Source organism: Miscanthus floridulus, chromosome 4, assembly GCF_019320115.1.
Source record: "Miscanthus floridulus cultivar M001 chromosome 4, ASM1932011v1, whole genome shotgun sequence".
NCBI classification, from domain to species: domain Eukaryota; kingdom Viridiplantae; phylum Streptophyta; class Magnoliopsida; order Poales; family Poaceae; genus Miscanthus; species Miscanthus floridulus.
The window spans coordinates 101,339,780-101,411,868 of record NC_089583.1 but is presented as its reverse complement, the minus strand read 5'-3'; the positions used below and the strand labels follow the sequence as shown (position 1 = coordinate 101,411,868).

General features: G+C 42.8%; 3 protein-coding genes and 1 pseudogene across 5 annotated transcripts; 1 reads left to right on the top strand and 3 right to left on the bottom strand.

Annotated features, from left to right (window-relative positions):
• Positions 1 to 31,290: 31,290 nt before the first annotated feature.
• Positions 31,291 to 34,379, bottom strand: LOC136548935 (pentatricopeptide repeat-containing protein At1g73710-like). Its single transcript, XM_066540287.1, has one exon. The coding sequence runs from the start codon at positions 34,377 to 34,379 to the stop codon at positions 31,641 to 31,643; it is 2,739 nt and encodes a 912-aa protein (XP_066396384.1). The 3' UTR covers positions 31,291 to 31,640.
• Positions 34,380 to 35,289: 910 nt separating this feature from the next.
• Positions 35,290 to 39,602, bottom strand: LOC136552342 (uncharacterized). Of its 3 annotated transcripts, none has more exons than XM_066543883.1 (5): positions 39,461 to 39,602; positions 36,826 to 38,496; positions 36,621 to 36,743; positions 36,278 to 36,532; positions 35,290 to 35,669 (listed from the first exon to the last, which is right to left on the bottom strand). In XM_066543883.1, exons 2-5 carry the CDS (start codon positions 38,441 to 38,443, stop codon positions 35,620 to 35,622), a joined length of 2,046 nt encoding a protein of 681 aa, XP_066399980.1. In that variant the 5' UTR covers positions 38,444 to 38,496; positions 39,461 to 39,602; the 3' UTR covers positions 35,290 to 35,619. The 3 variants fall into 3 exon arrangements, with proteins under 3 accessions (XP_066399980.1, XP_066399979.1, XP_066399978.1); XM_066543882.1 differs by having other exon boundaries at positions 36,826 to 38,460; XM_066543881.1 differs by lacking the exon at positions 39,461 to 39,602 and adding an exon at positions 39,102 to 39,213 and having other exon boundaries at positions 36,826 to 38,460.
• Positions 39,603 to 48,115: 8,513 nt separating this feature from the next.
• On the bottom strand, positions 48,116 to 52,692 carry LOC136552341 (uncharacterized). The gene is made up of 5 exons (XM_066543880.1): positions 51,979 to 52,692; positions 50,412 to 51,191; positions 49,821 to 49,868; positions 48,578 to 49,719; positions 48,116 to 48,439 (listed from the first exon to the last, which is right to left on the bottom strand). Exons 1-5 carry the CDS (start codon positions 52,192 to 52,194, stop codon positions 48,418 to 48,420), a joined length of 2,208 nt encoding a protein of 735 aa, XP_066399977.1. The 5' UTR covers positions 52,195 to 52,692; the 3' UTR covers positions 48,116 to 48,417.
• A 4,400-nt stretch (positions 52,693 to 57,092) lies between these two features.
• LOC136550160 (protein GRIP-like) lies at positions 57,093 to 71,410 on the top strand (annotated as a pseudogene).
• Positions 71,411 to 72,089: the final 679 nt, after the last annotated feature.

Here is a 72,089-nt window from a genome sequence, read left to right as displayed (position 1 = left end):
AAGCTCACATGCAGCGAAAGGAGAGATATTCATGGGAGAAAAGGAAAGTTCAATCATCTATGCAAGGAAACTAATTTAGTTGAAGCAGCTATCTACAGTTCTGAAAAACCAAATAAGTTGCTGACGGATGGGTCACTGCTAAAAAACGGTTGTTCAGTCTCTCCTAGCAGCAAGCACGAGCAAAGATCAGAAAACAAAAAATAGCTTGATGAAGCTTTAAAAAAGAAACGAACAAGCGGGAGATTTCAAGTCAAATTTGCCAACTAGTTGCTGCAACTACTGGACGATGACCTTTTCCATGTAAGAAAATTTAATCCCCAATTTCAATTGTGAAATGTTGCTAGTGTGTCACGGCCAGTGAAGCCTGCAACTTTCAACTGCGAAGAATGATTGGACAGCAATGAAAATTACTGCAGACTAAAATACAAAGCAAAATAGTGGAGAGAAAAATTCAGAGGAAGCACAACTGAAGACTGAAAATATTCAGACTGAAAATTGAAACAATAAAATACTGAAATGTGAAACATTGAACCTTCCAAGTTCAAGATAAGATAACAAACAATTAACAAGAATAAATAGAATAGCATACTGAATAACTGAAATACCAACAAAATAAATATTCAAAACTGATCAGACTCTGAAACTTGAAACAATAATTCACATGTAATGGTACTGAAAACATATTATCTAGCCAAAAATATCTTGCAAACAATAAATTAAATATTCATCTAACATGGGTAAAAACTAAATACTAGTGAACAAACTCAAACGATTTGGACATTGGAAAATCTTAATACATATGTTCAATATCAGTGATAACATACCTTCCACTTACAAAAGTCAATAAACTTTTCCAACATTTCTAAATGAGTGTCAAACAGAGTAGCCTAAAATAAGAAAACTCAAAACTAATAAGAATGTAAAAACTAATATAAAAATAGGCTTTCCAGAAATGATATGCTTACATTATCATTATTCTATAGATCTTCAAAATTAAAAAAGTTGTGGTGCTAGCCTCATCTTAGAGAAAATGAATGGTCAGCATGCTCTGTATGATTTTTCCTTTTAGGTGCTATCTGATTCAGATGCATAACAAGGTCTGAAAATAGTGACTCTTGAATAAATATATCAAGGCTACTTATCCAGACACATAGAATTACCAAAAACTAAAACCTGAATAAAGAATCACAAGAGTTTACTGAACTACAAGACAGACACACAAAGAGTGAATAGGACACTTAATATATTACTGCTACACAAGAGATTTGATGAATAATTACAAAGCACATAATATTAGCTAGGGTTCTAAAAAAATTAAGTGCTCTGAAATAGTAAACAAAAAATAATAAATAATCAACTGACTGTCCAGAGCAACTAGAAACTGTAAGAAGAGAGAAAAGGTGGGTGGGTAGATACAGAAACTGATGAGGTTTTCCTATGTGCGCAACAGGCCATGCATGCAGTGCAAGTACCAGATGTGCAGCGAGTGGAGATGCAACAGATCCCTCTCCCTCTTAAACTTTCTTGCACCAACAGCACACTAGAACAAAAACTCAAGAACCAATTTGTTCCCGCACAGACAACACAGGGAGATGTGAGGACAAGAATCGTGGACATAGCAACCATAACTAAAGTTTATGAGGGCATTGCAAATTGAAATTACAAGCCGGGTACCTAAAGCGGCGAACGAGTGCTAAATAAAGATTGTAAGTGGAAAACATCAACAATGCAGTCAAGTGATTTCACAGTGGCACTTCTATTGAAGTGTTTGTAGCTGTTTAAATTCCTAACATAATAAACATAATTAGCATCAAATTGGTTCTCGTTTATGTGGAGCATATCGTGCATGGTAAGCATAACTACTGTTGTAAAAAAATGAGCAACCAGAGATCTGACACTTACCGGTCCAGATGGACAATGTGCACTAGCGTGCGGGGGCGGCACGCCGGGGTGTGGGGGCGGGACGCCGAGGGTCGGCGCGCGGGGGCGGGACGCCGAGGGCGTGGGGGGGGCGGGATGCCGGGGGTCGGCGCACGGGGGCGGGCGTCGGGGGTCGGCGCGCGGGGGGCGGGCGCCAGGGGCCGGGCGTGGGACGCCGAGGGTCGGCACGCGGCGGCGGGCGTCGGGGGCCGGGCGTGGGACGCCGAGCGTCGGGGGCTGGTGTGGGCGGGCGCCGGGGGTCGGCGCGCGGGGGCGGGCGTCGGGGGGCCGGGTGCGGGACGCCGAGCGCCGCGGGCTGGTGTGGGCGGGCACGGTACCGGTGGCGGAAACCCTAGGCGCGAGTAGCCTGACGGCGTCGGAGGAAGAAGGCAGCGCCCAGACAATGACTCACGTGCGCTTCTTCCTATTTATACTCGGTAGTATTTGTAGGGGCGGTTTCTGATCCAGCCGCCCCTACAAATATATTTTTAGGGACGGTTCTTGATCCAGCCACCCCTACAAATTCATTTTTAGAGGAGGTTCCTGATTCAACCGCCTCTACAAATATTTTCTGTTTTTTTAAATTACAAATTCTATATTTTTTATATCATAAAAACACAAAGTAACATAAAAAAATTGTGTATATGCACAAATATAATATTTTGTATTATTCTATATATGAAGAAATATATATATATATATAAACAATTGTAGTCAAAACAATATAGAAAATAAAAAAATAAAAATTTAAAATTTAAATTTTAAAACTTCGACTACAATTTTATGACATTAAATGAAATAAAATGAAAATGTCATAAACATAAAAGTTGTATAACTCATCAACATGTACAACTTTTATATTGGTCATCTTGTCATGTGACTTTGTTTGAACGATTCAAATTTTGAAATTCAAACAATTTTAACTTGAAACAATACTTTGAAAGAGTAAATGATTTCAGATGAAAAACTCATGAATATCAAAGTTGTAGAACTCATCAATATGTACAACTTTTATTTTGATCATATTTTCATTTGACCAAATTTGAACAGTTGAAATTTTGAATTTCACTAAATGGCAACTTCAAACAAGATTTTGAAACCTTAAATGATTTCAATAATAAAAGTCGTGAACATAAAAGTTGTTGAAATCCTCACTATCTACAACTTTTATTTTGGTCACTTCTTCATGTGACAAAGTATTAGTAAACATTGTTCATAATTTCACATATGACTCATAGTTTCATGAACTATACGAGAAACATGTTGATTTGTGAACAATGTTTACTATCACTTTCTCAGATAAAGAAATAATCAAAATAAAAGTTGTAGATCTTGATGAGTTATACAACTTTAGTATTTATCACTTTTTTAGCTGAAATCATTTAATGGTTGAAAATCTCGTTCGAACTTATCATTTTTTTTAAATTTGAAAATTTGAAGTGCTCAAACTTTGTCAAATAAAAAGAATGACCAAATCAACACACTAACTTGATAGGGCAAGATTTCATAAAGTGATGAACATAAAAGTTGTATAACTCATCAAGATCTCGTACTTTTATTTTGGTCATTTCTTCATTTCATAAAGTTTTAAGTGATTTAATAAAGTTTTAGTAGTAATAGAGTGGATGTTCAAATAGAGTCATCTAGATGTTGTAAAGGGTAGTCTCACACACATGCATAAAATGTAGTCTCACACACATACAAAAATATGTAGTCTTAAACATGTACATAAATATATAGTCTCACACGTATGCATAAATGAAGTCTTACAAACACACACTTACACAAACACTACACGTTCAACAACTAGCTAGCCCGCTATAACGACTTTTCCCTTGACACCTTTTTGTTCTCATGGCATTATGTCTTTGGGGAGGTTCTTTTCCACAACACTGATCTTTTTGGGAAAGTCTGTGAATAGCAGCATCTCATCGTAGTTATTGTAAGCTTCAACATCGTCCACGCCATTAACTCCAATAATGTGCTGTTTTCCGGAGGCAACCACATGCTTTGTCTTCTTCTTCGGGGGAGATTACTTTGTGGGTCAGACATATAGAAAACTTGTGTGACACATGAAGCGAAGATTCTCGAGGTCTAGGACTTTCAATCCGATCTCGTTCAGTTGGTATTGTTTGATCCAGCGACATCGAAACAGGACCACCGTTATATCCCTTCCATAGTCAAGTTCCCATATCTCTTCAATGATGCCAAAGTATTAGATCTTTCGTCCTAATCCATCGATAGCCTCTATTCGAACGCCACTGTTTTGGTTCACATATTTACTATCCTTTGCATGGGTATAGTACGTATACCCATTAATGTCATAAGCATTCTAAGATGACACTTATCTCGATGGCCCCTCCGCTAACCTACTGATGGTAATAGAGTCTATGGTTTCTCCAGGTGGTATGTTTTGGTCCTTCAACCATGTAGTTAGTCGCTGCTTGTGTTGTTTCATGACCTAATCATCCGAACGGCTATTTCTCTCCATCATAATGATAGCCAAGTGTTCATCAATGTATGGTTGCATCAGTTGTGTACTCTGTAAGATACTGTAATGCACCCAACTCACCTCTTTGTAATCATGGTCGATGAACACTTTTCTACCACTGGTGCCCTTCCCAGCCAGCCTACCCTTGTGACGAGAATCGGGTTTACTAATCCCTTTCTGTACTTTTAGGTACTCTTGACAGCACTCGATGACTTCTTTAGTACTATAACCCTCTATCATGGAGCCCTCTGGGTATGCTCGATTATGCACGTATCGACTTAGAACCAACATAAACCACTCATTGGACCACATTTCATGCAAGTAGCAAGGGCCCAGCGCCTGTATCTAGTGAACCATGTGAATCATGAGATGTGGCATTATATCAAAAAAAGCAGGAGGTAAACACATCTCCAGTTGATTTTGTGTCTCCACCACAAATTCATGTAGGTCACTCAACTCTTGCTTGCCAATCGTCTTCTGTGAGATCTTCGAAAAGAAGTAGCACATGTGGGTGATGGCCATTTTCAAGAACTCTGGCTTTATAGCCCTGATTGCAATAGGTAGAAACACTATTAGCATCACATGGCAATCATGAGCCTTGCAACGTGTTATTGACAAGTCCTTCATCGACACTAGCTTCTTCACATTTGTCGAAAACTTAGTTGGGACTTTGATCCCCCTCAGGAAAGTGCATATAGCTCTCTTCTCGTCTGGTGTTAGGTTCAAGCAAACCACGGGCAGAGTGTATTTTCCATTAGCCTCAGGTACCAGGTGAAGCTGTGGCATCACGTTTAGCTGCACCATGTCTTTCCGTGCTTTTAGATCATCCTTTGACTTGCCTGTGTCCATCAAGGTAGCAATGAGACTCTCAAAGACATTCTTCTACACATGCATAGCATCAATGGCATGGGGGACCTCCAAGTCTGGCCAATAAGGCAGATACTGAAAGAAGATCGATTATTTCTTGAAAGGTACTCCTTCGACAAGAGGTGTGCTTCTATCTCTGTTCGTCCCATCTGGATTCTTCTTTCCATAGACGACGCGTATGTTTTTCACCATTCTGTACACGTGTTCTCCGTTATGATGTCTCTCCGAAGGGAGTTCAATCTTCGGGGCGTTGTCATAAAATCTAAAGAATAATTTGCTGCGGTACTTGTGACTTGTCTTTAAGAAGCGTTGGTTCCTTATGTAAACTATCTTCTTGGATGCATCCAGGTACACCCATGTAGTACCATCCAAGCAAACCAAGCATCCCGTCTTCCCTTTGGTCTGTCCAGACAAAGAAAACAGCACAGGGTAAACTATCTTCTTGGATGCATCCAGGTACACCCATGTAGTACCATCCAAGCAAACCAAGCATCCCGTCTTCCCTTTGGTCTGTCCAGACAAAGAAAACAGCACAGGGTAATCATTGGTAGTAACAAATATTATTGCTCTACATATGAAGTCCTCCGTTCAGAATGCATCATACATCTGCTCCCCATGCCTCCATAGCCTCTCCATTTCTTGCATCAAAGGCTTGAGGAACACGTCTATATCAATGCCTGGTTGTTTAGGGCCAGAAATAAGAATAGTGAGGAGAAGGTACTTTCTCTTCTGACACGACCATGTTGGGATGTTGTACATGGTCAAGATCACAGGCCATGTGCTGTGGTCGCTCATCCTCTCATTGAAGGGATTTATTCCATCGGTGCTTAAGCCAAACCGTACATTCCTTGGGTCATTGCTGAATTTTTTGTGCTTCTCATCAAACCTTTGCCACTGACTACAATCAGCCGGGTGTGCAATCTTATCATCATCCACCTTGCGCTCATCATCCCACCATGTCATGAGTGCAACTTCTTTAGAGTTTAGGAAGATACATCTCAAGCAATCAGTCACTGGTAGGTACCATATTACCAAGGCTGGAATTCTTCTCTGCTTTGCATCGTTGCCTAATGGAGTATCCTCTAGGGGCTAAGATTCTTGTACCACCTTTTTTGTACCCTTCTTATTCCTCTTTTTCCCTGTGGAGGCTTCGTCCTCACCGTAAAGGTCATTGTTCTTGTATTGGCTGGCCCCACACCGGGGACATTTATCCAGTGCATTGAATGTTTTGCCACGAAAAAGTATACAGTGGTTGGAGCATGCATGGATTTTTTCAATCCCCATTGTCAATGGACTTATGACCTTCTTCGCTTGGTATGTGTTGGTGGAAACTGAGTTTGGTTGTGGCAGCACCCATGACAGGAGATGCAATAGATCATTGAAACTATAGTCTAACCAGTCGTACTTAGCCTTCAGGATGAGCAGCTCAAGCACAAAACGTAGCAATGTTCAATGTGTCGGACAACCCTTTTCAACACCATACACAGTCTCCTTTGATGCTTTTGTCACCCTTTCCAAATTTTCTAGACCTTTCGGGCTATTTAGTAAAATCTCTAGTCTAAGGGCTCGAATCATGTCCTCCAAATCATCTTCATTCCCGACACGTGCTCTACCATCATTATTGGCACCACCTTCGTCGTTACCATCCCAACCACCAGCATCACCACCTTGTTTATTGCCAAACTCGAAATCCATTCGTGCATCAAGCTCTGCTAAATATTGGGACAGGGATTCTATGGTTTCGTCGTCGTATTCCTCCTCATCCTCGTCATTAACAATAACCGTCTTTACCATAATGAATCCACACTGTGTAGTCCTCAATAAATCCTCGCATAATCAAATGTGATCTAATGATAGTCACATCTGTCCATGCCATACGGTTCTTGCAATCTTTACATGGGCAATAATTGTATCCTTATTTCTCTTCAATGTCATTGCATGCTTCTTTGCGGCTTCAATAAATTATTCACCTCTTCACGGAAACCTGCCTTGAACCTAACGAATCATAAATCCAAGAGTTCATGTACTCCATCTTTACAACAACAACAAAACAAACATTAAATGACTACTTATTCAGATATATATAAAAATGAAACAAATTAATAATTACTTGAGAATAATTGTATATACTTCAGATATATATGAATATAAATCTAATATAATTACATGAAGCATACAAACACACCATGGTAAAGGAAAATTAATTAATGGCCCATTTATCCATAAATAATTAAAATACATATTTATTGATTATAATAAAAAATTTCACAAACAACAATTAGCAACAATTATACTTTACCCAATATCTTTCATACAAACCCTAGTCCAATTTCATCAAATATAAATTTACAAAAACAAAATTAATAAAAAAACCAAACCCTAGATCTAGATCCACATGCACATGAAACATCCATAAAACTAACTAATTGTTCATTAAAATCAAGAAACATGGACCAAATAAGGGATGATCTTGTTCCCCTCCCTAATTTACCCTAGTCCATTTAAAACTTGGGTCTAATTTGCTTCATAAGTAGCTCAAGCACCATAGAAGAGAGAGAAAAACAAAACTCTAATTACTCACTAACCAACCATTAAAACTTTAAAAAAAGTATGGAATACCTTCTACAACCTCTTCACCAAAGAATTTGAGACCAAAACCTTCTCCCCTTAGTAGAGCAATTTTTGGGAGGTGTCCAAGGCCTCCCTACCTTTGTTTCACGGGTTGGAGTGAGTGACCCGAGGAGTAGGAAGGTGTTGCATCTGTTTTATATGGGGGGCATTTGTAGGGGCGACTGGTGATTGAGTCGCCCCTATAAATCGGAGCTATAAATACGGGCCATTTGTAGGGGCGGCTCAATAACCAGCCGCCCCTACAAATAGAATTTCTAGGGGCGGCTGGTGATTGAGCCGCCCCTACAAATCGACCCCATTTGTAGGGGCGGCGCGTAACACCAGCCGCCCCTGCTGTTCCATTTGTAGGGGCGGCTGATGTCTGGGCACCCGAGCACGTCACTGTAGGGGCGGCTCCATCACCAGCCGCCCCTACAAAAAAATCAAACCGTTGCTAAAAATCGTTTTTTACGTAGTGTGGGAGGAGCCACTATTTTTAGCTTCATCTCCCGTCTATCTCATGTAAGACCTGTGAAGCTATTTGCAAAAAGACATGTTTGGTACGAAACAGTTTCTAGGTTAGAAGACCAGATGTAGTTGGTGGTCCACAAACCACCACCTCAGGCTCAGGGTCGGGCCGGCCTTGTCTTAGCCGTTTAGACAATGCAATCGTGTGACATCTCTCTCCACTCGAGCATGCTTTTTCAGCGTTCACCACCTTTTCAAGTCTCTCCTCCTCTCTCTTCAAATCAGATTAACATAACATTAAAGAGTTGAGTTGATTGCTTTCCGCCCATCGTTAACCACCGTCTCACGCCAAAATAATATTCTCTCATTCATCCCTCCAATTATTCAGAGTCCTAAACCCACTACAATACTCACCTGTCGCTATGATCCTGCGCTTTGTTACATATGCGTGCCTACTTTTAGGATCATGTCTTGTTTGGTTTCCTCATCTTGCGTTTCAATATTAATTCGTTGTATGAAAGGTGCGCTAAAGTTTCACTTGAGTGCTAGATAGAGTGGGGCTGACTCTAGCTGCGTATGTATGTATCTATACAAATATAATGAACTGAATCATCAATTTATAATAATGAAAAAGGGGATCCTCCGAATTATCCACAAAAGAAAAGAAATACTCTCTCAGTTTTAAATTATAAGACGGTTTGATTTTTTTAAATACATTGATTTTACTATATATCTAGACATAATGTATATCTAAGTGTATATCGAAAGTTACGTATTAAAAAAGCTAAAACACGTTATAATTTGGAATGCGGGGAGTAGATACCACGCATTTTTCTCCACAAGGATGCCGCTTTTACGTAAAAACTCTACATATGCATGTATACGTGGCAACGACGACGACGATCAACACTGCAAATTAAACTCTATATATAACGTACCCGGGCCAGAGGATACAAATGTACAAACAACTTTAGTTAGGTATACGAAAGGCATTCCATAACTGAAAGGAATGTTGTAAGAAGGAGAACAATCTCCGTCTACAGTTTACTTTTATTAGTTAATTAATATATAAAAAAATGTCTAGGCCCTTTTCTTGCTCCACACAGCCTTTTCTCCTGCTTATTTTAATTTCCTCATCAATATATAAGAAACCCCCGTGCCCAACACAATCCTACTTTTGTGGTATGGGAAACAAAGAACATCAGTATAATATATATTGTGCCACGTCAGCACAAGGGCCCTCCATTAGCCAACTTTTGCTAAACGATAGATAATGCTGCGTGCATAGCATCACGCGTTCCTAACTAAATTCCAGCCATGTACGGCACGCCATTGTGATCAAAAGGAAATACTTTTTAATTTCTTCAATCACTAATTGGGCAGGGGGTCAATTCAAGGTGTCAAACTTAATGGAATGGCCTCTCTAACGCTATGGCATCGACAGGTAGAAACCATCATGGCCACAATCTCTACTCCTAGCTAAGTTACTACAGTTGACTTCCTTCAATGGTGCTGTTGAGTTAATCCGCATGTCGTGCACTAGTTAGCTACCTAAGCAAGTAACCAAGTCAACCCCCACGTACTAGGCAACCAATCTTTATATCTATTCAGATAGTTGCACTACGTAAAAAACAGTTTATAGCAATGGGATAAATTTTTTATAGGGGCGGCTGATGATGGAGCCGCCCCTACAGTGGTGTGCTCGGGAGCCCAGAGACCAGCCGCCCCTAGAAATAGAACAGCAGGGGCGGCTGGTCATACGAGCCGCCCCTACAAATGGATCGGATTTGTAGGGGCGGCTCACTCATCAGCCGCCCCTGGTATTGCTATTTGTAGGGGCGGCTGGTGATTGAGCCGCCCCTACAAATGCCCGCGTATAAATACCTCTGATTTGTAGGGGTGGCTCTATCATCAGCCGTCTCTACAAATGACCTACATATAAAGCAAACTGTAGCACCTTCTTTCTCCTCGGATCACTCACTCCAACCCGTGAAAGAAATGTGGGGAGGTCTTAGGCACCTCCCAAAAATTACTCTATTAAGAGGGAAAGGTTTTGGTCTTAAATTCTCTGGTGGAGAGGTGGTAGACGATAAGAAAATGTTATTCCACACTTTTTTAAAAGTTTTAATGGTTGGTTAGTGAGTAATTAGAGTTTTGCTTTTCTCTCTCTTCTATGGTGCTTGAGCTACTTATGAAGCAAATTAGACTAAAGTTTTGAATGTACTACGTTAAATTAGGGAGGGGAACAAGATCATACCCTTATTTGGTCCATGTTTCTTGATTTTAGTGAATAATTAGTTAGTTTTATGGATGTTTCATGTGCATGTAGATCTAAATCTAGGGTTTGGTTTTTTTATTAATTTCGGTTTTATAAATTTGTGTTTGATGAAATTGGACTAGGATTTGCATGAAAGATATTGGGTAAAATATAATTGTTGCTAATTGTTGTCTTTGAAATTATTTATTGTAATCAACAAATATGTATTTTAATTATTTATGGATAAATGGGCCATTAATATTTTTTCTTCTACCATGGTGTGTTTATATACTTCATGTAAATATATTTGATTTATATTCATATATATCTTAAGTATATACAATTATTCTCAAGTAATTATTAATTTGATTCATTTTTATATATATTTGAATAAGTAGTCCTTTAATGTTTGTTTTGTTGTTGTTGTAAAAGATGGAGTACAGGAACTCTTGGATGTATGGTTCGTTAAGGTTCAAGATAGGTTTCCGTGAAGTGGTGGATAAATTTATTGAAGCCTCAAAGAAGAATGCAACGACATTGACAGAGAATAAGGATACAATTATTTATCCCTGTAAAGATTGCAAGAACCGTATGGCATAGACAGATGTGACTATCATCAGATCATATTTGATTATGCGAGGATTTGTTGAGGACTACACAGTGTGGATTCATCATGGTGAAATGGTTATTGTTAACGACAAGGATGAGGAGGAATACGACGCCAAAATCCTAGAATCCCTGTCCCAATATTTAGCAGAGCTTGATGCATGAATGGATTCGGAGTTTAGCAATGAACAAGGTGGTGATGCTAGTGGTTGGGATGCTAACGACGAAAGTGGTGCCAATAATGATGGTGGAGCACGTGTCGGGGATGAAGATGATTTGGAGGACATGATTCGAGCCCTTGGACTAGAGATTTTACTAAATAGCTCAAAAGGTCTAAAAATTTAGAAAGGGTGACAAAAGCATCGAAGGAGACTATGTATGGTGTTGAAAAGGGTTGTCCAACACATTGGACATTGCTACGTTTTGTGCTTGAGCTACTCATCCTGAAGGCTAAGTACGGCTAGTCAGACTGTAGTTTCAATGATCTATTGCATCTCCTGTCATGGGTGCTGCCACAACCAAACTCAGTTTCCACCAACACATACCAAGCGAAAAAGGTCATAAGTCCATTGACAATGGGGGTTGAAAAAATCCATGCATGCCCCAACCACTGTATACTTTTTTGTAGCAAAACATTCAAGTCACTGGATAAATGTCCCCAGTGTGGAGCCAGCCGGTACAAGAATAATGACCTTTACAGTGGGGATGAAGCCTCCACGGGGAAAAAGAGGAATAAGAAGGGTATAAAAAAGGTGGTACAAGAATCTCAACCCCCAGAGGACACTCCATTAGGCAACGATGCAAAGTAGAGAAAATTCCTACCTTAGTAATGTGGTACCTGTCAGTGACCGACCGCTTGAGACGTATCTTCCTAAACCCTAAAGAAGTCGCACTCATGACATGGTGGGATGATGAGCGCAAGGTGGATGATGATAAGATTGCACACCCGGCTGATTGTAGTCAGTGGCAAAGGTTCGATGAGAAGCACAAAGAATTTAGCGATGACCCAAGGAATGTACGTTTTGGCTTGAGCATCGATGGAATGAATCCCTTCAATGAGAGGATGAGCGACCATAGCACTTAGCCAGTGATCTTGACCATGTACAACATCCCAACGTGGTTGTGTCAGAAGAGAAAGTACCATCTCCTCACTATTCTTATTTTTGGCCCTAAACAACCAGGCATTGATATAGACGTGTTCCTCGAGCCTTTGATGCAAGAAATGTAGAGGCTATGGAGGCATGGGGAGCCGATGTACGATGCATTCCGAAAGGAGGACTTCATATGTAGAGCAATAATATTTGTTACTACCAATGATTACCCCGCATTGTTTGCTTTGTCTGGACAGATCAAAGAGAAGACATGATGCTTGGTTTGCTTGGATGGTACTACATGGGTGTACCTAGATGTATCTAAGAAGATAGTTTACCTAAGGAACCAACACTTCTTAAAGACAAGTCACAAGTACCACAGCAAATTGTTATTTAGATTTTATGACAACACCCCGGAGATTGAACCCCCTCCAAAGAGATGCCATAATGGAGAACACATGTACAGAATGGTGAAAAACATATGCGTCGTCTATGAAAAGAAGAATTCGGATGTGACGAACAGAGATAGAAGCACACCTCCTGTCGAAGGCGTACCTTTCAAGAAACAATCGATCTTCTTTCTGTATCTGCCTTATTGGCTAGACTTGGAGGTCCCCCATGCCATTGATGCTATGCACGTGCAGAAAAATGTCTTTGAGAGTCTCATTGCTACCTTAATAGACACAGGCAAGTCAAAGAATGGTCTGAAAGCACGGAAAGACAAGGTGGAGCTAAACGTGATGCCACAGCTACACCCGGTACCTGAGGCTAATGGAAAATACACTCTGCCCGTGGCGTGCTTCAACCTAACACTAGACGAGAAAAGAGAGATATGCACTTTCTTGAGGGGGGTCAAAGTCTCGACTGGGTTTTCTGCAAATGTGAAGAAGCTAGTGTCGATGAAGGAATTATCAATAACACACTACAAGGCTCACGATTGTCATGTGATGCTGATAGTGTTTCTACCTATTGCAATCAGGGCTATAAAGCCAGAGTTCTTGAAAATGGCCATCACCCGCATGTGCTACTTCTTTTCAAAGATCTCACAGAAGACGATTGGCAAGCAAGAGCTAAGTGACCTACATGAATTTGTGGTGGAGACACAAAACCAACTAAAGATTTGTTTACCTCCTGCTTTTTTGATATTATGCCATATCTCATGATTCACATGGTTCATCAGATACAGGCACTAGGCCCTTGCTACTTGCATGAAATGTGGTCCTACGAGCGATTCATGTCGGTTCTAAGTTGATACATGCATAATCGAGCATACCCAGAGGGCTCCATGATAGAGGGTTACAATACTGAAAAAGTCGCCGTGTGCTGTCAAGAGTACCTAAAAGTACAGAAAGAAATTGGTAAACTCGATTCTCGTCATAAGCGTAGGCTAGCTAGGAAGGGCACCAGTGGTAGAAAAGTGTTCATCGACCATGATTACAAAGAGGTGAGTTGGGCACATTACAGTGTCTTGCAGAGTACACAACTGATGCAATCGTATATTAATGAACACTTGGCTATCATTATGGCGGAGAGAAATGGCTGTTCGGATGATTGGGTTATGAAACAACACAAGCAACGACTAACTACATGGTTGAAGGACCAAAACATACCGCCTGGAGAAACTATAGACTCTATTACCATCAGTAGGTTGGCAGAGGAGCCATCGAGATAAGTGACATCTTGGAATGCTTATGACATCAATAGGTATACGTACTATACCCAAGCAAAGGATAGTAAATATATGAACCAAAACAGTGACGTTCGAATAGAGGCTCTCGATGGATTGGGGCGAAAGATCTAATACTTTGGCATCATTGAAGAGATATGAGAACTTGACTATGGAAGAGATATAATGGCGGCCCTATTTCGATGCCGCTAGATCAAACAACACCAACTGAACGAGATCGGATTGAGAGTCCTGGACCTCGAAAATCTAGACTACCAAGATGACCCTTGGGTGCTCGCTTCATATGTCACACAAGTTTTCTATATGTCTGACCCACAAAGTAACCTCCCCCTGAAAAGAAGACAAAGCACGTGGTTGCCCCTGAAAAACAGCACATTATTAGAGTTGATGGCATGGATGATGTTGAAGCTTACAATAACTACGATGAGATGCCGCTATTCATAGACTTTCCTAAGAAGATCAGTGTTGTGGAAAAGAACCTACCCAAAGACATATTACCATGGAAACGAAAATGTGTCAAGGGGAAAGTTGTTACAACGGGCTAGCTAGTTGTTGAACGTGGAGTGTTTGTATTGATGTGTGTTTGTAAGACTTTATTTATGCATGCGTGTGAGACTATATATTTATGTATATGTGTAAGACTACATTTATGTGTGCGTGTGAGACTACCCTTTGCAACATCCAGATGAATCTATTTCAACATCCACTCTATTACAACTAAAACTTTATGAAATCATTTAACACTGTTCAAATTTTGTCAAATAAAAAGATGACCAAAATAAAAGTTGTAGATAGTGATGTGTTCAACAATTTTTATATTCATCACCTTTACGGTTGAAATCATTTATTGGTTGAAAATCAGGTTTGAAGCTGTCATTTTCTGAAATTCAAAATTTAAATTGCTCAAAATTAGTGACAAAGATAGATGACTAGACTAAAATGATAGAGCATGATTTTAGAAAATTTTAGGAAAAAACCATCACATTTGGAGTTAGTATGAGGGAGAAAAACTAGTTACAAGTTTCAGCCACAGATTAAAAAGAGAAATCACACTTGTTCATCATTGATCATCACGAACAGTTATGATTTTTCTTTTTAATCTCTGGATAAAATTTGTAACTAGTCTTTCTCCCTCATACTAACTCTGAATGTGATGTTTTTTCCTGAAATTTTCTAAAATCATGCCCTATCAAGTTACTGTGTTGATTTGGTCATTCTTTTCATTTGACAAAGTTTGAGCACTTCAAATTTTTAAATTTAAAAAAATGACAAGTTCGAACGAGATTTTCAACCATTAAATGATTTCAGCTGAAAAAATGATGAATACCAAAGTTGTATAACTCATCAAGACTTACAACTTTTATTTTGGTCATTTTTTCATCTAACAAAGTGATAGTACACATTGTTCATAAATCAACATGTCTCTCGTATAGTTCATGAAACTATGAGTCATGTGTGAATTTATGAATAATGTTTACTAATACTTTGTCATATGAATAAATGACCAAAATAAAAGTTGTATATAGTGACGAGTTCAACAACTTTTATGTTCACGACTTTTATAGTTGAAAGTATTTAAGGTTTCAAAATCTTGTTTGAAGTTGTCATTTATTGAAATTCAAAAATTCAACTATTCAAATTTGGTCAAATAAAAAGATGACCAAAATAAAAGTTGTAGATAGTGATGTGTTCAACAACTTCTATGTTCATGACTTTCTTATTTGAAACCATTTAAGGTTTTAAAATCTTATTTGAAGTTGATATTTATTGAAATTCAAAATTTGAACTGTTCAAATTTGGTCAAATGAAAATATGACCAAAATATAAGTTGTACATCTTGATGAGTTCTACAACTTTGATTTTTACAAAATTTTTATTTGAGATCATTTAGTGTCCTAAAATTCTCTTTGTTGTTTTGAAATTCAAATTTTAAATTTTTAAAATATTATTTTTGTAAAGAAGAAAATATAAAATTGTATCTGTATATATATATATCATGAAATTGTTTATATTTATATTTATTTATACATATATAGAATAATAAAAAAAGTATTATATAAATTTATATTGTTTTCTTTATATATAAATTACAAAATTATTAATTAAAATAAATTGAAAAATATTTGTAGGGGCGGCTTACTCAGGAACCGCCCCTACAAATCAATTTGTAGGGACGGCTGGATCAGAAACTGCCCCTAAAAATTGATTTGTAGGGGCGGCTAGCTCAGGAACCGCCCCTAGAAATGACGTGCGATATATAAGAAGGAGCTCGCGGGAGGCCGAAATGACCTGGGCGCTTTCTTCCTCTCGGACGTCGGTAGGCTGCCGATTTTTTTCACCGCCGCCCCCATTGCCGCCGCCGCCGTCTTCGTGGCCTACAACCGCCTTCTCTGACCTCCTCCATCCTCCGCCGTCTCCGTTCCCCAACCACCGCCTTTCCGCAGCTCGCCGGGGCTAGGGTTTGAGCTCCACCGGCTCGGCTGCATGCTCTAGCTGGTGTCCCCGCCACCGGTGCTCTCTCTCTGACCTCGACCACCGAACTCGCCGACGTCGACGCGAGGGTCGCTCTCGGGCGCTCCTCCACCACCGCCGCCTCGTCATCGTCCGTCGTCGCCATCTCCACCACCATTGCCATCCGTCTCGAAGGTTAGTGCACCTCATCTCCTTCGTTGCAGTAGTTTGTGTGATAAGGATCCATGCTATGTTTGCGTTCGGATTGTGGAGGATATCTGTGCTTTGTTGGTCTTCTGCTCCTGCTCGATGGCGACCTAGTATGTTTGTATGATAAGGATCTGTGTTGCGTTTGCGTTCGGATTGTGGAGGATATCTATGCTTTGTTTGCTAAGGTGATAGATCTGTGCTACGTTTTTTTGTTTCTGATATAGACCTATGTTGGGGGTGTTGTTTTTATTGTAGTTATTTTTCCACTGCACAAAGCAGCATATTCTGCACTGTAGTTTGGAAAATTATTTACAACTTGGAGCACTGCATCAAAGCACTAGAGATTGGAAAGCTACTTATAAGTTAAATATATGTTGATGTTTTCTTTCCAAATAGTTGGCATGTCTGCATTATTGAAGAGTTGAAAATATTTTAGATTGCTAGCAAGTTTATGCTTGAATTTAAGAAGGCTGCAATGAATGCTGCAATGAAATTATATTATTATATAAGATTATTATAAGATTATGTCTGCAGTTCACAAAATCAGAAACTAAATGTCCATTTTTATAGTATCATACAACATGCAAAGATCTAGATCCAACACTAGTATTTATTTGAGCATAGATACATATAAGAATTGGTTGTAATATATATCTTTATTATTTAAAAGCAAGCCACAATCATGTCTATGGAGACAACAATAAGAAATAATAATCTCATATCATTTTCGTCTGTTGCACACACTAGAAAATAGTAGTACATATGTGTTTAAGCAGTTGTTATCAAAATATTTACATCACAGACAATTCTTATACATGAAAGATTATTTGATAGGATTTTTAGATAGAACAGATAATATTTCAATATGTTCCAAAAGAAGATTACATCAAAGTAGTACATATGTGTTTAAGCAGCTGTTATCAAGTAGGATTTTTTTTATAAATGAAATTAATTTTCTGAATCTAAATACAAACTAACTCATATAGCAGTAATGTTTTAAATATCCATATGTCATGCTGAGTGGTCGGTTCAGTTTAGTGCTTTCTGTCCTGTCACCCTGTGCTCTCTAGATGAAGCTTGTTCGTCATTCGACTAGCTGTGCTCTGAATCAACCATCAACTTCATTTGCCTTACACTTTTGCAAGGCTGCTACGCTAGCTGCTTAGAACGAACGGTAGCCGTAATTATTTAATTATTATATACCCCGTGTCATGTTGGGTTTAGTGCACACTGTAACTTCTCTTGTAAGCTACATCCAAACTGTGGTGAGACTGCATAAGAAATCACGTCCATTTAACTTTCAATTTTCAGTCCTAAATATTTTTTTTTGTTAATTTGTTTGAGTAATGTTACGTGTGAATTATTGTTTCAATTTTCAGAGTCTGATATTTACACCATGTTTTAGTTTTTGAATTTTTAGTTTCTAATATTTTTTATTGCTTGCTTGTAATTTTTTATTGTGAGTAATATCCTATTATTTTAGTTTTTCAGCATGCTACTCTACTGATTCCTGTTAATTGTTTGTTGTCCTCTCTTGAATTTGAAATGCTACTCTACTAATTCCTGTTATCCTTGAGCTTATTGCAGTAGCAGGGCTGCTGGTTTCTTTTTCCCTTGCTGTGACTAAGCGTAACTCTTGGTCTGAACCTCTACTTAGCAGTCTGTGCTACCCTCCTCTCCTCTATTTTTGCCATATTTCCTATCCTCTATGTTTGGGAAGCAGCTGCTGCTTTTTTTACACCTTTTTCTCTCTATGTTTGTTAAGCAGCTGTTGTTTTTTTACCAAATCTCCCCTCTCCTCTCCTCTCCTTTGTTTTGCAGATGATGAAATTGTCCAAGTCCATAAATTATATGGAATATGAGCTGATGATCAAGAACTTGTGAGGAACTTGGCATCATTAGCAGCTGCCCCTACATTACCTTCTCCTCTCTTCTCTGTTATAATACCTTTATGCTCCAAGTTCAAGATCAGATGATGATTGACATGTTTCTGATGTCTCTACTACTGCTACTACTCATTTGTATAGTCGTCGATATCGGGAGGACCATGGCATGGGTCTTTGATTCAATAGATAGAGATCCGGTGATATACAAAGACTTTATATCGATTTTCAAGACGTATACATATCGACAATCCTTATTACCTTATATGTTTGTATGCATACTTGTAACGTTCACTTTTGGATACTAACAAGTTGTATTTGCTAAAATAATTCGAACAGGGCATTTAGGTTCTATGTCACTAACCATCACGGAAGGCATGATCCAGCAAGGAAGGAAAAGCTGGTTATAAAAACACTATGTGCGGTAAGTGTAACTTACTTCTTTAGTACTCCATTACATGGCTGTTAAAAGTATTACTTAATATTTTTATATGCAAAATACACAGTGCCTCAAGCAGAAGCAAGGGAGTGTACATTGTGGATACTATATATGTTCTATGATGAGTAACATCGGTGTCTACAGGAGACACCCCTTAAGGATAAGTTTGAACCTCTTCACCCGTAGTATAAAAACTTCGTATATGGTATGAAATACTAAACTGAAACTTATTCTCTTGTAGTGGAAAGAAGAGAAAGGAATGAAAAAAGACTTATATAAGGATGATCAACTCGTAGAGCTCGTCGGCGACCTTTGCAACTTTATATTGGACCAGATTGTACACGTCAAGGCGCCTACCATGATCGAGAGTCTGACTTAGGTAGAAATCCTCAGTACCAATACCTTCATGAGACTGAAAGGCTAGCTTTAGGATGTTGATAACAATATGTATGTAATTTGTATATTTAATGATGGATTGTATATATTCTTGTGAATTGGACTTGTAATTGTAGTTTATATAATACTCTTGTGCTTGTAGTCTAAGGGGTTCGGAATGTTGGTTGCGGGACGTTCGGCAACGCGAACGTGGTTCGGAACGTTGGTCGCGGGGCGTTCGGCAACGCGAACGTGGTTCGGAACGCTGGTCGCGGGGCGTTCGGCAATGCGAACGCTGGATGGAATACGCGGAAACAAACATTGTTCCGGTCGAATTTGAATTGTAAATTTGAAAAAAAAAATTGCGGGAAAACGTATTGTAGAGGCTGTTGTAGATTGAACCGCCCCTACAAACAGGTATTATAGAGGCGGCTGGTACTACAGCCGCCCCTACAAATCTATTTGTAGGGGCGGCTGGTAATACGAGCCGCCCCCGCAAATCGATTTGTAGAAATGGTTCGGTAGGGGTGGCTGGCCAAACCGCCCCTACAAAAGGTTACGAGCCGTCCCTAAAAAAACGTTTCTGTAGTAGTGTGGGTCTGCTGCTTATATCTTATAATTTACATTATTAGATGAGTTCTGTGCTGATAAGATAAAAAATAGAAGTTAAGAGACATAACATATCACTACCGCACAGAGAGCTCATCACAAACATTTTGAAAACCCTCATCACGCAAGTTTTGCCCTTTATTGGTGAAAGTCAGCGGCGATAGTAAGAGTTATCCACCACTAGTTTCAAACCAACAGTGATAATCCATTATCACAACCGGTTTCTATTACCCACTGACAATTACATTACGCAAATGATTTTTAGCTTAACGGATTCATTTTTTTTAGTAGAGGTGACTTTATCAAAATCTACATCTAAAAATAGTACCCGAGCAAGCCTGCCTTTAGAAATCGATTTTTAGAGGCAGCTTTGATTTACAGCTGCCTCAAAATAAAAATGCCTCTATCTTTAGAGGTGGCTGGATCTAGAGCCACCTCTAGAAATCAATTTCTAAATGAGGCTCCTTCTAGAGTCGTCTCTAAATCGGTGTGACACAGTTAAATTCATAATTTTTTTCCAACAAAGTCGGATGAAGACAAATATAATATCAAAGTTGTGTATATATCAAATATATCTACAAATCTGTAGTTGACAACTTTTTTATTTGAAGTCATTTAAATGCCATAAATTTTGATTGAACCTCTCACATTTCTAGATTCAGATTTTTTGAATGTTTCAAATGACGGTCTCGGATGGAGATATGACCAAAGACAAACTTATAGATCTCAAAAAAGTAAAAAATACTGCAGTTGAGAACTTTTTTATTCGAAATAAAATCTATGATCCCAAGATTCAGTTTGAAGTCCTCACATATTGAAATTCAAAATTTTCGAACAACATCAGATAGAGAAACGATAAAAACCAAAGTTGTAAATCTCGAAGAGCTATACAACTTTGTAGTTGATAACTTTTTTATTTAAAATCATTTATCCAAAGAAAATTCTATTTGAATTTCTCACAGTTTGAAATTTATTTTTTTAAATAATCTCGGATGGAGAAGTGGCCATAACTGAGGTCACAGTACTTAACAGTATTTACAACTTTCCAATTGAATTTTTTTTATTTAAATTCATTTAAGATCCCAAATATATATTTTAAAATCCAGTAAAGTGAATCCTAAAGGAATTTATCCAGCCTTTAGTCAGACTTTGGGGGTCAAGCGGTCAGAGAAGCTACACACTAGGGCCTAAGGTCGTGGGTTCACCCATATGGTCGCACGTGCATGAAAAATTTTCCTGATGGGGGCTCCTCATATTAATTTTTTTTGCTATTTTTAGCCCTGATTTATAATTTCTAGAAAATGAGTCGGCTCTACTGATCGATTTGTAGCAGCAACAAAAATTTGTGGAGGCACTCCTATTTTTGGCTGCTTCTACAATTGGTTTCTAGAGACAGACAACTAGCCAGCCGTCTCTACAAATCTCTTGTGTAGTAGTGGATGATAATGGTTTTTGAAATTAAAAAAGGCAGCTGAGCCCTAGAGGTGGCTCACCAAACCAATCCAAGCAGCCCACTAAGTCCGCTGACCTCGACTACTGCCCTCGACCGTGCCACCATTGCCATGGAAAGGAGTGGCAAGCCTCACGCGCGGAGGCCACCCGCAGCTGCACACTGCCAACCGTTGCCCTGGCCAGCGCCACGCCTCACCCTCACATTGTCTGCGATGCACGCGCATGGGAACACGGCCCTGATGTGGACCCCGCTCCGGCCCTACAGGCCACGCATGTGCGGCCGCCACGCCTCCACAGATCTAAGCGACTAAGTGTGTGTGGACGTGGTGGGATGGGACAGACCTAACTAGTTGTTAGGGATGGGACGGTCCTAGTTGTCTATTTGGTTGAGGAAATGGGATGGTCCCTATTTCCTGTTTGGTAGGAGGGATGGAAAGAGATACAATAGATAGAACTTTAACACCGTCATCTACAGTTGTGGGCCCCACATATCAGTAGTGGGCCCCACACACCAACCTTATCTTCTTCTTCCCTTCTACTGCTGGTCACACGCACCATCGTCGCCGACTCCTCACACACACTGCCACCGCCACGTGCACCACTGCCTCGCGCCACATGCACCATTGCCACCCCATGTACCACGCACCTCTGTCGCTCAGCCGGCCGCCCTGTGCCAAGCTCTGCCATGGTCGGTCACTGCCACCATGGCAAGCTTCATCGCTGCCCCAGGTCCACCCCGTGGCCGTCCACCGCCACTAGGCCAAGATCCGTTGTGGTCGCGCCATGCTCCAACCCATGGCCGGCCGCCACCCCTGCCCCAAGATCCATGCACGGACGGCCATGCCCCTGTGTGAAGCTTCCCCCGTGACCAGCCACCACCCCCGCACCAAACTTCAACATCTACACCCAGCACTCAAGCAAAACAGATCAAACAACGACGTGAATCGGAGATGACCCGTCCGCTCAATTTCAAGGGACGAGACTGACCTCGAATCTAGGAGAATATTCCCTCTGGAGATGATCATGTCCCCTATCGTCCCCAAACCAAACAACGCAAAAAATAGGCTCATCGTAGCCCATTCTCGGTCGTCCCTAGCACACATTAAAGCGGGAGAAAGGGTGAGAGGATCCAAGTTTGAGAGGGGGCGGGTGAGGATGTGAGACTGCTGGAGGGTCAAGGATGGGATTTAGTGTCTGGAGTTCACGTCTTTTATAGTAGTGTAAAGATTTCACCAATAGTTCATATCGAGAACCATTGGTAAAACCGCCGGTTCTATAATGAACCAACTGTTCATACTATTATAAGTGTTTTTAATGAACTGTTGGTGAAAAAGCTGTTGCGAAATGTTTTCTATATATAGTACGGTACACTGCCTAGCTGTTAGATAAACTATGAGAAACAAATAAAGTTGAGCTACAAACACAAGGGGTCATAGGTTAAAAGGATCAGATAAACTATGGGTTGTCTATATGACTTTGTAGTTTACCGGGAGTTTATTTTCCTTTTACTACTACTTCCTCAAATTGTAAATATGGGTCCATAGGTTTTGTCTAATTAAACTTTGACTAGCAATATCTTTTAAAATATATTGTCTTCAACAATAAGGGACCGGGATCTAGCTAGTAGTGTCAATCTTGTTCGGTCAATTTGTACAAAATTATAGATATTGATGTTATGGTACAAAAAATGTTTGACTTAGGTAGAGTGAGATTGTTTTATATTTTAAGATCGGGTCGGAGGAAGAAGTAGATGACTAGAGAGTTCAGCATATATCTCCAAATTTGCACAAACACACATATGTGCTAGCCAGCTAGCTGCCTAGATAATTGTAGTACATGGAAGATGCATTATCTCCTATAATAATAGGATTAGACCAATCGATGGAATTGGAATTGGTTCTCTACAATTGAGTGTCTCTTTTCTTAAAGAAGCTTTGGCTATGGATTGCATCAGTCACTTCTTGGGAAGAATTACATTCGAGTTTTCAATCCCTACTACAAGTTATTCTTTCACATCAATCACCCTTGAAAAAGAAAAGAAAAGAAAATACAAGAATGCCTCCTCTAGGATGTTCAATAATATATATATATATATATATATACTGATTCTTTTCTGAAGTATAGGATGCATCCTACCCTACCCGTGGTGTCTTCCCAACCCTAGCTAGGAAACCAACATATAGAAAAGAATAAAGGAATAAATAAATTGATCATGGGCACACCCCTCCATCTGTCGTACCTCAACTCTCCTGCTGATTGCCGTACGTACGTACGGTGTCTTCAATTTTGTCAGCAATTACCACTGTTTTGCCCATTATATATAATCCCCACCTCTGTTGAGTTAAGCTAAGGGGCTTAGCCTAATGATGATGCGATACAAATATACAACGAAGCCAGTATTAGGCGCTTCTGTTTGCGGGTCACTGAAACTGAAAGAGACGCGGCGGCGACAATCGCTTCACCGTGGGCAGCGACACTTCTGGGTGCGCCCGGGTGCACTGCTAATGACGTTGTGATGCCTCTGCAACGACGACGGGGACGACGACGACAGCACGGCCACTGAGCCACTCACATTCTTTGCTGCTGCTCAGGACGTCGACGTATATATATGGGCCTTCCGCTTCAAAGACCTGGTGCAGAAGATCGATCGATATGATGGCGCTAACTCTCGACCTGATCACATTGCGCAAGCAAGCAGCGGTGTCGACGCTGCCTGGATGGAAACGGCCTCTCTCATTCGTAGTAAACCCGTACTTATTCAGTTATTCTTCCCTTGGTTTTGGTTGTTTCCCCATCCGAGGTTATTTCAAAATTTAAATTTAATATTTGAATTTCAAATTTTGAATTTTAATATTTGAATTTTAAAATGTGAGCACTTCAAACTGAATTTTAGGACCATAGATTATTTTAAATTAAAAATTTATCAACTGAAATATTTATTATCTTTTCTAGATCTATAACTTTGGTTTAGGTCATTTCTCCATCCGAGGTCTTTTAATTTTAAAAAAAAATCAAAATATGATACAAAATAATTTTCAATAAAAAAGTTGTTAACTATAAAGTTGTTAACCGTAAAGTTGTAGATCTCTTCTAGGTATACAGCTTTGATATAAAGTTTGTCTTCATCTAACTTCGTTAGAAAAAGTTATGAACTTTATTGTGCTACACCTATTTTAGAGACGGCTCTAGATCCAACCACTTCTACGAATCGATTTGTAGAGACGGCTCTAGATCAGGCATCCAATCAGAAATTCACTTTTAGAGTCAGCTATCAGAAATTCGTTTTTATAGTCGGCTAGATCTCGAGCTGCCTCTAAAGATAGGGGCAGTTTTAGAGGTGGCTGAAAATACCAGCTGAGGCGGCTCATTTCAAAAATCATTTTTAGAGGTAGATTTTGATTGAGCCGCCTTAAAAAAAGACATGTTGCTCAAATTTGTTTTTGTAGTAGTGAATCTGTAGATGAAAATGGGCTTTCCATATCAACCTATCATCATCAGTAATTAGTTGGAGAGACACGTTAGTTAACGTAGTGGACCATCAGCTTTTCCAGCAAGACTAGCTAGGATTCACTTTTCCTGATCAAATGGACCAATGAAGAAGATGCTGCCTACTACTCTCTTCGTTCCAACTGCAAGATGTTTTGACTTTTTTTTTTTTTAGATACGTAGATTTTTGTTATGTATTTAAATATACACTATGTTTAGACATATAATAAAAATAATGTATCTCGAAAAACAAAACATCTTATAATTTAGAATGGAGGAAGTACAATATATGATCTTATAGGAGTGTGAACATGGTTAAGAGATAAATCCTTTTTCCTTCGTGAATTACACAAGATCGAGCTTTATCTTTAATTTGCTACAACCAATCGATACGAACCATCTATAAATTTGGTGTGGAACAGCTTTACGAAGAAGAAATATTTAAGGGACAATTTGGTTAATGTTTCTCTCTTTTTTTCATGATTAAAATTGGACTACCCATGGATGTAAGAATATGTTTTTTTTATAAGATTCATGGACACCAATAGCATGCTTCGGGCTGATGCAGGTGCCGCGCACATTAGCATACTTTGGCATTGCGAAACGGAAAAAATTCTTTAGTGTGTAAGCTTTTGATATCAAAAGACGCAAAATAATTAGGTCATAATTGCTACCTTTTGCTATGATAGTTAAATATTTTTTTTTTGGGATGGGTCATAGCTTTTCCCTCAAAATCCAATCGCACAGCTGGGAGACCTGGCCCTGACAATGCAACGATCCCTTTAATTTACCCTACCACCTCATCTCGCACGAATCCAATACTTTAAAAAAAACTAATGAAATAACCCCCACCCCAACTGACCCCTTTTGTCAATGCTCCTCAAACCAACTATGGCCTCAATCATCTGCAGATGATATGTTTATATGATGTAAATAAACTCAAATGCATGACAACAATTAATAGCAATATTCATATCCTTGCTTGTCAATTTTTTGTGCATGCCATATGTGTAGTGGAAAAATATTTTTATTATGGTTTACTATTTATATATGTCAAACAGTTTTTTTTTTGAAAAAAAAAACTACATTGTCTAGGGAGGGAGATAATAGTTTCATTGTTCATTTTACTTGAGCGAATGTTCATTTTTCCCATGATAGAACATATCATCAATTATCCTCTTCAATTTGGTCATATCTTTGTTTTTCTTTCTTTTTTAACCTATCTATATACCATTTTTTTGTTACATTTTACATAAACAATCATCTGAATTACAACCTTGATATCTTAAATGTGTACCATGTGCAACCAATTTATGCATTAACTATATTATGTGGTCTTCTCTTTCCTTGATTTGTTTCATTTTTAAATAAAATAACGTTAGAGATGGATAATTGAGAAGCATCCATAGGGACATGCTCGGTTAATTTTTTTTCTTAATGGAGGTGGTGGGTAAATTATAATAGACATATGGGTATTTTAGGTTATTCTTTTATAATATCAAGTGGATAATTTATAAAATTGGCATGGTAGTGTTTTAGGTTAACCTTTTTTTAATAATGGTGGTGATGGGTACCAATTTATAAATAGCTATAGGGGTTGTGTAGACTAGTTTTTTCATAATGGTAGTGGGGGTTAGTTTACAACTAGCTATAGGGTTATTTAGACTAATTTTTCATAATGAGATTGATGAGTAATATTACTTTTTGTTTTTCTTTCTCAAATTAACACCGTCATTTTTAGAACTTTGGAATGAATTTGAAGGGTTTCTTGTTGTTGACCAAATACTAACACAATAGATGAAAGATGGAAAACATGTTTCATAGTGAACTTAGAGTAGCTCAGCTAGTTAGCTTTCTTGCGTTAAAACCTACCTCATCTGGATTATCCAGATTGAAGTCCTCCAACTTGTACATATTTTTTTAGATTTATTCCAAAATTTAATGATGACATTTTTCCAGTTGTAGGTAACGTACCCGTCAATGTGAGGCATATGTGATAACTTCGTCAATCTTAAGACTTGTTGAGGCAGTTCCTTAGAGGCGCCCATAATAAAGGTAGGGCATTTGACGATGCTCATACGTGCCTACTAGGATTTAACTTTTTACCATTATAAGAATCGCCACCTCCTGAGATCCCACCTCAACGGATGGCAATACGATTTTAGCACGTAACGGAGAAAAGAGATACAGAAATGCCACATTTGCACTCGTGGCACGACAGCGCGTGAGTCCACGTCGGATTCGAGGCAGCAAGGGGGTGGCAAATGATCGCGGCCGCCCCTGCCCTCTGCTGCTAACCCAGGCGAGCCGCACTCAGTCGCCTCGCCCGGCCCATTTCCTCGCTCATTCTTTGTCTTCCCGGTCTCGCCGTAGCCCTCCGCCACCGCCGCCGCCACCCGACGACGCCGTCACCTTCCTCTCCCTCCTTCCTCTCCTAGCTTTCTCGATGAAGCATTACTCGGAGCCGTCTGGAGGTGGACGGGCGAGGAGCAGGCTTCACGGTGGCCCGAGCACCCACATTGCCTTGGTCGGTCTCGATCCCATTGGTAAGCTCAGCGGTTTCCCGTTGATCCCTTGCCCGGATTGCCATCTTGCTCGAGTGGTGGAAGGGCGGACCAAGAAGAGCAGTGAGAATCATGGCCGTCTGTACTTCAAGTGTGCAAGGAATGAGGTGAGTGGTCTCCTGGATTTTTCTAAATTAGCACAGTTAGGGTTCTAATTTATGTCATTTTTTTAGTTCCCCAAGTTGTGTGGGTACTATCGATTCGAGAAGCAGTACTTCCAGCATTTGAAGGATCTCTGCATCGTCATTGTTCGGCTATCGAACTGGGCAGAGGTGGTGGAAGAAGAAGCTTCAGTTTGGAGTCCAGATGGTGACAAGCAGCAGAGAAAGGAATTTGAGCTCAAGCTAGAGAAACTGATGTTGAAGATGAACATGTTCATTGCTTGTGTTGTATGTGTTGTCGTTGGGTGTGTAGTGATGTATGTTGTAATGAAGTAATGGATGAATGAAACTGAAAAATGTTGTCCCCATAATTTTATTGGCTGGATGGATGAATGAAACTGATGGATGACTAAAACTGGATGGATGAATGAAACTGATGGATGACTGAAACTGAAATGATGAATTGACACATAATTCACAGAGGTAGCTTAAGGCCACACATAACAGGTTGCTTAAGGCCACACATAGGCCTGTTCGCTTGTCTGAATTCTGGAGGAATCTGGATGGTTTGGAGGAATGCTGGATGAATTTGTGAGAGAAAAACATTGTTGCGGATGAAAAAAATAAGCGAATCAAGCCGGGTTTAAGGACACGCGAATGGGGCCATAATTCACAGAGGTAGCACAAGGGTTTCAATGGCACATAACTTAATAGAAACCATAACAGGTAGCTTAAGGATAGAGAGAAGAAGAATAGAGAGAGAGGGAGAGACAGAATGGGAGAGAGAGAGAGGGAGAGAGAGAGAGCAACGGGAGATAGGAGAGAGGAGAGAGCAGGTCGCACACCGTTCAACCCCAATAATGCGTGTGGGTCCTACTTACATAAAGTAGCTGAAAGCACTGTTGATTGGTTTTGTATGAAACAAAAATACTGTGTAATAATATCAGCAAAAGAACGTTCTCCCGTGCTTCCAGACATGCTGAGCTCCCAAAATTTTTATTCAAAAAAGGAATTGATTCCGTAAAAGATGGGATCCACCAGTAAATAGAAAATTACTGATATTTCATCCTTGTGAGATTGTCAATTTTGTACCAAAGGTGTATTTTGAGTATACCGAATTAGTATAGCTATCCTTCCTATGGCACAGCAATCCAGTTTTGCTTGGTCCCGAAACAGAATTCCTTTTTTCTCTTTTTTGTTCCTTGTCTATAGGAAAATTACATGTTATTCAAGGCATCAATAGAACCCCACAATTTTTGGGGTCCTACTTATTTTCATTGTCTTCGGAATAGTAGAATAATTTAATTTGGAATAGCGGCCAAGATCTTGGGAAAACCTAAGTTAATGATTAATAAGATAAAGAATTTAGGAAGGATATTCTCATATTGACGCAAACCATGGCTTATAAGACAAACCAGTCTAAATGAACGGGGCGAGGCCTTGTTGAGCAGAATGAAAAGTGACACGTATCACGAGGTGATGGATCTAACGGCTGCCTGCGTGAGAGCATTTGCCAGGAAAGACTCTTCTTGCTGTTGCCTAAGGGCAAGAAGGTGGCGCCACCATGACAGGGAACCTCGGAACTTCTGCATGGCGCGGATCGGAGCTGAGTGTCCTTGAGCTCGGAGACGATGTCCTTGCCGAAGCACATCTCGGCGAGGATGGAGTACACAGCGAAGTGAAGGCTCTCGCCAGCCGGGGCGCCGCTCTTGAGCGCCCCCACGAGGTCCCCGAGTACGCGAGCGCGGGCGTTGCCGAGCAGGAGGAAGCGGGAAGGGTGCAGCACGCCGGCGGCCACGTGGCTACGGATAGCACGCCAGTAGGGCCCGTCGAGGAATGCCGCGCTGTGCTGCAGCAGGGCACAGCGGCGCGCCATGGCGTGCCAGAGAGCACCGGTGCAGCAAGTTGTCGCAGTGTGGCCACCGTGGCGTCAAGTTTGTGGCCGCAGCCAATGAGGAGGAAAGAGTGGTTTATTTTTTATGAGAAAAAATAAATGTGAAGGGTTAAATGAAAAATAAATGCCATGCAAGCATGCCACAAAAATTGTCGACGTGGCTAACATGGACATGTGGTGTACCACTTAACAAGTTTAGGGATCCAGAAATACATTTTAAAAGTTTATGGACCTACGTGGCACAAGCTTACAAGTTCAAGGGCCGCTGGTGCATTTAACTCAAAAAAATACTGCCGCTGCTAAAGATTTCGATAATGATACGCCAGGGGCGTCCGTCTAGATGGACCGACCTATTTGCGCTGCGTACCGCGCGCCTAAACCAATGTCGCCCATTTACGTCGCGCGTCGCATGCCCCCGTCCCACTCTGTGCTCGCTAGGGCCGCCCCACTCCACCTCGCTCCCTCCCTCCCATCGCACGCAGCCTGCTCCCACTCGTCGCGCGCCACCTGTCGGGCTAAGCAAAGGCCGGTGCTAGTGGCGTTGATGATGGTGGTGCTCGTGCGCCGCCACTCGCCACCGGCTCCCACCCCAACGCCTGGAATCGACCGGCCCCGGCCTTCCCTATGTTGCAAAACACATGTTTGAAGTGTATCAGATGTTTCATACGGATATTGCAATGATAGTTTTCGGATGTTGCACATGTTGCAATGGTTATACACGTATGTTGAAAGAATTTGTTCAAAATATTTTATCTGTTTCAGACGCGTGTTGCAAGTGTTTTATCTGGATGTTGCATGTATTGCAATGATTATGTTGCAAATGTATGATCTAAATGTTTCATCTAAGTGATGCAAAAGTAGATCTGAATGTAGGATTGTTGAGCGCGGAAGAGAGAGCTACCGCGGGAGCCATGGCGGTATCGATGTGGGGAGGAGGTGTAGATTGCGCAATGCGAGTGTAGAAGAGGCGGGGGAGTCATCTAAGCAGCGTGGAAGAGGTGAGCGCAAAGCGGTGTGGAAGAGGCGGGCGATGAGTCGGTATGGAAGAGACGGGGTGAGTCGTCTGGACGTCATGGGTAGCGGAGCGGAAGGGAGCGGTCTAAGGCTATGTTCGGCTGCTCGTATAAGCCGGCTTAAGCTATGGTACAGCATTTTTCTCTCCTAACGAATCAGCCGTACAAATCAGCACAAACGGCTTATAGACCAGCCGAACCAGGCCTAAACACGGGCGCGTGAAGCGGAGCTGGCGCAGCCGGCAGAGATAGCACGCGAATCTAAGAGACCATGGCCGAGTAGGTGCGGGCATCCGGACGGGTGCAACCATTCTGACGTTCGGGCGCTAGTCTTTTCGGAAAGATTTACTTAACCCATGACGCACTTCTCAAACCGCTCCAAAATACTCTTAAACCACCTCCTGCCACAAGATCACACATTGAACGCAGATGTAGATAGCCACAATTGTGTGTCAGCTACCCGTTGTCTGCTCGTTTTTCAAGCTTGCTGGTGCACATACAGAAAGCTCTCATGTGACATGCTCAGTTGCTCCCTGGATTACAACAGTAGCAGACCCAAATACTTCTGTTGGCATTCCTTGAACATACTGGATGTAATCATGGCCCCCTTCCATATCTGGAGGATTACCTATCAAGTCTAAACAATTCAAAGTAACTGACCCCCACTAAGCATATATATTAGAAAAATGACCCTCACATATGTATGAATTCATCATTACAGTATATATATGATCAATAGAATTTCATTATGATTGCAATTCTAATTTCTATAAAACAAATCAAATAAAGGCAGAGAGTGGTATCAGACACCAAGCAATGACAGTATTTCATATATCACTTAAATAAGAAATGGTGGCTCAGAGATCTGTTATGAAGATGGTGATATATGTTTTTTTGTTCATATATAGCAGTGAGCTAGGTATGTAACAAGCAAACAGGCTATAACACATACATCACAATGCTATAAGATGTAAAGCATATATGAGTTACTAAGTAAAGATACACACTAATCTTTCCAATCTATCTGGCTTTCTGTATATTGAAGCAAACCTGGCCCATTTCTGATCACCAGGCATATTTGCTTCAAGTTTCAGAAGGTACAACTAAATCAACCTTTCTTCTGAAGTATAAAGTATAATAAAGCGATCCTATATGTTTGGTACATATCATTTCTTGACTAACTGAACTGCAACATTATTTTTTCCAGTCTCTACATAAGAAACCAGTGTATTATGCGAGGGCATAATAGGCTCATTATTTCTGTATTCAATAAAACCATTTGTCTGTAGGCCTTCCAATGCTCCAGGTCTCCCATAACAAGTGGCCAAATGGATGCAAGTAGATGTGTCTGGCTTGAGACCCAGATCACGCATCCGCATGAATAAACCGAAAGCTTTTTCCACCTTCCCACAGGAAGCATAGACCTTGAAGCAAACATTATATGCACATGCATCCATTGTCCACTGTGGCATTAACATTTTCTCGCAAATCTCTAATGCAGCAGCGTGCATGCCAGCTATGGAGAACAAGAATGCAACAATAGCTTGCTTGGCAGACTTCTTGCCATCATTATATGCTGATTCTAGCTGTAAAACTTCTTTTGTTGAAACATGACCATTTTTCAGTAGAGAAAATATCATTCCAAATGTTGACGCATCTGGTGGGATGTTAGCCAATACCATTTGATGCACTAACTCTGCACAATCTCTAAGGTTGCCCTTAGCCCCATAACATGCCATAACAGCATTGCATGAAGCACAATCAAATAGTAAGCCTGACTTTTGTAATTTGTGTGTAATCCTAATTGACTCACTAAGCAAGCCCATGCTCTTGTAGAGATATGCCATGGTAGTGTATGAAACAGCATCAGCACGACTATTTCTTCTTAAGCTGTCAAAGATTTCTTTTGCCTCAGTGACCATCTCAAGTTTTGCATAAAGGTTTAGCATGGCATTGGAGGCAATGATGTCAGGGCCGCCATCCATGTCATTCATCCTTGAATACAAATCCTGTGCTTCCTTCCAGGAATTAAATTTGCTGTAGGCTTTTATAAGAGATGTTAGGACAATATGGTTTGGAGAGATTCCAGATTGTTCCAACAGGTTACTATAGTGAAGTGCTTCCTCAACATTCCCTGTCTCTGCAAACATGTCAATCAAAACTCCATAAACAACGACATTCGGCTCAACACCTGAGGTCTTCATTTCATTGAACAGATCTATGGCCTCTGGTACCAAGCAATGGCGAGAATAACTTCTAATGACGGCACAGTATGTCTCACATTTTGGTTCAAATCCTGCATCTTTCATTTTACCTAACAGCTTCTTAGCTCTGTGCGGAAATCCACCAACAGAAAACATTTGAATCAAAGAATTATATGTGCACTCATCTGATAAAACACCAGATTCCTCCATGCTCTCAAGCAGAGAAGAGACTCTGTCATACTGCTTTGCCTGACCATAAGCCTTTATCATCACATTATATTCCACAATGTCCTTCTCATTCCCAACTCCTCTTTCAGAGCAGAAGATATGCTCAGCTTCTTCCCACAGACCCTTCTCTGCAAAAGCATCCATGATCGCACTAAAGTTCTTGGATGAGACCCCGTTACCTCGGCAATGCCTCTCAAAGAATGCAGTCGCCTCATCAAGCAATCCTAGATCAACATACATCTTCATGACAATTGGCAGGGACTGCTCATGAACAAAACTGCCGGAATTGAGAACCCCTTCAATCACATCTTCTGCTTCACGTGCCATCTTCCTCTCACATAGCACGTGCAGCAAAATCCTATAGCTCACAGCATCAGGATGTAAGCCTGCCTTCCCGATTTGACAGTAGTACTTCAGAACTCTCTCTAAATCCCCAATTGATGCAAACACAGTCATCATTACATTGTATGTCTTAGTATCAGGCTTGACACCCCTAACCACCATGCTAGCAAACAGCACCTCTGCCTGCGCTGAATTGCCAGATAACCCAAATATGTTGATTAGTGTATTGAACGTATATGTATCTGGCATAACCCCATGAGCAGGCATGCCCAGAAACATGTCCAGGGCGTTCTTCAGCCTCCCAGCTTTCCCATAGAGATCAATCAACGTGTTATATGTCACCACAAGCTTCGGCTTCCTAGGACGCTCCTGTCCCTCAATGGCTGGTGCACCACCACCAGCAGCAAATTTGTCGTCACAGATGTCAGCAAGCAAGAACTGCATAGGACCGTCCGAATCAACCGTGATGCAGTCAAGATCAAGGAAATCGACCTCGAACCTGCCGTCGCACCAATTGTAGAAGAGAGCGAGCGCGTCGTCGTAGCGGCCCTCGTCCTTGAGGATGCGGACGAAGGTGTTCATGGACACCTCATCAGGCGCAACGCCCCGGGCCCGCATGTGGCCGAGCAGCAGGAGGGCTCCCCGCGCCAACCCGGCCTTGGCGAGCGCGTCGGCGAGGGCTGCGTATGCCGGGTTGGAGGGCGGGAGGACCATCCCGAGCCAGGCGCGGTGGAGCACGTCCCACCGGCGCGCGCGAGCTAGGTGCCGCAGGAGGACGGCGTCGTGGACGGGGTTGGGGACGTACCCGGGGAGCGCGCGCAGGCGGTTGAAGAGGTCCCGGGCGCGGCGCCAGCAGCGCTGCCGCGAGAGGAGGGAGGTCTGCTGCCACGGGGACATGGAGGACAGGGCCTCGTCGGAGGGCTGGAGGGCGGAGGAGGCGGGGCTGGGGAAGGGGCTGGAGGAAAAGAGAGAAGGTGGCGGGGCTAGGCGGGGGAGGTGGATACGGGAGGCGGCGGGGGGAGGAGGAGTGAAGGAACTGGAGCGGGAGCCGACGATCGGCGCGCCCGCTCCGGTGACGGCGGCACCGCCGCCGGCGCCGGCGGCCGGAGGGCAGGGGGCAGAGGGGATCATGGGCGAGTCGGGGGAAGGAGACAAGTGACAAGAGGTTTTAAGGCCAGTGGGGGCCACTGCTCAGAGTGAGTAAGCCGACGAGCAGACCTCGTCGCCGAATGGTTGATCGTTCTGGGCTGAATGCGACACATTTTTAGGCCCATGCTTTGATCATTGACTTTTTTTTGTCTCCATAACACCCCATTTTACTGGGCCAGAACTGGAGGGCCCAAGAGGAAAGTTTGTGCCTACGCTCCGTGATCATTAATTCGGTTTTTGCAAAAATAAATGCACAAATGAAAATTTTGCAGAAATGTACACTGACCAAGAGGGCGAGATGTACACTTCATCTTTTCAAACGGCGAGATATAGATTTCAATTTCTATATGAGCTGAATGGAGATAAAGTTTCTACGAAAAGTGCAGATTTGATTATCACAATTTCGTAGTCCATCACCCCTCTGTCCTTGTTTATAACCATCTTGGTGCCGAAGAAAATAGATATCAAGCTCTCTATTTTTTATATAAATTTTATCTTCATCCAAGCTCTCATGGAGAAGTTATCACCATTTGAAATGGGGAAATTTATATCTAGACATTTCAGTTGCATCTCAATATGCTATGAACAATCAGATCTGCCCACATTCATGTTAGTATATTTAGGGGGTGGTTTTTTTCAAATTTCACGCATTTTATCAAGAGGATTTGTTAGTGTTGCAACGCATCAAAATGACATGTAAAACACTAGAGGACTCTGGCGACCAACACAACGCCCAACAAGACGGCAAACACAGCTAAGCGCAGGACACTGCGGAGGAACACCATAGCACTACAGATCCCTGGAACTAGAAGCAACCACGCAAGGTAAACTTCAGACGCTAGGGCAACTGATGCACACCAGGTAGTATGAGTTCCAAAAGCAATTCATAAACTATGGTACTTGAAGCAGCGGACTGACAACTTGCGGCACAAAATTGACAGTCCACAAGGTATTCACAATCGAGAGAGACCAAAAGAACCATATCTAGCCATTTTACAGTGAAGTGCTAATGCTAATGTTGCATATCTTCTCCAGTAAATCCAGACTATACAGGTCCAACATGTTGACTAGTCCCTTTGAAGCACTAAGAAATCCCTTGCAAGAAACATATTCCCTCCCAGTGATTACTCAGAAAGAACTCGCCCCACACAAAAATTGCCTTGGAGTAGTGCCGAAGACGTCCAACCTGATGCTCGGTGTCACCGTCATTTTTTTGAAGAAACTAAAGAACTGCGTTTGTGGAGGATGGTGTGACACCACTGCCAGAATCACCTGTTGCAACCAGTAATCAGAGGAAGGTAAGTACATGTGTTACAACCACGGCCCGTAGGTAGTTGCTTAGTGTATTGGCTTAGTGTACTGGCAGAGAGTTTATCAAGATGAACTGTGCTGCTGGATCCTAATATGCAGAGTCATTGTCCCAGCAACTTACTGCATGCTATCAGCTGAATTGCCATCATAATCCATAAACATCAGTTCATCTGGAACCTAATGTGTCTAATCGTTGTCCATCTTTGACGCGGTTGATTTGTCTGTTAGTGTTGCTGCTGTTTCTTATCACATAATGCATATGCTCAGGTGCAGCTACAACAAGTTTGCTTGGCATAGTGTTCACTTTTAATTTATATAACTGTTTTGTTTTACTATTCCAGATGTACTGAAGATTGAGAAGAACCTTTGCAAAGCCAGAAATGTAGATATTTTACCCACAAAAATATATATATATATATATTTTATACAAAACTATGATTTGGAGGCACCTTTTTTCTTTTTCTATACTTATTGTGACCTTGCTTAAATGCTCCCCGTCCACAATAACTACCTCAATTCATGTAGGTTAGCAAGATTCAGGTGAAAAGATCCTAATCAATGAGATTTACCATTTGTTGAACTTCCAGTACTTGGCTGAGAACTATTATCACATACTGAAGGATCAGCATGACTGACAGAACCTCCATGTACTTCGACATGGCCAACCATGGACTGCTCTCTTATCTCAGAGGCTTCTTTCTCTAGAAATTTGCTTTCGTCCACAGAACTCAAACTAGGTCCAGCTACCTCACTGGAAGAAGCCTCCATTCTTGATGGTGAAACCCCTTCTTCGATGTTTGCTTCAGCATCAGTACGAGCATGACCTGAAATTTGATTCTGAACTTTAGGAAAAAAGAATGACAGCGTTATGTCACGATTAGAACTGATTAATTCATTGTAGTCTTTGGTTACCATCTTTCAAGACAGGTCCATCAATTACTAAACCAATAGGTGCGGGCCTCTCGCTTCCCGAAGGACTTGAATCGTATAAAGGATCCAGAACGTGGGTATCATCAATGACGACCACTTCCTTGGCTAGAAAGTGGGAAAACACTTATAAAATGTGGGATTCATATACAAATCGCTAGCTGAAAAAGGATATATTACTCTATGGTACCTGGTGGTTCAACGTCATTCACTTCAAAAGGATCATCAGTGGTTTCGGTTGATGACGACGTCAGCTCGAGATCATTTGAATGTGGGGACATCTGATTCAATCCATTGCTTGTCATATCTATTTCTTGATGGTGTTGCATGACACTAGGATCCTCTAGCAATGTATTCTGAGAAAAACTGAAATTTTCACTCTGTTGTGCTTCCTCCCAATCATTTATATGTTCACCAGACAGTGATATGTCATCATCAGAGGAATCACTAATTAATACAGGTGGCTCCATGTCAAGGGCAAGAGAAACCTCCCTTACATGCCAAGCTATATGTGCATGTTCCTTCGTTTGAGTGAAAGAAGATTGTTGTCCTTGGTTTGAGCAATCCTCCAGAACATCCTTCTGGCTTTCTTGGTCGGCAACTGAAGAAGTACTAGCCGAGTCTTGAGCAGAACTGGCCTTGGAGTTGCTCTTTTCACTAGTTTCTCCTTCAAGAACTGGATCTGTCATTTCCTCGTTAGCCATTTTTTCTGTCATGAAGTATGGTCTGAATCGGGAAGGCTGCGTATCTTGCAAAAATTCACTAAGGAATGGTGCTCCTTCAGTGAAGCTCTCATGCCTCCTCAACAGTGCACTCCTCTGTAGATGACATGCTACAGGAATAGGTTCAGCATGGCTTGAGTTGGCTCCTCCATTGGAGCTGCTCTCATTTGCTTGCTCACTTGGTAGATCAAATGGGTTTCCTGTTTCCAACAACGCAGATGGAGCAGAATCTGGGAAGTTATCTTCATTGTAAGGAAGATCGAAAGGATTTTTCCTAGGAGCGAAAACAGCAGGAATTTGAACATTAAACTTTGATAGTTCTTCAATAGTGGGTAAGGAATCAGTGCTACCAAATTCGATCAAGTTCCTGTCTGCGTATTTCCTTGCCCGACGCCTAGCAATTAGGGTCTCCAACCTTTGGTTACGCTCAATCTCCAAGCACCCGATTTTCAGTATGTTCTTCTGGTCGTCAGCAGTCCATGCTACAACTTTAGCATGCTGTTTCCCCTTGCGTACATTGCCATCATTGCCCTGTTGGTTTTCTGCTCCATCTTCAGTGCTGCTGTCATTGGAGTCACCATCTTGAGAGGACTGTGATGAACTGCTGCCCGACCCAAGATGACGAAATGCATGGAGCATTGGAGCGGTATCAGTATCTGAACCACCTGACTCACTTGATCCTGGTTCCGAAGAAGAAGCTACACCATGAGATCGCTTTCTAATTTTCTTAACCCTGTTTTTGTGCTTCGCCACTCTCTCTTCACCGGACGGAATTGTAGGAAGAGGTACACCCCTAAGAGATTTGCTGCTATCATGGATATCCGAACTCCGAGCATTCTCAATTTTTTTGTAGACATGATCTTTTTCAGGATTGTTCGGTTCACCGTACGCCAGGATGATTCCAAGAAAGACGCCAGTGATTAGGAAGATAGGTGATGTGGTCACGATGAGGGTGAACCAGCCAAAGAAGTACTTGTACAACACAAGTAGGAAAATCAGTAAGCAGAGAGCTGAAGGATGGCGTCGAAAGAATCTGCCTGTGGACCTCAGTGGTGCCATTTCCCTCAAAATATTTCTCCATTTCATTGCAGGGTTTCCACGCTCTGCAATGTGTAAGAAATGACCTTCTATGTTAACATCTGAAAAGATTTATAAAGCACAACAAGAAACAGTTATTTTGTGATTGTAAATCTCAGATGTTGCACGTTTGCACAAGCAAACTAGTAAATAGTCACACTAGTATTTATGTGATTACTGCTTTGCACTCAAACAATGATTACAGTTCTTCTGAACAGTAAAGCAATTGCATTCCTGTTCCAACTCAATCTTCATCGGTTGTATATTTATTTGCACACTTCGGTTTACATACCAAATTTTCTGATTTGAACTGAACCCATTCAAACGGTGTCATGTGAATGAACTTAAAAGCTACTGCTCCCAATTAGTGTCCGATGATCCTTTTTTATTATTTTTTTTAAAGTACCATCAGTACCCAATGTAATTAGGCTTATTTTTAAAAAAATTAGTGTGCGTGCGTGTTTAGCGTCTGCGTCTGTACTTAATTCGAAAAGAAAAAGAATACTACATCAACAGAACGAAACTCCATGCACGCTAAAAGGAAACACCATGGGGAAGCCATCTAAAATATACTGCTTTTACGCCCTAGTTTCCAAATAACCTGATCCCCAAAGAATCACATTGCAGCTGGTTACACAACCGATTTCTCACATTACCAATGTATTACCGATTTGTGCCGCCCCGCTCGGATTGAAAGCTTCCATCAGGAATGGCCACATTTCTCCGTGCGACAAGCTTGGCTGTCATATTTTGTGCGGGAAATGATTCTTTTGACGGAACAAATTTGCCGCATCACCTTATGATTTACGAATTATGATGGTTCTATTCTAATCACTATATAATAAGGCGCGCGATCGAAGTTGCTGGAAACCAACAAATCTAGAAATGCGGGCATCAAACAAATCCGCGACAAGGTGGGCGGGTCAGAGAGAAACGAAGACATTGGAATCGAGGGCTGGAGACGAAGAAAAGAAAAATAAAAAGTGTCTGCAGAATGAACGAGCATTTCCAGCCGAGTTTCCTTACCGACGAGAGAAGAAATCGGGCAGAGTTAGGGTCGATCTGCGCTCCACGGCAGCAGCGTCCGCAAGGCTGGGACGAGGACGACGAAGGCGCCTACGGGAGGGGAGGAGGAGGAAGAGCGGCGAGCCGCGTTCGGCGCGGAAGGCTCCTGCCTCCTGGGGAGTGGGGAGTTGGGAGTGGGGACGGTTGGGTTCAGAAAATTGTAAAAAGGACTCTGCTAATGCATGCAGTGTGTGAGTATGGCGTGCACATTTTTTACGAGTCTTTGCAATTTTTAGTTAGCATTAGCAAACAAAAATTAATTCCTGCGTTCCATGACATACACCTATACACTTTCATCTTACTCTTTAGTTTTTAATTTGGTTTGTAGAATACAATGAGTTGATCCATCACCATCCCTTTCCTCGTAAACTAATAATTATTCCTAAAACCAAACACTCCATAGATCGAAAATAGAGTCATTTCATAGTACGAGAAATGGAGTCATTTTATTAAATTGAGAAATGGACTCATGACACACTTATCTCGAATGAAATTATTCCTCAAATCAAACACTCCATAGACCGAAAATAACTCATTTTCTCAAAAATATGTGAACAAAAACTTGGATGTGTGATCGCATAGACCAAAAAATAACTCATTTTCTCAAAAATAAAATATATGAACACATAAAAAAAATGGATCTAATAACCTCCAAATGCTCTATATTTTCTAGCACCACTATGAAACAAGTCAGCATAGATTGGCTATGTTAGGCCAGTCACTGTGCATCAGTAATTCTTGGAAACTCTGTAGATGATGTGGTATTCTTAGAAATTGTGAAATGTAACTTTGCATCATGGGTGGACTTGGAAATAAGAATGCTAAACTAGCCAACTCCTCTATCTTGGAAAGGTGGGTATTGGATGTCGTATCAATCAATCTAAGAAATGCTTTAGCCAGTGAACTAGGTTTTGGTTTAAGAGCGAATCAGATTTTTGCATATTACTAACTGTGACTATTTTGCCAAAATTGCCTATCCCACAACATGATGAAAAATTTAGATATTCAAATTAGTTGTCCACCACTTTCAAGTTAATTTCAATGCAAGTTCACCCATGTCCATACTGTTCATACTCTCTTCCACGACATTTAGATATATAGTCGTCTCAGATAAAAATGATAAAACGTTCAGATATTTAGATATCTGGGAGCCCAGCATGACACCAGCAATAGCGTGTTGAAGATATGTGGCCGTCTCGGTGGTTCCATGGTGGAGGGGGCGGGCACTCCAACGGTCTCTGCGCGCCTGCAAAGCACTACGACAACCTCAATAACAGCGACGCTTGTGGTCTAGTTGTGGTGTGCCAGCTTGATTTGTGGCCAAAACCCTAGGTACATGGTCCCCTTGATTCACATCGCTTGAATCGTGCCTCCCCCAATCCATCTCAGCTGATGCACATGTGGTTCCTTCGTTGTTGCAAGTGGTGATGACTTCAAGGGGTGGCGGTGGCGGTAACGCGAACGCGAACGCAAGGGCCAGTTCCAAAGATATGGAGCTCAAGCTCAATAAGCCGTTGCTCGACCTATTTTGTTGTTGCCTTTTTCGAAATGTTATACAACACATGTGTGTTTTAGTGCAAAAAAAAACACATGAATTTTTTCTCTCTCCTTCCCTCCGTTCTGTTGACGCACGCGTCCTCCGACGAAGCTGTTCACCCGCCCGCACCTTGCCGCACCGTGACGTTCTGCCGACGCCCCCGCCCACACCGTGACGTCCTCCGACGAAGCTGCGCACCGCACTGTGACGCACTCGGTCTGTCGCGTGGTGCCAGTAGGCCTCTCCTCTTCCTCCTCTGTGATTTGTCCTTCCATAGAAAAAAAAATTATTTCTCGTGATCCATGGATCTGTGATCTTGTGATTGTCTGGAGGTAGAAGGATGGTGGAGGCTGTTGGATCTTAATTCTATGGTGCAAAAAAAATCATGTATTAAAACTGTATAAAACACATGGTTGTTCAGTAGACATACTCTTTTCCTCTACCTTTTTATGGAGCGCAAAGTTTCCTAAGTGTTCTTAGCTGCGATATCACAGGCCTCAACGACACCTTCATCGCTTGTGATGGCATCAAGCACGTCAGTGGTGGGCAGGAGGGGTGTTTTTGTTTTTTAATCTATTTACGTAGCCGGCCATATTAATATTAATCACAAATGAGAATTGTATAAGCGGCAATTGTGATAACCTCTGTCAAATTTGATTGACAGAGACCCATCTTCCTAAAGGCGGGTAGGTGCAACCCCAGCCTCTAGAAATGAGCTATACCATCTGGCCCAACTGTCCAAGGTATGGATGGTATGTGCTGATCGATGGCTATGGACACTTCAATCGTATTTTTAGAAGTTTAGGCATTTTTTTCAAGCAAAGAAGGCCAGAACCAAGTACTCTCCTCAATCACAATTCACAAATATAAATAGGTGATCTTTGTTTTAGCTACGGCCCTCCAATTGCAGATAAGAATAAGTGATATTTTTGTTGCTATGGCCCTCTAATACAAGCTTTGATCACAAATTACGTTTGATGTAGAATTTGAGAACTATAAGTTCATTGTTTGTAGGTAGTTCAATAATCGTATGATTTTGCTGTTTCATGAATACATTTACTGTACAACAAAAGTTGGTTATCAAAATCGAAGTTAATTTTTAGGACTAGGTGAATGTCATATATGTAGAGTACAAACTATACATGAATCATCGTTCCATTTGAATCCTTCCTAGTAGTACCAGTTAACATCCCACAACCCACATTCACAACAAGATTGAGTAAGACTGACGAGCAAATGCTCAAGCTAATAAAGTTATGACTTCTGCCAATATAATAAAATGTTTCGAGAAATTGAGCATTGTTACTGCCGGTATACAGTACAAGAGGCGCAACCGGTCCAATAGTGGCTGAATAGGCCCGTTTAGTTATTGTTTTGAGAAAATTAATGTTTACCTATTAGCTTGAGGGTTATTTCGTAAAAGGATATTTTAGAGTATAAATTCTTGTAATTGGGATTATTGAGAATTAAGCAAAATCAATCTTAATTGTTTCCGGCTTCCTCTGGGAGCCGGGATTTACCCTAGTCGCCCCCTGTTCATCTTCCCACGGCCGCAACCTCGCGACGGCGCCCAGCCATCGGCAGCGAGGCCCCAAGCCTCCTCCCTCACACCCATACAAGCTACACAACGTTGCTGGTAGGATCAGGAATCCTATCAACCTGGTATCAGCGATGTCAGGTTCTCCTCCACTTCCTCCGCTGCCGTCGTCCAGTTTCCCCCCAATCCCTCCGTTGCCGCCGTCCTCTTCCCCCGCCGTGTCGGCGGTCTCCCCTGCGGCTGCGTCCCCCGCATCCTCGGGTGCCCGGCCCCTTACACTGGACTCCCTCGCCGAGGTTGTCGCCGAGATGTCGGCCAATATGGCCCTGATGAACCGGAGTATCGCGGCGATGCAGGCCACGTGGACGGGGCTCACGCAGCAACAGCCTCCGCCAGCGTCGTTGCCTCCACCGCCCCCGCCGCAACCCACCCTTCCCACGCCGTGGGCCACGCCCGCCGATCACTCCACGGCTGTGCCGTCCGTGAGTCTCCCGGTGCTTCCGAGCACAGGCCTCCCCCTCCACATGCTCCTGTGGCCGCCCTCGCCGTCACCAATCCCGTCATGGGCGATGGCGGGTTCAGCAACCGCTCCGATCTACACCATGGCCACTTCCACGTCGACGGCGCCACCACCGCATGCCTCTGCGGGTGGGGATGTGTCCCTGCCTCTGACCCCGAGCGTCTTCTACGGTGACGCGGCGGGTAACCTCTACTACCGAGGCGCCCCATCCTCGGCTGCGCTCCCATCAGGGAACGACGCAGCGGTGGCTATCGCCATGGAGGGTGGCGCTCCCGCCGCCGCAGCTGTCCAAGGAGCACACGCGCCCCCGTGTTTCTACAAGCTAGAGTTTCCGACGTTTGATGGCAGCGCCGACCCCCTCAATTGGTTGAACCACTGCGATCAATTCTTCCGCGGCCAGCGCACCCTGGACTCGGACCGGACCTGGCTCGCCTCATACCACCTCCGCGACGACGCCAAGACGTGGTACTACGCGCTGGAGCAGGATGAAGGCATGCCAGCTTGGGATCGTTTTCGCGCCTTGTGCCAACTCCGCTTCGGGCCCCCAACGCAGGGCACGCGCCTCGCTCAACTCGCGTGTCTGCCCTTCACTTCCTTGGTACAGGAGTACTCCAACTGCTACAACACGGTTCTCTGCCACGTGCGTGATCTGAACCCATGGCAGAAGGCCGAGCTCTACGTCGGCAGTCTTTCGGAGCACATCCAGGTGGACGTCGAGCTGCAGCACCCGCCTGACCTGCAGACCGCGATGTACCTCGCGCGGGCCTTCGAGCGCCGCGCGGCAGCCTTCATGCCGGCGTAGCCGCCCCAGCAGCGGGGTGGGCAAACCTCGCCACGGCCGTCCATTGCAGCACCACCAGCGGGAGGGGCGCCTGCCACCCAGCCATCGGCCCTGTCTCCTGCGGCCACCGGTCAGCCGTGCTTTCGGCGTCTGACTCCGGTGGAACAATTGGAGCGGCGCCGCCAGGGTCTCTGCTTCAATTGTGACGAGCAGTATGCGCGGGGCCACATGTGCAAGCGCCTTTTCTACCTCGAGACCGTCGACGAGTACGCGACCGCAGAAGACGAAGGGGCTATGCCACCGGAGGATTCGGCTACTCCGGCCGAGGAGCCTACAGCTAATGCCCTAGTTGTCTCGATGTATGCTCTCGTAGGGATTCGAATGGAGAACACAATGTTCCTGCCTGTGTCGCTGAAGGGTGAACGCCTCCTCGCCTTGCTGGACACCAGGTCCACGCATACGTTCCTCCAGGGCCACGTGATGCACCGTTTGGGCCTCTCTTCCTCTGGTGCCGCGCACCTCCATGTCACCGTCGCCAGCGGGGAGCGCCTACCGTGCGAGGGGATTGGCCGCGACATTCCACTCTCCATCGGTGGCGCGTCGTACCCTGTCACCTGCGTCGGCCTCACGTTGGGCTGCTTCAACTTCATCCTCGGCGTCGACTTCTTACGCACCTTGGGGCCCCTCACCTGGGACTTCGACGCCCACACGATGTCCTTCCAGCGGGGCAATCGATGCATTACTTGGCAGTGCGAGGGCTCTCCACCGGCGCCTCAGCACCTGCTAGCCATGGACACCGCTGACCAGCCTCGCCCCTTGCTGGACAGACTCCTACAGCAGCACGGCGCCGTCTTTGAGGAGCCGCATGGCTTGCCGCCCGTGCGGCCATACGACCATCGGCTCCATCTCCTTCCTGGCACGACGCCTGTGGCGGTCAAGCCGTACCGGTATCCACAGCTGTAGAAGGATGAGCTCGAGCGTCAATGTGCCATCATGCTAGAACAGGGCATCATCCAGCCCTCTACGTCCCCGTTCTCTGCCCCTGTCCTTCTGGTCAGGAAGGCGGACGCCTCTTGGCGCTTCTGCATCGACTATAGGGCTCTCAACGATAAAACATCAAAGGACAAGTTCCCGATTCCGGTGGTCGATGAGCTTCTCGATGAACTCCACGGCACCAAGTACTTCACCAAGCTTGACCTCTGTTTGGGCTATCATCAGGTGCGCATGCACCCTGAGGACATCGCCAAGACTGCGTTCCGCACTCACCAAGGGCACTTCGAGTTCCTGGTCATGCCGTTTGGCCTCTGCAATGCGCCGGCAACCTTCCAGGCGCTGATGAACGACGTCCTTCGTCCATTCCTCTGTAGGTTTGTGATGGTTTTCTTTGATGACATCCTCATCTACAGCACATCATGGGCAGCACACCTCCAGCACGTCGGCCTCGTCCTCAGCGCCCTTCGCGCGCATGGTCTCTTTCTCAAGAGGTCCAAGTGCTCCTTCGGCGCCTCCTCCGTGGCCTACTTGGGCCATGTCATCTCCAAAGACGGCGTTGCCATGGACAGCGATAAGGTGGAGGCGGTCGCAACTTGGCTGGCCCCCCGCTCACCCCGCGGCGTTCGGGGCTTCTTGGGGCTGGCCAGCTACTACAGAAAGTTCATTAAGGACTTCGGTTCCATCGCTGCGCCCCTCACATGTCTCCTGCGCAAGGAGGCGTTCGCCTGGGATGAGGTGGCTGATGAGGCGTTCTCCAGCCTCAAGCGCGCTTTATCATCGGCGCCTGTGTTGCAGATGCCGGGCTTTGATCGCCAGTTCGTGGTCGACTGCGACGCCTTTGGTACCGGCTTCGGCGCGGTGCTGCACCAGGGGGCGGGTCCCTTGGCCTTCTTCAGTCGGCTGTTCGCTGCCCGTCACATCAAGTTGGCGGCTTACGAGCGCGAGCTCATCGGCTTGGTCCAGGCTGTGCGGCATTGGCGACCGTACCTCTGGGGCCATCGCTTCCTCGTCCGCACCGACCACTATAGCTTGAAGTTCCTTCTGGATCAATGGCTGTCCACTGTTCCTCAACATCAGTGGCTCAGCAAGTTGTTCGGGTTCGACTTTGCCGTCGAGTACCGGCCGGGTCGCCTCAACACTGCCATCAATGCGCTCTCCCGCCATGACGAGGACGGCCCAACAGCGATGGCCGTGTCTGGGCCCTCCTTCCGCCTCTACAACGACATCAGGGCGGCCTTGGCGCTGGACCAGGAGGCCGGTGACCTCCTCCAGTAGCTGACCAGCGGGACGCTGGATGCCCCGTGGCGCACCGAGGACGGTTTGCTGCTCCACGGCAAGCGTGTCTTTATCCCGGCCCATGGCGACCTACGTCACCAGGTGGTGGCGCTGGCACACACGGCCAGCCATGAGGGCATACAGAAGACCCTTGTCCGTCTCTGCCAAGACTTCTACTTCCCAGGTGACCACGCACTGGTGCAGGACTGCGTCCGCTCTTGCGACACGTGCCAGCGGAACAAGACGCCGACAACGCACCCAGCAGGGTTGCTCCAGCCACTGGATGTTCCATCGCAGGTGTGGGCGAACATCTCTATGGACTTCGTCGATGGCCTTCCCAAGGTGCATGGCAAATCGGTCATCCTAACGGTGGTTGATCGGTTCTCCAAGTACGCGCACTTCATCGCCCTCAGCCACCCCTACACGGCTGCGTCGGTGGCGCGTGCTTTCTTCGATGGCATTGTGCGCCTCCACGGCTTCCCCACCTCCATCGTTAGCGACCGTGACCCCGTCTTCACCAGCAATTTGTGGCGTGATCTCTTTAAGCTTTCAGGTGTGAAGCAACGCTTGAGTACGGCATTCCATCCACAGACGGATGGGCAGTCCGAGGTGGTCAACCGGATCATCGTGATGTACCTGCACTGCATCACCGGGGATCGTCCTCGCTCCTGGGTCGACTGGCTTTCTTGGGCGGAGTACTGCTACAACACGTCCTTCCAGACGGCGCTCCGGGCAACGCCGTTCGAAGTGGTCTATGGCCGCCCCCACCGCCCCTCCTTCCGCTCCAGCATAGGGCGGCTCAGACTCAGGCGGCTGACACTATGCTTCGCGATCGCGACGCGTTCCTGGAGGAGGTCCGGGAGCGTCTCCTTTAGGCACAGCAGTACGCCAAGCGGTACTATGACGACCATCATCGCGACGTGTCCTTCGCGGTGGGCGACTGGGTGCTTCTGCGCCTCCTCCACCGTCCTATGTAGGTCCTCGTCGTGCACTCGAAGGGCAAGCTCCGGCCATGCTACGCGGGGCCGTTCATGGTGCTCGAGTGCATCGGGCCGGTGGCCTACTGTCTACAACTTCCGGCCGGCGCTCGCCTTCATGACGTATTCCATGTCAGTCAGCTGAAGGCTTACACGGGAGCTCCCCCGGCTGCTCCAGTTCCTCTTCCGCCGGTGCAGGATGGCCGCCTTCTTCCAGCGCCTGAGCAGGTGCTGCGCGCTCAACTCCATCGCGGCGAGTGGTGCGTTCTTGTCCAGTGGCAGGGGCTTCCAGTGGATGATGCGACATGGGAGCCGCTGGCAGAATTCAAGGAGCAGTATCCTGAGGTCCAGCTTGAGGACGAGCTGTTTGACGAGGAGGGGAGAGATGTTATGACCGGTATACAATACAAGAGGCGCAACCGGTCCAATAGTGGCTGAATATGCCTGTTTAGTTATTGTTTTGAGAAAATTAATATTTACCTATTAGCTTGAGGGCTATTTCGTAAAAGGATATTTTAGAGTATAAATTCTTGTAATTGGGATTATTGAGAATTAAGCAGAAACAATCTTAATTATTTCCGGCTTCCTCTGGGAGCCGGGATTTGCCCAGCCGCCCCCTGTTCATCTTCCCACGGCCGCAACCTCGCGACGGCGCCCAGCCGCCGACAGCGAGGCCCCAAGCCTCCTCCCTCACACCCATACAAGCTACGCAACGTTGATGGTAGGATCAGGAATCCTATCAAGCACCAATATAGTTTGAACACATAAAGTGGAAAAAAAAATCTATCTATATGATTGTTCACTACAAAATGAACATCAAAGAATAGTTTTATACAACACCTGTCCCGCTTTTTACAAGCAAATCTCAAACCATAAATAAACCAAACAAAAATGTCAGACACCCCTGCTCGGATAAATGGTGATCCGTGTTAAATGACATTGAAATCTCTTTTTCACTGAGAGCAGAATATGAACATAATCAAGAGAGATGCCGTGTGACTGGTCAGAGTATAATTCTTCCCTTTCCAGTGCATCCACCATAATAGGAACAGCAATCTTCTGCTGCTACTGCATATACAAGTATATTCCCAGAGAGATTCCATATTTACCCACTAAAATGTCCAAAAGAATGCTATGTAATTCTGAGTGCAGTCAATCTGTGAGCATTAATACAATTTGTTCCAGGGCATGTATAGGGAATATTTACTTCCGTGCAAGTTCTGTGGGCAAATACAAAACTTTGTACAGTCAGCGGGAATGGAGATATACAATAACACCAGCTGGTACCTGCCAGATCCTCAATCTTGAGGAAGGTTGGCCCTGGATAAGTAGTTATTATCCTCAGCAATCAAATGAATAGTAGAAATTTAATGCAAAAGAATTAGCCTCTCCACAATGAACATATATCCAAGCCAGTGAAAATAGGTATTTCGTCAGAACTAGCATGTGATGTATCACCTGTATTTCCCGATTTGCACTTTACTCATGCTGCTCTCCAACCTCTGTATGCTTGCAGCAACCCGACCAATGTTTGGTTTTGAGTCAACGCTGTAATCATCGCTGCTGTCGACACTTCCAATGTTAGTCTGTGCATCGGTGTTCTTGGCATCACTGTTTGCAACAATTCCAGTGTTGGATTTCACATTAGCATTGATGGTGTTATTGCTCTTAGCACTGGTGTCATTGCTCTTAGCACTTCCGCTGATCGGTTTTATGTCCATACACTTGGCATTATCAGCACTGCTAACAATTCTAGTGCTAGGTTTCATATCTGATGAGTTCCGAGCATCATTGTTAGCAGGGCTTCCAGTGTTGCATTGTGCATCAAAGTTCTTGATATAAGAATTAACAACACTTCTAATGCTGCGCTTCACATCTTTGTTGACAACACTGGAAGTGGTGGTGTCCACATTACTGCTCTTGTCATCTCTACTGGAGATGTTATCAGAGTTGGGCTTTATATTGACAGTTTTGGCATTTCTATCAGTGATGTTACCAGTATCCAGCTTTGCATTAGAGCTTTTGGCATCACTGATGATGATGCTTCCAATGTGGGGCTTCATATCAGAAGTCTTGGCATCTCTATTAGTGATGGATCCAATGTTCGGATTTACATCAACATTTTTGGCAAGTCCGTTCGCAATGCTTCCAGTATTGGGCTGTACATCAGTGTTCATGGAAGCATTGCTGGTAATGCTTCTGGTGTTGTATTTTGCATCAGCAGTCTTATCACAAGTTCCAGTGGGGCCGCCTTTTTTGCTCGTCAAATCAATATCTGTACAGTCACCACTGGTGATACTCCCTGTGCTTTGGGCCAGATCAATGTTCTTGGCATCATTATTGTTAAGAGGCCCACAAGTTTTATCCTCGTTATATCGAAGCCATGGATGCTTTAGGCAGTCTAAAGCTGTTGGCCTCTTCTCTGGTGCAAAGTCGAGTAAAGGGCAAAGAAAACTGGCAAATTCCCGGGCATCAGATTCAGAAATTTTGTATTTGTCAACAAGGACACGTTCAATGGATGACAATTTCAGCCTTCTTATCCGCTTCAGATCTCCATGGCGGTCAAAATATTCCTTTGGTCGTGTTCCCATGGTTGCAATCTGAATTCATTTGGAAAATTGTACAGGTAGTTCCATCATTAAAGGAATGCTTGATATTTCAGAAACAAAGAATTGAATTGCAAAAGGAATGCTGGGCTTACCTTCTTCGGCATCTTGCCAAGTAGTTCCATCATTAAAGCCAAGTGATCCTGCAGACAACCTTCAGTCCTCAATAAAAGTAACTAAAGGGCTAAAAGATAATAATCAACTAGAGTTTGCAAGGTTTAGCTTTCATGCTCTCAGTGCTCATGATAATGTCAATATGCCAAATGTAACTGAAGTTTCAATGTCTATTGGAAGTTGGAACTGGCATTTCAGAATATTGTCGATTAATCTAATATTCAAAGTCGAGAACATTAGCATGTTTTTTATCATGAAGGCTGAAAGGAAAACCATTCCCCTGATATTTTTTGGGTGCACATATTATTTGTTGTAGCTATTCGAGGTAAACAGGATTACAGGAGTAATGGAAAAAAAATTGTCCAGCTCCAAATTCTAATGCTAAGCATATTCATGTTGACTATGGTTGTTTTCTGAGTTTGGACATACTTCTTTGTGTCCATGTCAGTGCTTACTTTTTCACTTCATTAAATTGGATAAGTCTATAGTGGGATTACGGGCATGCACTGTGTAATTGAAGCCAACTCAAAGATGAACGAAATAGCTAGGCTCATGAGGAATGCAATATATACCTCATCTTCACTGTATCCATGACCTTCCTTGGGTGTAAATAGCATTTCTCCTGTTGCGAGCTCAAAAGCGATACACGCAAATGACCACATGTCAACAGAAAACGAGTATCCTGCACCTAGAATGATCTCTGGCGCCCGATACTGCCTTGTCTGAATAAAATCTGTAAATTGCTTGTCGGCCCAGCAAGCATTCCCAAAGTCCACAATCTTGCATGTAAGATCAATTCCATCCAAGCTCCTTTCTGAGCGCGAAGATTCCACAGCTGATTTTCTTTTCTCAGCAAGTTTTGCAAGCACCCTCCTTGCTCTCATCTTTAGCTTCTTCTCAATCGCGTTAAGGCCAGCTTCACCATTAGGGTTTCCCTCAGGCCTCTCGAGGTTAGGTTTAAGCCCAGAGCGAATGGGGTCCTTGGAGGGATCAATGGTTGAGACAAGGAGAACGTTCTCAAGCTTCAAATCTGAGTGGATGATGCCAAGCTCATTGTGCAAGTAATCAAGGCCTACCAAAATCGACCTGCATATTTGCCTCACCCTATCAAGCCCGATGCCTTTGTAATGGTTGTACTGTACCAGCTTAAGCAAGCTATCTCCCAGTAACTCGAAGACGAGGCAGATATGCTGCCCGTTCGGCCCCGCATGCTTGAAGTGATCTACCAGCTGAATGATGCATTTGCAGTTCGACGGGTCCCTCTTGGTGATCTCTGACAGGAACTCGATTTCATGAAGAGCAGCTTGCGCAAACTCAGGCGCACTCTTTTGGATCTTCAGGGCCACGTATCTCTGCAGAAAGGAGAATACCATTTGTGAAAACAATGTTCAATTTTTCTTTTGTCCAATTTTATAACTCTAGTCAACGACACCAGAGTATCCAGAGCAATAATTACAATCATTGTTATATTATAGTTAATCATGGTTATAGTTTAACGTAAGCCACATTTCTAGTACGAGAAAAGAGGGACACTAAAAGAATTTGCCCCTGGTACTGGCAACTGAATTTATTTTTGTATTGTACTGCTCGAAAATAAATGAAAAATTCAATTTGGCATTGTTTCCTTTGTTTCCCTCCAGCTCCAGCGTGTAAGACCTGACCTGAACCCACCTGTGGTTCTGGTTGTTTTGTATTATTACGAAAGAGTAAAGGCTTTCCCAATGGCAGCGGCAAACGGATGAACCAAACTCCCAAATGGGGAAAGAAACGACAAACCGAATCCCTAGTCTAGTGAAACGAAGCCTATAAAATCCGAGTGAGTATCCGACAGCCCCGTCGCAATCCCAATCCCAAGCCCATTCCCCTGGCCTCGCGTGGGGCCCGAGGGCAGGGCAGGGCACGCGAGGCGGTAGCGGTACTTGCGATCCGATCAAGCGATCGATCGGTGCGCCGCTAATCGACAAAGCGCGAGATCTATTCTAGGCGGGCAATCGCATTACGAAGCGGAGGGGGAGCGATCGCGCGGCGGGGGAAGGCGGGCGAACTTGAGCCCCTCCTCGATCGCCGGGGAGACGAGGCGGGGAGATGCCGCGCGCGATCTCATGCGGAAGAGGCCAGCAGAGGGCGCGCCGCTCCTACCTGTGATTGGACGTCGAAGGCGAGCCAGACGGTGGAGAAGTTGCCCCAGCCGAGCTTCCGCTGGGCGACGTAGCGGCCGGCGGCGAACTGGTCCCCGGGGCGGACGGCGTGGTAGCCGCCCTTGCGGTAGCCGTCGACGCCCTCGTCCTCCTCTTCCTCCTCCACCTCCACCTCGTCGCCTGACAAGGACGGCGACAGCGACGCCACCCGCGACATGCTCCTCCTCGGTTCCCTCCAACGCCCCCGTGTATTCCGGGGATTCCAAGGCAAGGCGCGCGCGTAGGTGTCCGGCGATCCCACCGGTGGCGTGGCTAGCTCTTCTCTTGTGTTCCGGGTTAATTGGGCTGGGAATCGCGTAGGCAGGCGGTTGTGGGTTTGGTTGGTTAAAACTTTTTTTTTTCTTTCTCAGGTGATGGGGGAGGGAGGAGCGGAGGGACGGGGAAGCGAGCATTCCCTGGACGACGAGAGAAAGGGAGAAGGAGGAGGACGCGGGGAGCTTTCCCACGTCGCTCCTCCTATTTTGGATGTATTGCACGGTCACTCACGACGACAGCTTCTCCATTCCAACATCCCCCACCGTACCGTATCCCATTGCCCATGCCCAATCAACCTGTTCTTCGAACCTTCTCTATCTTTTCCATCCTGAACAATCAGCAGATGCAGATCATCATGTGCCTCTTTTTTTTTTCTGAAAAGCGTAACTTGTAATGCAATTTACATTAACCCTCTGATTTCTGTCATTTTTTTACTCACTTTAGAGTCCATTCCCATGCTGTGATTTAGCTCTGTGAAGCACCTTACATTAAGAGCCTGTTTGGCAAGGCTTCTAAGGGCTCCGGCTCCTCTGAACTGGCTACTGTAGTAGGGAGCTGTTTTTCTCTCTCCTCGCGAAATGAACTAGAAGCCCGAGAAGCCACGTTTTCGAGCTCCTCCGGCTCTGGCTCCTCTGGCACTGTAGCATGGAGCCAGGAGCCAGAGGGAAGCCCTGCCAAAGAGGACCTAAGTCAGAAAATGTCATATTACAAGGGGGGCATTAGTTGGTCAGCGAAATAGCTAGAACTACAGTACATCATCTGTGTGTTAACATTTGGACAACTATGGTGTCAATGTGGTGGCTTATATCATAGTATCATATCAGGCGCGAAGCAATGGCCCTGTTCGCTTGAGCTTATTAGCCAGAATCAGTCCTACTTTTCAGCAATGAGAACAATATTTTTTCTCATAATAAATTAGCCCTACAAATTAGCCGCAAGCAGCAATAAGTCCTGCCGAACAGGGCCAATATTTGAAATTGATGTAAAGAAGAAGGTACATAAGGGTGCCAATTTTACCAGGTGAGACACTTGTCGCAGTAACTATAGCGGAGAGCCAAGGAGAAACATCATCCCTAACTATGACATGAATCGATTATATATGGATGGATGTAACAAGAACAAGAGTGAAACATGACGACATACTTATCTAAGCTCTCTCTCTTTTTTTTTTGATAAAATGATACAATTTGATTATCGAAGGTTTGCTTGATCTGAAAGCATAGACCTTGAATGTAATAATTGTGTCTTCGGCTATATTTACATGTTGCAAATTATTCATCAACAAAATGCTCCTTATGAGAAAGTCAAAAGTGGGCAGCATAGCCTACTGCTAATAAAGATGCCGGTCTTGGTTGACCATAATTCAACCAGATGCCAAAGGGTTGCACAAAATTCCCTCACTGTACCTTTGACACTTCTGAGATGACGGTGCCTTCGTTGAAAAGAAAAAGTATTAATCATAGTTCATCCAGAGCAACGTTACGTTAAAATGGATCCACCTGTGATAATTAGGAACTGTGAGATGTTGCGTAGGAATTCAGGAGGTTGGTGCCGTGCACCTTTGCAGTGTCATCTACTCATCTCCCAACGTCGTGGCTCGTGGGTTTGGTAGATTCTCTGCTGCAGCTGTGAGCAACAGCACAGCAGCCAGTCCATCATTGATCATTTGCTGCAAAATACCACGCAGCTTATCATTACTCAAACATTCGAACACGGCGTTCCTGACTCGCGCAATGTATTGGCAAATGATATACTGGGTATTTTCTTTCGGGCTGTATGGTTACAGTTGAGTCCCTGTCACATCGGATGTTTGATACTAATTTGAAGTATTAAAATAGACTAATTACAAAACTAATTGTACAGAATGAGACTAATTTGCTGAGACAATTTTATTAAGCCTAATTAGTCCATGATTTGACAATGTGGTGCTACAGTAACATAGTGCTAATGATAGATTAATTGGGCTTAATAGATTCGTCTCATAAATTAGTCTTCATATGTGCAATTAGTTTTATAATTAGCTCGTATTTAGCCTTCCTAATTAGTATACGAACGTCCGATATCACAAGGGACTAAACTTTAGTCTCTGGATCCAAACACCCTCGCACATTTGAAATCGGAACTTCTGATTTCTAACTTTTCATGAGGATGGAAGTTTGGCCACATTCTTTTATTGAGGCAATTCACAATCCTTATGTGTTGTCTTTTTTTTTTTCTAAAACACACTTTAAGCATCCACACACTGCATATTTATGCCTAAGAATGTATGTAGGAAACTAGATCCAAAGATTTTAAGATTAAGAAGCCACCTATACGATGTCTCACTATTGAAGGAGTATATTTTATATATCATTAAAAAAGATAGTTGCATTAGTAAGCCACATAGGCCATCAAACCTTGAAATTGATTGGATTGCTAAAAGGCGCAATCAAACCATCCAAGCAAGTTATTAGTTCTCAATTTCTGTTTGGACAATCGAATTTGTTTTTGTTTCTCACCAGAATCACCCGAAACAGTGCTAACCAAACAGGATTGGAGCACAACAATTCAAAAAGCGGAAACATTTTACCTTCCTGTCTGCGGTGCTAGAAATGGCCAAAAGGTGGTTTCACATCAATTCACATTAGGAGATCACCTTGCTTCTCCTAACATTTGCTAATAAATTCAGTACTCACCATGCCTTGTCTATCTCAGAGCTGAGCCGCACTAACTAGCAGACGGAGTTGTAGCGACACAACTATGGTTCTCCACCATTGTGCCTCCCACGTGTTGTTGTTGCACATCCCCGTCATCCAAGATCCATATGGACTTGCAGCCAGAGCTACAACAACGCCACACGAGGTTCGCCACTAGTCGCCACCATGAGAGGCACCCCAAGCTACTGATGTTAACCCCAAGGCCCCGAGTGCTGAGAATTTGTTGTCCAACTTACGAATTGTTGATAATGAACCGATAACATGAGAAATTGCATTTGATTTCTATAAATATATGTTGATAATGTATAGCAAAGAAAAAGTACCACATCGATCTCAAAGGCACTTTGGTCTATTCCGCCACATTGTTCTCTTATCACAATATGAATCTAGGTAGCCAGCTAAATGGTTGTAGCAGGTGGTTCTATTTCTCTATATAAATGTTTCGCAGGTGGTTCTATTTCTCTATATAAATGTTTCCAAAGAGATCTGGATCTTAAGTGTTCCTCTATGAATATAAATCCCTACCAAACGCATTATAATCAAAAGAAAGAAAAAGAAGTTTTTAGCTATATTGGTTGCCTATTTGGACAAAGCATGCTTCGATATCAGATCCACTAAAAGAGCCCAAGGATATTGTTTCTTTCATTATGCATTATAGTATCTTGATGAAAAAAGTAGTTAATCATTGTATGTCCATTTGGATTTCAAAGTAGTCTTCAAAGCTTACCTCCAAGTTACTGGTGAGTTAATTATGGGCAACAACCAAATACTCCACCACTTTTCTGCCATATGAACCGAAAGTGGGGAGTGCTCGTTTCACCTTTCAAACGTTGTCACACTTTTGAGAAGTATTTGCTCTATAACATGTACTTAAAGATCGTATCTTTTGAGAAAAAAATACCCCACCACTTTCCCCTTGCTTTGTGTCTAGGCCAGCAACGCCACCGGGGGTGGTGGCCAGTTGTGCAAAGTCGAGCAGGAGTGGTAGGCAAAATCGGGCATGGGCGGGTAGACCTCGATACGAACGACCATGGTGTGGAGCAGGGAAGGGGTTGCTGCGGTAAGCAATGCCTGTGCGGGAAGGATATGCCAAGCAGAGTGGCGTGGTCGGTTTGAGCCGAGTGGAGCAGCATGTAGAGCTAGGTGGCGGTTGGGCGTGAAGAGATATGGTGACCTGGTCTGCTACGAATCCTCTACCGCTCCATGGGAAAAAGCAAAGAGAAAGAAGTAGAAAACATGGCTGGCATCTAGTTCCCGCTCTAACCATGGCTAACGAATCCTCTCCATATCCATCTCTTCTACCAAACACAAAATTATAAAGCAATGATGATCCCTCTAACCAAACAAGAGATCGGATCATTCAATTTTATAAAACTAGAATGGAACATTGTCCTACATACCTCATCCATAAACCACGCAAGTCAGGTGGGCTTCAAGGTGCTATTACTATTAGACATGTCTATATAAAAAAATCATAGTGCATTGTGAGACACAAGACTATGGTAAAAGAGAATATAGATTAAATTATTCTAACATTTATGTATTAGGTATACGAGTTAGTTTAGACACAAAATTTTAGTTATTTTCTTAAACCAACATATGAGAGCTAGCCTCTTTTGCGTATCTTTTTGAGTGGTCCTTTGTGCATTTGTTGTTTAATGACATGATTGACGACATAACCTTAATTGTCACCCAGCTCCTTAGCTATAGGTGGTTGCTATGTATATCATCCTCATCTAAACTATTGGGTAAGGGTCGTTGATGTTCTTTTTATCTTATGATCTTCTATTATTCATTACTAGCAAACACTTAACCGCAAAATGATAAACTTTATAGCATGTGTTTTAACAAAAATGAATTTGATTTTAATACTTAAATTCAATTTTAAATGTATATGGCTAGTTAACAAGGACAGATGGAGTCAAACATCTTCAGCAAATCATGATTGGCTTCAAAATGAAATTTGATCTGCTACTTGGAGGTAATGAGTTGACCTCGGGATTCACCTCCATTCCCCGGGTTGTAAAGCTGTGACCGTTGCAGACATCCCACGCTAGACGCTACTGCCACTGCCACAGTACCGCTCGATCGTAGGGCCCACCTGTCAGCTACAGGTGGCACGGCCGGGATCCAGCTCGTCGTGTCACCCCCTTCTCCTTGCCAGTTTGCCACCGACGGGCGACGGCGACCGTCCCCCACTCCTCTCCTCCCCGTCCGCCTTCACCGAGGTCACCTGAGATCCGGGTTTCCTTCTCCTGGCAAACCATAATCTCACCACGCCTCGCGCCCAATCGGACGGAAACACTCCTGGTCCAATCCCCTCGAGCGGAGCAGATTTGGATCCGGCTCGGCGAGATGGATCCCGAGGACACCACCCCGCCGGCGCCGAGCCAAGGGGATGCGGAGACAACTCCGCCGCCGGTGCTGGAAGTGGCGGCGGGGGAGGGCAGCCTGGCTAGCGGGGGCGAGGCGGCCAAGCGGGCCCACGAGGAGAAGGAGGAGCTCGCGCGGGAGGTCATGGAGCTCGGCCTCCAGAACGAGTACCTCAGGTCCCAGATTGCCGGGGCCCGGCCGACGGGTGACGCGGTACGAGGGACCGGAGCTCGCTAGGGGCTTGAAGGAGCAGGTGGAGAGGCTGAGCAGGGAGGTGCAGGAGCAGCGGCTGACGCGGGAGGACCACGAAGAAGGCCCTGGAGCACGTCAACGTGGCCTACGCCGAGGCCGACGGCAAGGTGCAGGAGCTCACCGCCAAGCTGGCACAAGGTTAGCAGCCATTTCTCCTGAGGCTCCGAAGATGAATTGTACGTTTGCTGAGCTTATTGTTATGTTTTGTCCCTACTTTCCTTGCTAGTTTCGCGACATTGCGAGTAAGAACCTGTCCTTGCGTGTTGTCAGTGAAAGCTGAAAAGCCCAACCAACAACTGAATTTTCCCCTGCACTTATCAGCAAGGGCGCAGCTTCATTACGTTGAATTATCCATCATGATTGTAGGCAGTGGATTTGCTATTTCAACTTGTCTGTTATTCCATATTATGGGAATAACTTTTCTTACTAATGTATGCTTGGGATTATGAAGTACAGGCTGTTAAAATATCCACACCAAGCACAATGGCTAGAGGATTGTTGGTTTTAGAAAATTGTATTTATCAGAGGAGCGGATCCATTAAGAACTGATGGGCATGAGGTTTCTCAGATTAACATACACTAATAAGTTGTTAACGATAAAGGTAACAATGAAGCGAATACCCCAACAGGATGACTCTGTTGGCAGAAAGACAGGTCAAAAAAGGGTTAATATGAAAGTTGAGAAATCTTATTTACCTGGAATCACCAGATCATTTTTACAGATGATGTTGGCTGTAGCATATTTAGTAACATAGTCAGGTAAGCTCAATCTGTTCTCTACTGTCTTAGAGATTTCTGTAATGAAGGAGAACAAATATAAATACTCCCTGTGCTATATATTCCTCTGGCCGGCTGCTCCTCTTGCTATACTCAGAAATTGGTCGTCAATAGAGTGGGCATACACCATATACCATACCATACTAGAAACATCTATACTAGACTGAACTGTGACCACAGAGCTTATTTGTTCTTATAAAATTAAGGTTCTTGGTTTTTGTAACTGCCTATAAAAACTCAGTGCTTACCCCAACTTGCTTGAATTTCTTCTTGTTATGGAAACTCTGTAAATTCTCAAATGTTTTAAAAGGTGCTCCGGATAGTCTCAATGAGCCTGCTTGGCTGCCATTTTTTATAGCCATTTGGGCTGCAGCTGCAAGCTAGTTAGCTTATGGCACTGTAGAGGTGTTGTTGGGCTCCTGCAGCTGCAGCACAGCCACATTCATCTCTTGCGATCACATAGGATCCTTTGTTGTTGGCGACACTGAATATTTGTTGGATGTAATAGCCACATAGGATCCTTTTTATTGTTGGCGACTTGAAGTAGCTGATTAGGGTTTCAAAGTTACTTTTACTTTTCTAGGCTAGAATACAATCAATGTTGATCTTTAATATCTACCATGATTATAATGACTGCAATGGCATAATAGATTAAGGATTAAGCTTCTGTGATATGACTCATGGACTATGAATGCATTGTTATAATTTTGAGCCAATCACATGCTAATGTGTGCATGATAGAGTAATGACTGCAATTTCATAATGGATTAAGGATTAAGCTTCTGTGCTATGACTCATGGACTATGTATGTATTGTTATAAATTGACCCAATCAGCATGCTAATGTGTGTGATAGAGAAGAGGGAGCCCTCTGGGCATATGCAAGGAAAAGGTGGTCATGTTTGTAGTTCATTACAACTCTTCATCATGTTGGTCATTTGCTAAAAGGGTTTAAAACTGAGAAATTGTAATTGTAAGGCGACTGTGAGTACATTATCACTTTGCAGTTTTATTGTGCTTCATTCCACCTAGATCTGCCAACAGATGGTGGTACAATGCATTAAATACTAAAGTGACATTTAGATCTTCAAGAGGATAAACCTCTGTTTAGGTTCCGGTTACACTTATTTTTTTTAATTTTACTCTGGAATTGCTGTATCTTAGCTTGATCAGAGTACAGCTTGCTATATCATTATAATCTGTAATACAACCTAGTCCTTGCTGCCCCCCTTGTTTTTGGTTTCAGAATCTAATTCATCATTAGTTCCATGCATGTAGCTGAACAAAAAATGGAAAAGGAACTAAAAGAACGCGACGACAAATATGTTGAGCTGGATACCAAGTTTCAGAGGCTTCACAAGCGTGCAAAACAACGTATACAAGATATACAAAAGGTAAGAAGTAACCAATTTTTTATCTGTCCTATCTTCACTTTAGCTTGAAAATAGTACATCTTTTACTTCACTGCCTCAGTCTCTCCCTAAATATGGATTTTTTCAGCTGTCCTATGTGCACATTAGTTTGAGAATAAACTAGTACAATTTGATTCAACGATTGTTGTGGTGTAATCGACTCTTTGCTGCCTGTTTCTCATGTTTTGTGAATATACTGAATTATTGAAACAAGAAGTTGATCTTTAGTGTTTTTTCCTACACATTTTCAGGAAAAAGATGACCTGGAAGCTCGGTTTAATGAAGTTAATCAGAAGGCTGAGCAGGCTGCTTCTCTGCAATTAGCAGCACAGCAGGAACTGGAACGTGCTCGTCAGCAGGCTAGTGAGGCCTTAAGGTCAATGGATGCTGAAAGGCAGCAGTTGCGGACAGTGAACAGCAAGTGAGTGACTTTATTAATCTCATTGTACAATGTATGTGTCATCTTTTAACATTGTGCAAATATAGCACTAGGCCTGTCGTTTCTCTCCTTGCTTGGGGTGGGTGAAACTGAGTGGTATAGTTATATGAAACCTGAATATGTTGAAGTGCAGCTCCTCCATTATTGTTATAACCCTATATCTTATCATACAATGCACGTACCATCTCTTAACATCGTGCAATAGCACTAGGTTTTCGTTTCTATCCTTTCTTGGGGCGGGTGGAACTGTATAGTTATATGAATCCTGACTACGTTGAACTGCAGCTCCTCCATTATAGTTATAATCCTATATTTGTATCTGTAGGCTGTAGCTCCTACATTGCTGATGTAAATAACATCTTCAGTCCTTTCCTGAAGATTTCCACAAATGACATGTTTATTTTCACATAATATACATATTAAAGTGAATGCGAACCATGTGTAGGTTGAGGGCTAACCTCGATGAGACACGTCTTGCCTTGGAGGCCAGAAACAATTCTCTTGAGAAACTGCAACAATCAGTGCTTGAGAAAGAGCAGGTATGCAAATGTAATGTTTCTTGCCATTTTTTTGGTGATCTTTAATAGTAGAAATGCATGGCCTAAAATTAGATATTAAGGTGTTGCAGGGCACATGGTTGAATTCTAAAAAGTTCTTTTATTAGCTTAAGGCGAGTGCCAAGATCTTCTATCTGGTGCTTATATGGAAGGCGGAATGGGACATAGTTCCAGCCAGCTAGCATTAGGATGACATTGACTGGGTGAATGCAGTTACTTATTTCTAAGATGTTGGTTTAGGTATCTATATATCCATCTATCTCTTAGCTGAAATAAGCAAGTAATAGAGATTCCTGCTCATTTCAATAGTCCAATATATAGTTGCTTGCTTTTTCCCCCTCGAACATGCACATAAGCTGCATGCCATTGCATTATAGAAAAGATAATAATAATACTAGGCTAGTTCAACTGCCTGCCACCACACATGACACACACGGACTTAGAACAAGCACACCACAAGTAACTGCCTGCCAGGCTGGAAACTATGAAGAGAACCCCAAAATGTGTTGCTTGTATGACAGGATGTTGATGTATTTGGTCAGAACTAGCAATTGTCTGCTTTTGTGAGCTATACTGGTATCATAGGGTCAAATCTACAGAACTGTTAATATAATAGTATTCTCTTATTTAGTTTATTTGACATGGACAGAAGTGGGACTGATGTGATGTTTGTAAAGTTGCTAGAGAAAGTTCAAGGATCCCTTCAATTGGCTGAAGATAAGAGGATGGCAATAGTTTCAGAGCTCACTGCTAAGCATCAGAAGGTAAGAGAAAAATCCAGGAATGAAATTTGGAGAGAATGATTTCACAAAAAGCATTAAGGTGATCTAACTTCGCTTTTTGTCCTCAGCAAATAGAAAGCTTGCAGGCGCAGCTAGCTGAAGTTTCTGCAGAAAGGACGAAAGCATCTGAAACCATACAGTCTCTACAGGTAACTCCAGTGTATAGCATCATAATATTATCATGAAACTATAATTTCCAGGTAGTATTTAGCTGTGTTAGTCTATTAGGTTAATGCTTTTAAACATTACCATTTTCTGTTGTGCTTTACTGATAGCAAAGTAGTGACTAGTGAGTAGCTGAACAAGACTGATCTCAGTATGCTGGGGAAAAAAATGGTGAATTAGAGTAAGCAATCATATTTACCTTCAATGTTTGCATATAATTATACTTTTGCAGGTGGTATTAATGGAGAAAGACTCAGAAATAGCTGAAATCGAAGCAGCATCAACAGGTGAAGCTGCCCGGCTTAGAGCTGCTTTGGAGGAGGTTAAAGGGGAGCTTGCTCATCTAAAGGATGAACATGTATGTTTCTCTATTCTGTACTGAAACATGCCATTGCTGTACAAAGTTGAGCATACCTTGTCATAGATGCCAAATTCAAACCGGCGGACATATGAGCAGCTCTAGTTCTAAACTTCTAATGCTGATTAATTTTATATAAACTAATTTTATATAAACTATGATAATCTGAAATTGATGAGATTAGTGCGTGCTGAGGATGACATAATCGCACAACAAATGCTGAATGAAGTGACCTTGTGTGACTTAGAAACACTGACCATTATTCAGAGCGGACAAAATATATGGACATTTTTAGTAGATGGCGGTAGCCTTATAAGTTCAAAAAGATTGAAACTGCTTGTAGACCTGACTTGAATTTAATTTAGTCTTGCTTCTGTTTGGTCAGAAGATCATTTATGATGTATGTGGGAACTAAGTAGAATTCGTCTAACTTCTACAATTACTCAGGAAAAAGAAAGGCAAAGCTGGGAGGCTACTTGTGAATCTCTTAGGTCAAAGCTGGAAGCATCAGAAAATGCATGCCTTAGATCTGAAAAAGAATCCACCAAAGTTAAAAGTACGTCTTTCAATACTTACTATTTTGATTTTGGTGCAAAATTGTTAAATCTATAAACCTGTTTGGATATTCTGCAGGTCAATTGGAATTAGAGTTGTCAGCACGAAATCAATTGTTACAAACCAAAGATTCTGATCTAACGGCTGCAAAACATGAGGTATGTTGGTATGATGAGCTAAAGCTTAGTGAATATGAAGCAAAGTGAACTTGCCCTGATATTTTTATGGCAAGTTTTGCATGACCCATATATGTCTAGGCCCTGCACAGCTGGAAGAGTTCATGTTGTTCATTCCTTAGTGCCACTTTTTAAGGTCTTGTTCCTTGCTTGTTGTACACAATATCAATTAAAAGATAGGAAAACCTTCTTCCGTTCTTATATTGTAGTCTGTTTCCAGTGTAGAAGTTGTATTGGGCGTTGAAGCTGCACATTTATTCTATTACGCTACAGTTATGTATTCATGTTTCTCATGTGGCATGTTTTTAGTTAAGTGACAGAAAACAATGCTATGTCATGCATATCTTTGCATCATTGCATGCGCATTTGGTTTTCTGGGGTTTAACATCATGGTCTTCTGTGTGGAGGGTTGGCATAGGGGACTCTAGAGTTCAGATGCTGGATGAAATAATAGATGGCTTCTCCTTAACAGCAGTGAAACTTTATTAACATTTGGAGTTAGAGAAGGGGACACTAGAGTACATAATAGATGTCTTCTCCTTAACAGCAGCGAAACTTTATTAACATTTGGAGTTAGAGAACTCACTTGTGAGAGACCTGGCTTGGCACACAGATGCTTTATTTTTAAGCCTGAAAAGTACGTTCAAATGGTTTTGAATCAGTTCATGGGGGAGGCCTAATGCTAAGGACAAGTTTTCATTGACATTTTCAAATATAAATAGGGCATGTGCTGCAGCTGATAGTTGTATAAAAAATTAAAAAGAAACTTCAAATTAAGCCTTTTGTACTTTGCAGATTAGTCGACTGGAAAGTGAATTTTCTGCATACAAGGTCCGGGCACATGCACTTCTGCAAAAGAAGGATGCTGAGCTTACTGCAGCTAAAAGTTCAGATTTGATTAAAGAACATGAAGAGGCCATAAGGGTAATGCCATTCTTTTATCTAGTTATCTGATGTAACCAAAGATTTTGACTGATTTGATTGTTTGCTATCGCTTTTAATCAAGGAAGCTGAAAAGGAGGTGGCAGCTGCTTTAGCAGAAAGAGAGAAAGCAATCGATGATCTCCAAAAAGCACAATCCAGACATGGTGATGAAATTGAGGCAAGGTGGGGCCACTAAACCTTCTGCTCAGCAAAATTAAATCTTACAGGCTTCCATCAGTGACAAAAGGGTACCACAGAAGCTAAAAGGCAAGTTTTATAGGACGGCGATTAGACCTGCTATGTTGTATGGTGCAGAATGTTGGCCTACGAAAAGACGACATGTTCAACAGATAAGTGTCGCGGAAATGCGTATGTTGCGTTGGATTTGCGGTCATACAAGAAGGGATCGAGTTCGGAACGATGATATACGTGATAGATTAGGGGTAGCACCAATTGAAGAAAAGCTTGTCCAACACCGGTTGAGATGGTTTGGACATGTCCAACGGAGACCTCCAGAGGCACCGGTGCGTAGTGGAATCCTAAGCCAGGATAGTAACGTGAAGAGAGGCAGAGGAAGACCGAAGTTGACTTGGGTAGAGGCGATAAAAGGAGACTTGAAAGGATGGAATATACCCAAAGACTTAGCCTTAGATAGGAGTGCTTGGAAGACAGCTATTCACGTGCCTGAACCTTGATTGCTTCTGTTGGGTTTCAACTCTAGCCTACCCCAACTTGTTTGGGACTTAAAGGCTTTGTTGTTGTTGTTGTTGTTGTTGTTGTTGTTCCATCAGTGCTTGATGTTCTTCATGTGAACCTTCATAAAGGAAATTATAGTCTCCAACTTAGTTTGTTAAATATGCTATCTGCAGCAGTTGCAGTTCTTTAAACTTTAAATATGCTTGGAGGTCACTAGCAAATGTAGTACGCATTTTATCAAGCCAGCAACACTAGGCATGTTATTAGTGTTGTACTCTAGTTGTTAACTTACTGTTGTTCACAACGCTAATCCTGTTAGTTGATGTATTATGTGTTATTCCATCAACATTTTCCGTTTTGAGTTTTTATTGTTTACCAAGTATTCACTATTTATTTTTCATTCAGAGATAAGGCTCTTGCTGATGCTGAGAAAAAGCTAAAGGATGTAATGAAGAAGTTAGATTCTGTTACTTCTAATTTCATCTCAGAAAAAGAATCCTGGGAGAAAAACTTGGCGAATGTAGAGGAAAGCTGGAGATGTAAGATGCTGAATCTATTTACTTTAGAAATCTCTCCTTTCTTTTGATGGGAACCAATGACAAAAAATATGAATGCCAATGGTGCAGTGAAATGTGAGTCTTTGAAGGCTCAGAGCAATGGCCATGTTGACGATGAACTTCAAAAGAATTTAGGAGAGTTGACACTAAAATATGAGAAACTGAAGGTTTCTTCCTGGACATCACTCATGTTATCTGCATGCCTTATTATGTCTTCGATCCAGTATTTTAATATATGTGTTTTTTCAGGAAGAGCATCAATCATTCCGTGATATTGCTGATAGAATGATTGAAGACAAGGAACGAGAGATAGCTAAACTCCTCAAAGAAAACAGGGACCTTCACCAGTCTTTAGATGCTAGACCAGCAGTAAGTTGTTTCCCTTAAGTCTCTTTTTGCTACCTTTGTTAGCTATAGAGAAGCAGCGGTGGAAGAACCATATCAGAACCGTGTCGATGTCCAGATGTGGTCAAAGCACTTAGGGCCTGTTTGGATGTTGTAGTTGAGAAAAGATGTGGTATCAAGAAACTAGAATTTTAGAAATCAGCGAGACAGTATCATATGGTTAGAAAAAAGGGGTCAGGAGTGGTTTTTATAAACTACAAAGCACCACCTTTTAAGCAATACTATGGTTTTTAAAAGTAAGAGATCTGTTACATCGGAGCATCTTCTAGTTTTGACCCCCCCCCCCCCCCTCCCCCACCCCACCCCCCCAAAAAAAAAAAAAAAAACTGTAGAGCTGCATTATTTTTCAAAAACTCGAAAAAAACTCTTGCATCAAATTAAGGCTCTACTAACTACGCCCACCATTCCTTGTGATGCTTTGTATTCTACAAAATTTAAAATAGGACCTATTATTTTGAGATTTTGTTGATGATATTATTGCATTGATGTCACAGGTTAGCAACAATGATTATCAAAGTCAAGGTAATTTATTATTATTTGTATCATGTTTTATTCTCCAATCTTGCCTGTATTCTCCCTCAGTTAAATGGCTGTAATTTTTTCCACTAATAATTATCATTGCCCTGTATTTGCAGGACCTGTTAAGGATTCAATGAGTGTTGAATTGGCTGAGCAACAAATTTTGGTACTCACCCATTCCCCTGAAAAATGAACTAGTAAATGCATATTAAATGTTGCAATTGGGATTAATTGGTATTGTATCAACGGTGTTAGTCTAAAATAGGACTTTTACCCTGTATTTTGCACCTTTCTATGGCTGATTTGGTTGAGATAGTGCTTTGATGTTGGACCAAAACTTTAACTATTCATTCAAACTAGAACACCTTGGTGCTTAGTGATACATTGGTAGAGTGCATTTTCTTAGATGAGAAGTCTAAAATAGGACTTTTACCCTGTATTTTGCACCTTTCTATGGCTGATTTGGTTGAGATAGTGCTTTGATGTTGGACCAAAACTTTAACTATTCATTCAAACTAGAACACCTTGGTGCTTAGTGATACATTGGTCGAGTGCATTTTCTTAGATGAGAGATTATTAACTTATACTCCATGCCTACATTTTCAGCTTCTCGCATGGCAACAAGCCAAAAATTTCAACTATTTATTCAAACTAGAGAACTTTGGTGCTTAGTGATACTCTACAACAACAACAACAACAACAACAACAACAAAGTCTGTTAGTCCCAAGCAAGTTGGGGTAGGCTAGAGTTGAAACCCACCAAGAGCCCCTAGTCACGGCTCAGGCACTTTAATAGCTGCTTTCCAAGCACTCCTATTCAAACATAGATCTTTAGGTATATCTCAAGCTTTCAAATCTCTTTTTATTGCCTCCCCCTATGTCAATTTCGGTCTACCTCTACCTCTCCTCACATTATTAGCTTGGCTTAGGACTTCACAATGCACTGGTGCCTCTGAAGGTCTCCTTTGGACATGGTCAAACCACCTCAACCGATGTTGGACAAGCTTTTCTTCAATTGGTGCTACCCCTAGGCGGTCACGTATATCATCGTTCCTAACTCGGTCCATTCTTGTATGACCACAAATCCATCGCAACATACGCATTTCTGCAACACTCAGTTGTTGAACATGTGAACATGTCGAATCTTTGTAGGCCAACGTTCTGCTTCATACAACATAACTGGTCTAATCGCCGTTCTATAAAACTTGCCTTTTAGCTTTTGTGGTACCCTCTTGTCACAAAGAATGCCAGAAGCTTGTCGCCACTTGATCCACCCTGCTTTGATTCTATGGCTAACGTCCGCATCAATATCTCCATCCCTCTGTAGCATCGATCCTAGATAACGAAAGGTATCCTTCTTAGGCACTACTTGACCTTCCAAACTCACATCTCCCTCTTCCTGTGCAGCTCCGCCAAAGTCACATCTCATGTCTTTGGTTTTAGTTCTGCTTAATCTAAAACCTTTAGACTCAAGGGTCTGCCGCCACAACTCTAGTTTCCTATTTACTTCCGCCTGGCTTTCGTCCACTAATACTACATCATCAGCGAACAACATACACCAAGGATATCCCCTTGAATGTTCCTGGTAACCTCATCCATTACCAAAGCAAAGAGGTACAGGCTCAAGGCTGACCCTTGATGAAGTCCTATTTTAATCGGGAAGTAAGTTGTGTTACCATCATTTGTTCAAACACTAGTCACAGCATTGTTGTACATGTCCTTGATGAGGGTCACGTACTTTGATGGGACTTTATGTTTGTCCAAAGCCCACCACATAACATTTCTTGGTATCTTGTCATAAGCCTTCTCCAAGTCAATGAAAACCATGTGTAGGTCCTTCTGCTCTCTGAACCGCTCCATAACTTGTCTTATTAGGAAGATTGCTTCTGTGGTTGACTGCTTAGTGATACTCTGTCAGAATAAATTTGCTTAGATGAGAAAGATTATGAACTTATACTGCATCCGTACATTTTCAGCTTCTCGCACGACAACAAGCACAACGAGAAGAGGAATTGGCTCAGTCACAGAGGCATATCTTAGCGCTTCAAGTATGTTATCAACTTAGCAGGCATTCTTCACATTCTTTCCAGTTTGGGTGTCAAGTGAATAAGCTTTTGTTTTCCTTTCTTTTCTTCAGCAAGAAATTGAAGAGCTCGAGCGTGAAAATCGTCTCCATGATCAACAGGTGGGTCATTTGAGGTTTGAGTTTTCCATAGTCAATACTTTTTTTTGGTTGCATACCTCTGATTAGTTGTGCGAAGTGATCTGGCCATTCTGCATCTGATCCTTCTAGTTATGGAATGTCAACTAGGATTAAATTTGATTTCTCCTTTACCAAAATTTCTTCAATATGAAGCACCATACCATGTAAAGAGTATCTGTGTTACATGTCATCGAATTTCCTCTTATTATTCCTGGAACCTGAAGTAGCTTTTATTTAGCTAATTGTGTTTACTATTGATACCGAAGTCATGTTTTTTGCCATGTATAAACTATTTGGATATTTGGCCTTGTTGTTGCTACTGCAGCGAGAGAAAAAAATTATACAATGTTTAAGAAGTTGGAACACATAGCATTGGGACCGAATGGTGTTCTAGAAGCTTATTGATCCTTAGGCCATAGCTCTGGAATATCACTGGCTTTCTGGAATTCCAGGTGCTGCAGATCTAGTGAGTTTTACATGAGGCAATGATAGTGTAAAGTAAGCATGTGCACGTTAGTGTTCACTCATTTATTACCCAAGGGGTAGTTTTTTGACTTGTTTAAACCAATAAACATATCTTCTAGTTATTTGCCACATTAAGAAGAAGCTGGATTATCCAGATACGAGTTTGCAGAATTCACCTTAGTGTGCTCTAGAATTCCAGATATTTAGTTGTACAAGACAAAGATCTGCCCCCCCCCCCCCCCCCCCCCCCCCCCCCCCCCCCCAAAAAAAAAAAAGAAGATGACATGACATAAAGATGAGTTGAGATGTTGGTTTGACCCCCTTATTTCACTGTAGATCTTAACAACAACAGCTTCTGTGTGTAATGTCAGTTTATTTTGGTCTTTTATGTTTTGAGTTACTGATGTTAATCTTTTTATCTGTATTATTTCTGGTGTTTGTAATCTTGCATACTTAAAGTATATTTGTTTTGTGTCATGATAAAACTAGAAAATGAGTTATTGATTCATTGGTCTGAGATGTTTTTGCTAGGTGGCTTCATATCGGCATGCCTTATTTTGCCTGATTTTATTGTAGGAAGCAATGTTGAAAACCGAGCTTCGGAATATGGAGAGATCACAAAAGCGAGAAGGAATAGATATGACATATCTCAAAAATGTGATTCTAAAGCTTCTTGAAACAGGTAATTGGAACTTTTTATTCTCTCTAGTTGCTGCAGACTGACAGATGATATAATATTATCAGTTGGAACAAATCCATTTTGTCTCCTTAACTCTTGCGTTTGTCTAATTTTGACCTCCAACCACAAAACCGGCTAAATTTGGCACCTTAACTACCAATACCGGTCAATTTTGGCCCCTCTGTCTGGGTTTGGTGGATTTCCGGTGGCTTGGGCCCATCTATCAGCATGGGCCCACATGCAAGACGGTGTGTTGCCTCCCTCTCAACGTCCACGGCACTGCGCTTGACCGCACTAAAGGAGGCGTGCGCTCAGAGTCTTCACTCCCTTTTATCTTCTGCTGACCCTCCACCACAGCCCCCTCCCTCCCCCATATCTCCCGTCCAGTGGCTGCCCCCATGGCTGACAGTGCTCCATGGCATGGCGGTGCCCTTTCTCCCTCCATATCTCCTGTGACGAGCAAGGGATGGTCTATGGCTGCACATGGGTATGAGGCGACAGGGTGGTCTGCACACAGCAGAGGCGAGTGCAGCGGCTGCAGCAGCACAAAAGTGAGCACATTGGACACAGCTATGGGATGGTGGTGTTGGGAGAGGGAGGCATGGAGGGAGAGATGGAGAGACAGGTGGGGGTTCGAGCTACTTGAAAACCACCAAAACTAGACCGAGGGGTCAAATCTGAACAGTATTAATGGTTGATGTGCCAAATTTACCTGGTTTTGTAGTTGGGGGTTAAATTAGATAAACGTAAGAGTTGGGCCAAAAATGTACTTGTTCCTTATCAATTTGATTTTTTTTTTGGCACAGGGGAAGTGGGGGCATTGTTGCCTGTGGTTGGGACGTTACTACAGTTTAGTCCTGACGAGGTAAACTCTGTAGATTCTCATGGAAGTTTATTCTTGCTGCTGATGCAGTGCCGCTTGCTTTTATGTAGCTTCTTAGTTCTGATATGGTTGTTTTTACATGATTATGATATACTACATAAAGGATTCTAGTTCTATTCTACTAAGTTAATCTCAGGTATTGTAAGGGTTAGAAAAGACATATGGTATTCATGAGGATATCAAAGTACTAAAATAAAGTCATGCAACATGTTTCCATAACATATCATCAATACTATGTTAAATATCCTTTGATAACTACAATGTTTTTCTTTCTAACATGAGAGCTTAGATCTCATTTGCTGCACAGAATGGTCTGTTTAATTGATTCTATGTGCTTGCTGGGCTCATTTATGGGTATATAAAGCTAGAGATCCCATACTATAGTTGATTTGGCTGGTTTTATTCACGAACCAGAATCTGTTCTGCCATTGTATTTATAAAGCGTCATAACGGTTAGAAGTAGTGAAATGATGGGCTAGACCTTTATCTCGTATTTTTTATGACTTTGGGAATGCTCAACCCATAGTTAGCTGCTGACATTAAGATTTTTATACTGAATCTAACTCATTAAAGCATAGCTAACCTTCCTTTTTATCAGTGGTGGTGGGGATGCTGAACACTCCTTTTAAAAAATATTTATGTATTCAGTTTGTGAAAGAAAAATTTTGTTAGGGCAAGCTACGGCTACGACCATTGTACCCATGATGTTGGAAAATGCATACTAATCGCCAGTTTAATCATTTTGAATGTGAGATTGACGCTTCCTTGTTTGAAACCTGGCAGCTCAAGAAGTGCCAGCAAGGTGTCCTTTCAAGTGTGGCTTCTTCACAAGCTGCTGCAGTATCAGATGGCACAACCACACCGAATTCATTCTTTGCCAGATTCTCGTTCTAACGGAGGTTTAATAAGGCTTTGCTCTTGAAGATCCGCAGTCTAGCTGGGGGAGAGGATGTCCTGAGCCTTCAGATTCACAGTTTTGCTGATTCTAGAGAACGTTTATTCATTTATTATTTACAGGCGTCCATTCCCCTTCTCCTTTTGTAAAAGTAGTGTATATAGAGGTATAACCACATGGCCCACAGCAGACTCAAGATAAAATGTAATGTATGATATATTGTGCTACTGACATATATAGTTAGGTCGTCGAATGTCGAGGGGAATGGTTTATAGACTGTTGTATAATTTTTATTGAACATTCTGAGGATTCAGGAACCATTTTCCACTTTGAACTGTTGAGTTTTGTCTCCTCCGTACGCGAAGTCAAGAATTAATCAGAGGCACAGGTGGTCTTTTTTTTTTTTTTTTGATAACAGGTGGTCTTGTTTGATACAACCTTGCACATTCTATGGCAATGCACAAGGTTCGTTTCAAAACCAAAAGTTGAGGGAAAAAAAGAGGAAAAAGAAGAAAATTCCAAACGCTTTGGGTTCTTTCCTCAGGTGAGCTCCTAGTCATTTCTATGTAACTTTTTTTTTTAAGAAATAGAAGTGGACCTTAGCCAGTAAGCCTTGTACTTGGGTGGGGAGTTTGTTGGATTTGGTTCTAGTCCCTAAAGGGAATCATTGTTTTGAAACAAAAATTAAAAAAAGAACATACAAAACAAGATAAAAAAAGGCATTTCTTTGAACACATGAATATGTGTAAATACAAGAAATATTCTCCATTACAACAAGCCATGGCATTAATCTGCAATGGCGAAATGGCTGATTTATGGATCGTCCAACTCATTTCCTCCTCATCATAATAACACAATCGCTACCTGCTACTACTATACATTGGCCAAGGGAGATTTGAGGAAATCACTGAATGCAAAAATATACGTTGGCGATTATACCATAAATAACCGCGGTGGCGCCCACCATCATCAACCACCCTAATCGCCGTGATTATCATGCCATAAACAGCGCGACTCCGCACATATCGGA

Coding starts and splice junctions, on each gene's coding strand:
- LOC136552341 (XM_066543880.1), bottom strand. CDS start 52,194: ATGTCGCGGGTGGCGTCGCTGTCGCCGTCCTTGTCAGGCGACGAGGTG. Junction 51,192..51,978: donor CCTTCGACGTCCAATCACAG/GTAGGAGCGGCG, acceptor TCCTTTCTGCAG/AGATACGTGGCCCTGAAGAT. Junction 49,869..50,411: donor ATGGATACAGTGAAGATGAG/GTATATATTGCA, acceptor GGTTGTCTGCAG/GATCACTTGGCTTTAATGAT.
- LOC136548935 (XM_066540287.1), bottom strand. CDS start 34,379: ATGATCCCCTCTGCCCCCTGCCCTCCGGCCGCCGGCGCCGGCGGCGGT.
- LOC136552342 (XM_066543881.1), bottom strand. CDS start 39,153: ATGTGGCCATTCCTGATGGAAGCTTTCAATCCGAGCGGGGCGGCACAA. Junction 36,744..36,825: donor GAATGACGTTGAACCACCAG/GTACCATAGAGT, acceptor CCCACTTTCTAG/CCAAGGAAGTGGTCGTCATT. Junction 36,533..36,620: donor TGGACCTGTCTTGAAAGATG/GTAACCAAAGAC, acceptor ATCAAATTTCAG/GTCATGCTCGTACTGATGCT.